Consider the following 71723-nt stretch of genomic DNA (forward strand, 5'->3'; position numbering starts at 1 on the left):
TATGTGATTGTGTTGGGCAAGATTTTTCCTTCACTCTTTGGGATATTAAGTACTTTGTAAAATAATTTTTTCGGTTTATACATTCTCCTGTAGAAACTCACTAGAAAATGGTCAAATAGATCCTCATATACTTGAAATACAAAAATAATTTGAATATATATAAGGATTAGACTTGTCCAAGGATCGAGTAGCTTGCTCAGCCTGGTAGGCCAAACCAGACTAGGGCTGAGCTTAGATAAGGATTTTTGCACCTCAGTTCGGCCCAAATTCAATTTAAATAATAAAAATATTTTTAAAATTTAATTTAATTATAAAAGTATATTAAATATCAATCAAAATATTTTTTATTTTTTGAATAGTAAAAAAGGATTTTTGGACCGAGCGTGTCGATCTAGAAACGAGCTTAAGCTTGAATTTCTTTTGGAATTGGGTTTTGATTCGATCCAGCTTAGACCTTGAACACCTCTAGTAAAAATATCGATTGAGCTGAGCATATCATGTTTCTACATCATAGGTTTTGATTATATATGCTCTTTTTAATACAATATCTATAACTACCTATAGCCTCTCCTCAACCCTTGAATAGAAAGATGCCCATGCCAATGGCATTGATAACAATGTCCACGCTAATTAAACTAAGACTCAATTGATGCATGTAATTATAATTTTAAATCCTCACTTATCCATCGAATGTGATTTAAAAAAAAATGTAATTCTAATTTCAATTACATATTAAGAAGATGTGTGGTAAAAACGAAATACAAAATAGTGTCGCACATAAAATCTCTTAAAGATTCAATTAACGAAATCAAAGACATTCATTCAGGATGGAGATCTTAATTTCATGGAAAATAAATTTCTTAGAAAAAAAGTCAGCTCATCATAAAGCTGATGCTTGACATGTGCCATAATGATATTAGCAAACCCAAAAGTCATGAAAGTTTGGTATTGGTCACACATATCACACGCTATGCACAAGTTTTTTGAATTCCACACTAACCTACCAAAAATACCCAAAAATTTTCATTACATTTACAGCACAATCAACAATCCCAACCTGACCAAACAAGGACATTTTAGTCATTTCACCTCATAAAATCACCAAAAACTGAAAGTTTCAGAACAGGAAATAATTATGTGTGTATATACATATATACGTGTTCATTTCCTCTAAGCTCATAATCAAAACGTTATTGTAAATCTTTTGCAACAATGGCTTCATTTCCAAAATCCCTTACAAACCCTATCTTTGTTGTTGTTGTTGTCATGGTCATATTTTTATGTTATACACCACTTGTATTGGCTCAATGCGAAGCTGAGTCCAAAAATGGATGCCATGACAAGGAAGAAGCCATGAAACTAAAAATCATTGCCTTTGTTGCAATTTTGCTAGCTAGTATGATTGGTGTGAGCTTGCCATTGTTTTCTCGTCGAATGCTGTCACTCGGACCCGAAAGGGAGTTGTTCACCATCGTCAAAGCATTTGCTTTGGGTGTTATCCTAGCGACTGGGTACATGCACGTGTTACCAGACCCGTTTGATGGCTTGATGTTCGATTGTTTGCCTGAAAACCCATGGAGGAAGTTCCCATTCACGACATTCGTGGCGATGTTGTCGGCTATTGTGACGCTTATGGTGTATTCGTTTGCCATGAGCGTTTATAGGAAACATCATGCTAAGGCTTTGATGGCGGGGGATGGTACGGATGTTGCTAGATTGGAGAATGGGGATGTACAGATAGAGAACCATGGACATGAACATCACGGTGTGATGAATGAAAAATCACAACAATTGTTACGACATCGGGTTATTGCTCAGGTATGCAATGCTATTTCGTGTTTGAATCCGTAATCACTTTTCGAATGTTGTTATATGTTGATATGCATTTCCTTAAATGTAGGTGTTGGAGTTGGGAATTATAGTTCATTCAGTGGTGATCGGTCTTGCAATGGGAGCTTCTGAAAATCCATGTACCATTAGGTCACTCATTGCTGCTCTTTGCTTCCACCAAATGTTTTGAGGGAATGGGTCTTGGTGGATGCATACTACAGGTAATCCAACATACTATTTCACTTTCGAAAAATCAATTTTCATAATGATAGATTATTCCATGCATGATCATTAAATCAGATGATGACATATCATTTACAAATTCTAAAAATAAATTCACTATCTTCAATTTAGATTAAATTTCATCATTTAATTCACTGTAATTTATAAAATTATAAATAAACACCTCATCCCATAATTTGAGTAGAACTCACGTTACCAATGAGAATCACTTTACTAGTTAGAATTAAACCCCATGAGATTGTTTACACACCTCACTTAGTTGACTTTGAATAGGGATGACCCCATCACGTCATCATCATGTCTCATAATTTCAAAAATCAACATTTTAACTTAATTACATCAAGTCACATCTAATCACATTTTAAGAGAGAAATTAATCATTCTAAGATTAAATCGATTTATCAAAATGATCATTCATGCAAGTCCACGTTAAAACCCCAAAACCTTTATCAATAGAGCCCTTAATGCCACAAAAAGACAGATTAATGTATCCAACCCCTACCCAAAATACTAAAAATCTCAGTAACTCTACTCACACAATCGTGTGAAGCACTAATAACCTCGATCACCTTAAGATTGAGCCAGCTTACTGGAGTGATCATTCGTTAGAGACCCACATTAAGGCCCCCAAAACCTCTACAAATAAAGCCCCTAATACCATAAAAGAAAGACTAATACATCAAATCCTAACCCAAATCACTAAAAATCTCGATTGCTCTAGGTGTGAACCACCAGTAACCTCACAAATATAAACCCATTTACGCATATACCATTATTAATCAACATCATGTTCAATCTTTTCAGGCTGAGTACAAGTTCAAACTGAAAGCAATCATGGTACTCTTCTTTTCAGCCACAACAGCACTAGGGATTGTTCTAGGGATTGGATTGTCCAAGGTTTACAGTGAGACAAGCCCAACATCACTAATTGTGGTGGGACTACTTAATGCTAGCTCAGCAGGGTTACTCAATTACATGGCTCTGGTCGATCTACTAGCAGCTGATTTTCTAGGATCTAAGCTTCAAACCAATATGAAGCTCCAAATTTGGTCATATGTTGCAGTTTTGCTGGGTGCTGGATTTATGTCTGTTATGGCAAAATGGGCTTAGTGATTTTTCTAACATGTATATATATATTTTAGATTTTCAAAGAGTTTTTTATGGGACTTTATGTGGATATTTTATTGAACATTAATATTATTATAGGTTATTATATTTATTCTTTTTGATACAAAGTGGAGGACTACTTATAATCTCTCCTCAACCTTTAAATAGGAGAATAATGCATTTCAACGCACTTGAACCCACGTTCTCTTACACTAGTAACAATATCAATGCCAATCGAGCTAAGACTCAATCAATTTTTATAAAATAAAATTAATTTAATTAGAACACAATATACATGATTATTCTATGATTTAGTAGAATAAATAGATAGAATTTGAGCCTAAATGTAATTTCTTTTAGGTAACGTTTATGAATTCATTATTCCTTAGGAATTAAAATATTAAAATTTAATATTTTGAATTAATTCAAATTTATTATTTTAATAATTTAAATTTAGGTTTGGATTTCAACTAATTCTAAGTCTTAAAAATATTTTTTAATTTAATTATTTAGGAGGATTTTTAATATTGTTGTTTGAACCGAACTGGACCAACTGGCTGAATTGAGAATCAACTAGGGTATTGGTCTCGAGAAAGGCATTGGACTAGTTGACCTAAGAATCGGTAAAGATCGACTGATTGGGCAGTTGAACTGGTTAAACTAATTTTTTTTATGAATTTTTAATGATTTATTTAATAGAATCAGAATTTAAAATCGGACCGGACAACTTGTCAGATTGATTGCATCGGGCATAAGTGGACTTACTTAGGTATAAATTAAAAACAAAGGGTTTAAAATTAAAATTGTGGAAACTATAGTATAAATGTAAATTTTGAATATCTATACTATATTAAATCAAATGCATGAAGCTTCGTCACAGTTTTAGAATCGGATTGGACCAATCGGTTAGATTGATTGGATTGGTAGTTAGTCGAGGCACCAGTCCAGAATAAGTGGTCAGATTGATTGACTCGTGAACCGATCAAACCGGCCAGATCGATGGTTGAATCGGATTGATCTATTTTTAAATATATATTTTTTAATAATTTATTCAATCGAACCAATTGGATTAATCAAACCAGTTGAACAAGGAAGTAATGGTCTGACCGATTCGTTTACCGGTCTAAGCCACAAAATCTTGAGCTTCGTTGATAATATATTATAAATAAAATTATTTATTTATTGTTTAAAGTTTTTTCATATTTTTTAATCAATTTCAAAATAACTCTTATGAAATTGAAATTATCCGAATTTAAATTCAAATTCAAACCATCTATTTATTATTGAAAGTATTCAAATCGGAATCCAAATTTTTTAACCAAAATCATAGTTGGACTTTAAATAAAATTTAATATAAATATAGAAAATCGTTTTCGCCTGGGACGGGGACACATGTCAAACGTTAAACAAATAAAAAAAACGATTCCACTGGGGATCGAACCCAGAATCTCTGGTTCCGTAGACCAGCGCCTTATCCATTGGGCCATGGAGTCTTTGTTGACAGATAGTGAAGTAAAATTTTTTATATTAAAATTTACGTAGAAATTTAGTCATTATACTAGAAGAGAAATATTTTGCTAAATCTATTCTATAACATTATAATTGCTATTATTCAATCAACCAAACTACGCAATACATGTTATATCTCTATTTCTTTTCAACAGTTTGCTATGTAAGTTGTCTCACCAATCCCGAAACATTTATAATACTCCTAAGCCCAGTGTTGCTATTAAATATAGAATATAAAGAATATGTATAATAAATCCTTTACGGTTTAGATTACAGTTGTTAACTACGAACTTAAGTTCTATTTTTAATAGTGCAATGTGCTTACCATGTCAGAAATTGTTTTTAGGGGTCAGAATTAAGTTATATATTTTTATAAGAATTTAAATGCAATTTCACCGTTATATTAACTTATATCTTTATAGTTTTTAAAAGGATCAAATAAAAATTTATCGTTTTAAGAGGGCTAAACTGTAAATTTATCTTGTATTGACTTATAATTTTATAAATTTTAGAATGATCTAGAAAGCAATTTTCCATTATAAAAGTATGAATCCCTTACTACTATACCCGATACTTATAAATATATTTTTTATATTAAAATCTTACAATAACATTGAAATTAATAATATTTGAATCCTAATACTCTTATTTTTTGTGTTAATTAATTAAATAAAAAATAAGCAATAATAACAAAACAAGCTTTGGATTTTCATTTTTATTTCCTCATGTGATAATTTTATTAATTAGATTTAGGGTTTTAACATTAAAGATGTGTTTAGTTAAATAAATTCTAGAGTATAGTTCGTTTTCTTAGACATTTAATAACATATTCTTGTTATATAATGATAGTAAAAATAATTCGATCTGGGAGTCCGACTCGAAATCTGACCCAGAATCCGATTCGATTAATTAATCCCCTATATAATAAAATTTTAAAGACCCTCTCTAGGGGATGGACACTTCAAACATCCCATTGATTATCTTCTTCTTCTTCTTTGCTTTTGGACCAGAACTTCATCCTCGTCGCATATGTTGATATTGTGTATCAACAATTCTTATTGTTGTCGTCTAAAGAGACATTTTTTACCTACTTAAAACTTTCAACAAAGTTAAAAACACAAATCCCGACAGACTTGTTGAGGATCCAAAAGCACAGAGCTTCTCCTAGACCAAATATTCCATCTCTTACATTGACACCATCATTAGGGCAAAAGCCTTGAAAAATTAGTGGAAAAACGAAGAGATAAGGAAACAACATTATATTGGACAGCTAAGAATACATGAAAACTCACTAATTATTGTGTTTCAAGCGATCGAATAACCCCATGTTGAGTGCTGACAGCCAAGTTGTATGAAAATTCTTATCCTCACTCGAGATGTGCTTGCATGAATGAACCACGTTGCACCTTTTTATTTTTGGGATAAATCGATATCTAGACTCTGAAATTGACAATTATTTTCACCTTAGTCCCTAAAATTTTTGTTGGTCCTCATTAGCCTTGGAACTTGACAGCTTTTTTTTGATTTGACCCCCTAAACTTGGATTTCGTTTAGGCCTAATCATCGGCCAGGCTTCCCGTGCAAGTCCGAAGGCTTACCCGAAAAATGAACTTAAACAAAAAATAATATCCGTTTCTAAACGGGCGGGACCTCGGATAGTATTTTTTTGCCAGAGTCCAGTCCGATTCGACCCGAATCACATGCCTAAACTTACTTATTATATATATGTTAACTTCTATCAAACCTAAACTAAGAAACATCAAACAAGTAATTAGATATTTATTATATTTATGTTAATTTGCATACATATACCACAACTGTATGCTTGCTGGCACGCTTGCTTGCTATTTTTGAGTTGCTTCCATGGGTTATGTTTGCAGTAGTAAATTTATGGTTTTTATATATATATATTATTTACCAAATTTTCCTAGGATTGCTCATGTAGGAGAAGGCAATAATAAATTTCCAAGGATTTCTTATTTTAATTTCAAAATTTTACCATACTTTTAAAATTTTGTTCCTATTTTTGTTGAAGTTGTAAACAATTTGTTATATTAATAAAATATTTATGTAAGTTGTAGCCTTTAAAAAAATAATCTAAAAAAGTTAATACGGGCAGGCTGAGTTCGGGCCTAAAAATTTAATCTATCGGATTTGACTCAACCTATGATCAAATCTAAAATTCCGTTAAAAGTATGATAACATGTCATTTTGAGAATATGTGACCTTACCACCAAAAAAATATTTATATTTAAAAAAAAATTCAAGAACCAAATTGAAAAAAATTGTTACCTTCAAGGATTAAATGTTGCTTTATATCTTGTTTAAAAAAAAAAACATAAACAAGTCCCTATATCTCCCATCTATAAAAGCCTCTTGTCATGCAACATTGTTTTCATCACTCGGCCATTTGCTTAGTTATCTGATAGTGAGAAATGGCTTCCAAGGCTTTAGCAACAATTGCTCTTCTCTCCATCAGCCTTCTGTTTTTATCAATGGCGAATGCCCACAACCAGCCCCAATGCCGAAACGATGCCCTACTCTTAAATGTGTGTGCCAACATCTTGAATGTTGTTGATGTTGGCATTGGTAAACCACCTAAGCCATGTTGTGACCTCATTAATGGTTTGGTGGGTCTCGAACTGGATGCTTGCCTTTGCACTGTCGTTAAAGCCGATGTGTTGGGCCTCGTCAATGTGAAGCCTCCCCATCAATTCAACTTATTGCTCAATAAGTGTGCAATGAAACGCAGAGCCTATTGTTGCAACTAAAGCCACTCTAGTTTGCCTTGGCTTTTTCATTTTGTTTTATTTTTGGATATTTTGATGTTGGTTTTATGATTTATGTTCGAAAATTATGTCGTCTTTTTTCTTAAAATGGTTTTCAAAATTGTTGTCATTCATCAATTAATGTTTTGTTCCGAGGAAAGCTATGGTCTATAATATATCGATAATGAAGTCAAATCATCTTTCAAGATTTACATAAATTTAATTATGTGCATGGCTTTCGTAAATATATCATTTGATATTTGAGTTTAGTTTTAATGTTTAATTTGGTATTTGAATTTAGCTTCAATGTTCAATTTTATATAAAATAGTATCACGTGGCCAAGTGAATATTTGGCATGAGTGCTTGGTAAAGCAAACATAAGTGCTTAATTGAGAATAAATAAAAAAAACTCAAGTACAAATTTGAACATTGAATCCAAATTTAGGTGCTTAATTGAGAAAAAAAAACTGAAGTATCAAGTTTGTCGAAACCATTTTCAAGTTTGAAAAACGGGAATCAACTTTTAAAATGAAAACGGAAGTCGCCACCGATCTTTTATTGTGGTGTGATCGGATCACCTTGAAAATAATTTTAGGTCTGCGAATTTTGAGAAAATAGGTTCGGGAGTCGGTTACGCAAGAGGAAGGGTTAGCACCCTCGTGACGCCCAAAATTGGTACCGAATTGATTGTTTAATGTCATAGTGTCGAAATTTTGAAAATATTTTAAAGTACGATTCTTTTAACTTGAATAAATTGAATAAAAAAACACTCTTATTTCAAAGAAATAAAATGTCACACCCAGTGAGTTAGGGCGCAATATTTTTAATCTTCAAAATTAAGTTTATCTTTTAACTTTTAAAACCTATGCATTTTTGAGAAGGATATCTGATCATTTGGGTCAAATGAAAAAATCAAAACCCAGTAAGTTAGGGCTCGATTTCACAAAATTCCTAAATATCGAATATTGCCTTTATTATTATTTTAAAAATTCTCATCTCGAGGAATCAACATGTCATGTCCAATACATTAGGACACGGCGTATCAAATTCCCGAGAATGAACTTTTATTTATGTGTTTTGATTAAAGAAAATCTTCGATTATTTAGATTCAACGAGGAAAATTGGAACCCAATATGTTAGGGCTCAATTCCTTTGAAGATTCCAAATATCAAACTTTGCATTATCTTGAAAGTTTTTGAATAAATCGGTTTTGATATTAAACCATATTAGACATGACTTTTTGAACGAATAAAGCACAATGGAATAACAATGCACGATGCAATGTGATAATTCATAAACCACAATATAAGTTAATAAACACTAATAATAAATGAATACCAATAAACAAATACCATACGCATAAATACCATAATTTCACATCACATGTAAATATCAACATTATCATTCAAGAATTGTTAATCTAAAAAGAGAAATAAAATGTATTCACAAAATAAAATAAAAATGAATTCAGGATTCAAAAAGTATATATATACACAAAATTTTAAAAAATAATTAATATAAAAATTTCAAACAATTTAATAGTGGAACTAAAAATAAAATGTTTAAGTAAATTCTAAAGAAAAAAATTGTAAGAAAATAAAGGTGAATAAATTTTAAAATTGATAAATGTTTTGATTTATAAAAAAAAATCTTAATGTAAATAATAATATATATAAGTTAAAATAAGTAAGATAGAATAGCAAATTTAAAAGGAATAAAATATTTGTGCATAAAAATTTATGATTTGAAATTAATAACATTATATTATATACATATGTACAATAAAATAATTTTAATATAAATTATATATATACATATATGAAAGGATCATGAAATGCTATTGTGTGATTTTTTTTTAAATTCAAATGAATATATATATATATATATATATGTCCAAAATAAAATATTTGTAGAAGTTAAATAATAATATACAAAAACTTAAGATAAAAACATATAATAAAATAATAAAAATCATAACAAAATTAGGGTTATTATAACAAAATAAAGATAATAACAATTGATAATAAACTAGTTAATTTAATAATAAAAAGACAAAACAATGGACAAATTTTGAATTAAAACAAAAATCTTAAGGTGAATTTGAAAATAATGCGCAAATGACCAAAATGAGAGCCAATTAATATCAAAAGGACCAGTATAGCAATTTAACCAGCAAATCTTCTTTGGCATATGGATTAGAATCTTCAAAACGGTGCTGTTTCCACACAGATTCAATTGAAACCGAAATCAAATATAGCGTATAAATCAAAATAATAATAAAAGTTAAATTAAAACAAATCAAAACACAAAAGGATCTATGGCGCAAATAAACCATTGAAATAAAATGCACGGATCCTCCCCTCGGGTCGGGTCACCGCACGGGTCTAGCCTCCAAATGACACCGTTTTGAAACCATTAAATCGGTATCAAACGGTGACGTTTATTGTTCTGCTTATAGGTTTAAAAAAAACCCTAAAACAGCAGCATTATTTCATTCTAAAAAAAACCTAAAACTATAACCCTCAGCGCCGCTTCGCAGACCGATCCCTCAAAGACTCTCCGATCCCTCGCCCGACCTCCGATTACGACGGAGAAGACAAGGATTCGGCTCCGCAACAAAGGTAAACTCCTCACTCTTCCTCTGTTTCCTTTTTCAACAGTAAATAAAAGGAAAAAAAAAAGATCAAAGAATCTCTAATGAAAAAAGTGAGATAAAGAAAAAACTCCAAATCACCTTCTTCGAACTGGTTTCTTTTTTTTTTTCAATTTCTTTGTATTTCAGTGTGCCTGTGCGTTTTTACATTCAATCTTTGTGTCTGTCTTACAAAACGCTGAAGAATGGCTTTATATAGCCAAAACTAAAATGAAAATTACAAAACAAAAAAAATGAAATTTTGTTTTTTCTTATTTCCTTTTTCTTTTTGCTGCTTCTGTTGCGTTGCTCGTTTTTGTCCTTTGCAGGTGTCGTACGAAGCAATAGACGTGTGCGTACGGAGGCTCGCGCGAGTGGCAGTGGCGCGCATGCGAGGCCAGAGGTTGATTGCGGCTTGATGGCTTTGGGCAGGGGCATGAGGCGCTAAAGGCTCCTGCTAGGTTTTTTTGCTGCAAAATTTTTTTAGTTTTGTGGGCTGTTTGGGCTTTAGGGGTAGGTTTGGGCTTGTTTGTAAATGGACTTTTTATTTTGGGGTTTATTTTTGTTTTGTTATTTGGGCCCCGGGCAGAAATTGGGCCCTACAAAGTTGATAAAATTTATGTACCAAATTGAATATTAAAGCTAAAACTAGATACCAAAATGAGACAAAAAAAAAGTACTAATGTAGTAACCCGTCAAATAATCATCTTTCAATATTTACATGATCCTGTTTCAATAGTTCCCTATGTACTATCATTTTTAGAAGTATTCATGGATTAAGTTGCAACACGAAAATTTTTGTAGTCTAATTGAGCTTCCAAACTGGCCCGAACAATTTATTTTACTATTTTAAATATAATTAAAAAATAAAAAATAAATCATATTAATATTTGTATGTTTTAATAATTAAATTTAAATTTAAATATTATTTATTATTAGAATGGTAATTTAAACTTAATGGGCTAGTCTTTGGGTTTAGACAAGCTCCTTTTCAAAGCTTAGCTATCAACATTTTCAAAACCAGATCCATAATCTAATTGATTAGGTTATTGGTTTATTGGGGTATAAGATTATCAATGATTGTATTTTACGAAATTACTCTCACACATTTTTTATTATATTATTTTGCTGTATAAGATCTTTTCATACACAAGTGTTTTGTTTTATTGGAAAAACTACCATGTGGGTAAATGCAATTTATAAAATTTTAATTTAGTATAGATAAAATTATATTTTGACATTAAAAAAGGATAAAATTTTGATTTAGTCATTTAAAAAAATTATAAACATATAGACTACTGAAATGGAGAAATTACATTTTAACTCTCGTATGAATATATAATTTAATTCCACCTTTAAAAAGAATTTTTGATTTCGCATGAATACACAACAAATAATAAATTTTTAATAATTTTATAACTGGATTGAAACTCGATAATACTAAATTAACCAAAGTAATCTATGCATACAAATCCTTTACAGTAAATAAAAACAAAAACAAAAAAACAAATTCCTTTCATAAACACTACAATAATAACCAAAGAATAAAAAGAAAATCATTTCACACCAAACTAAAAGAAATTAAGAAGAGTGAATTCTAACGAGACTCATGTTCTTCACCATATTTCCTAGTCGACGACCTCAAACTCCTCGATGACACCAACGGCGGCGGTGACGACGATGAAGACGACTCGACCCCTTGAGGTAAATCCGAAACGGCAGCCAGAATCCGTCGAACACTCATCGAACGAGCTCGTTTGAAGCTGAACGACCTCATCTTGTCGTTGGAGAAAACGTTGGAGGATTTCGAAAGAATCAAATAAACAAGTGCTTGAACAATTAAGAACATAAACACTTTCATCAACGAATCAGCCAACATCTCAACCTCCATGATTGTATATATATTCTTCAAATAACAAATAACAAAGCTTTTGATGAACAATATGGACAAGATTTTCTTGCGAAGTAATGATTGGAAATTGAATTCCGGGAAAATTTGATGGAAGAAAATGGAGAGAGGGATATGGTTTTATATAAGGGGGAAAACCGGCCGGTTTGACTTGTTGTCGAAGATTGGAAGTTACATGTTGACTACACGTTATTGGATGTAAGAGATTAAGACACGAAAAATGGCTGCTGTTCCTTGTAAGAATTAAATTACTATTTTCACGTGCTTTTTTATTTACTTCTATTAATGTTTTTCTTCTGAGTAGTTTCTGGATAGTGTTTGGTCAAGGTTTGATTTTGTTGTATAGAATTTTATTACCACTTGAATTAATTGTATATAAATAAAATGGTTAGTATATTATTGGGTATTTGACTTTTATTTTAATATTCAATTTGGTACATGAGTTTTTATTATTATCTAATTTGGCACTTGAATTTAATGTTCAAATAGAAAAATTGTCATATAAGTCCCTCAAATGAACTTCTTTTTTAATTTAAAAAAAATTCTAGATTTGCTCTTGCATAGACCTGTTCAGGCTCGAAGGTCTGCCAGAGCTTGGACCGTTTTTAAGTTTATAATACTTTATATTCTGTAATTTAAATTTAGAACACATTAAAAAAAATTTATACTAAATATATAATAATACTCTAATGTAAACATTAAAATAATGTTAATATGACCAAATAAAAAATTTCAATAACTAAAAAATGTATAAAATTATTAAATATTAAAATAATATAATATAAATATTTTAAAAAAATAAATTTAAAAAATTAATATGGGTGGGTTTTAGCAAAATTTTAAGCCTATATTTTGGGTCGGGTTAGGCTTGAGCAAGTATAAATTATGTTAATATCATGTTTAAACATGGTCTGTACTCGACCTATGAGCACCTCTAGCCCTACTTACGAAATGACCTAATGAATAGTTCACATGTGTACTCTAATAAAAGAAAAACATAAATACTTAATTGGGACAAAAAATAAAGCTTAGGTACTAAATTGAATACTGAAACTAAAGTCAGGTAATAAATTGGAAAAAAAAACCTAAGTACTAAATTAAAGATTAAAATTAAACTTAACTACGAAATAATATATTAACCTAAATAAAAATAATCTTAAATAACTTGATCTAGATCAAGTCCAAGCTTAGGGTCAAAAGTTGACCCTGCCAACGAAATTCATTAACAAGATTGGCTCAATAGCATAAGTTAAAAAAATACAAGTAATTGCAAAATAATACAATCTAAAATTATTAGAAATTTAGGGTTTAGAGTTTTAATATTATTTATTTATGAATTTGTATTATTTTTTGTTTTGTTTTATTTAATGATAAAATATCTTGTTATTATTCATCAATAGTACATGCGTATGCACTCACGTAAGGCGAAAAATCAATATTTTTTTAATTAATTTTTGTGTTTACTTTTTCTGAGTGGACAAATTAAATTCTAGAAAATCTAGAAAACTTATCAAATTCTGTTTAATTAATGAATAAATATATGTGTGTGTCATTCTTTTTAATTTAGTACAAAGAATATATCAATATAAAGACATAGTAGTTTGACCAAGTTGATGTTGAACAGGCACCGCAAGCCTCTCCCTCGAAAACAAAATAATTAATATTTTGTAGATATAGTTGTCAATAAAAACACGGTATTAAGTTAATTGAGTCTTAGTTTGATCGGTATGGATATTATTGTTAATGCAGAAGGAGCGGGTTAGAGTGCGTTGAAGCGCATTAACTTCCCATTTATGGGTTGAAGAGGAATTATAGATTGTTTTAAACATTGTATCAGAACGAACAAATATAACCAGAATGCACGTGTTAATGGATAAGATGTATTTGACTAGGATTAGATATTTTTGGATTAAAATATAAAGTTATTTTGGATTGGGATTTTATGTTTCGGGTTCATTTCAAAATTTCAAAGTATTTCAATTTAAATTAATTTGTAATAACAAATGTTGTATAAATCGGATTGGTAATCGAACTAGTAGATTGATAGTTTTTTCTCAGTTCAATCGATTCTTTTAACAATTTAACCTTTCTTTGGATTTAGGGTACCGGTTGAATCACTTGAACCACTAATTTCTGATTCAATTACCAGTGTAATTCTGACATCCATGGCAACATGTTATTTCGGAGTTTGACTTCATATCGTTCAAATCGATCATATTCAATATATGCAAATGTTATTTTACCACATTGAATATGAGATTAATTTCAATAGAGCCAATAGTATTAAAGATAAAGCTCTTCCAATAAGCGTGCTCCCCAGAATTTGAACCGCTAATATATTAGTACTCTTATAATGTTTGTGAATGAGTTGGTGTCACTTATTAATCGGGTCTTAACTTAGTTGTAAAATTACTAAAATCCCAATCCTTTTATCATGTAACAAATATTATTTTCAAATTACCAACAGGTGTTAGCTACAATGGTAAAACACATTCCACTTCCAAGAAGAGAATGTAAGTTCGAATCTTAGAGACAACATTGTTGGGAGGGGTAACGACGAACCTCGAACATAAACTGTAAAACGAACATGAAGGATACCAAAAGAATATTATTTCGAACATATTTATATCTTTTTATATTTTAATAAATTTTAAAAAATACATATACATAATGAAAATCATTAGATTTAAACCCGAAACATCATAGTATTTAATATCCAAACTTGTGACACCATCCATGTGTCGGCTGATAGACAATATAAGGAAAATGGGAAAATAATGTGACTCCATCCATGTGTCCAATTGGCCATTAATTTTTTAAGATAAAAGGCTCGTTTGTGAGGTGCATATACAACGTACGTGTACGCCTTCTGTTGGAAAGGAGATGGCAACCAAATCAAATAAGCAAAGTCCTCGACGCCTCGTCCTCGTGGTTTCTTTCAATGCATCATTATATATTAGATTATGTCATTGAGTTGATGTTGGTTGACTTGTGATACCAATTCAGTCAATAATTTATATAATACTAAATTATGTCACATCCAGTTTATGAGTGATTTCTTTAAATTTAAAGGAACATCTTTTCGGAGTAAAAGCTGAGGTTTTTCTATCTTAATGTCCAAGATTTAAATTTCAGTATTTTCAGATTAGGCTCACGCATCACGATTCACAAGTGCTTTGGTTCATGAATTATAGTCCCTCCCCAACCCATAAATAGGAGGATAATGCGCTTTAGTACACTCAAATCCACCTCTTCCAGCATTGACAACAATGTCCATGATAATTTAACTAATACTCAATCGACTCTTACCAATATTTTTTTAAATATTGATGTTTCTTGCGTAATATCAATTCTTAATTATATATTTAGTTGGTTTTTATGTTTACTCGCATGTCATTTATCCTTGAATGATGTTTTTAAAATAACTTATCCATAGATTAATTCACAAGCCAGTTTAAAATGTATGTCTAATTATAAAAAAAAAATATTTTAAATTTAAATTTTATAATTAATAAAATACAATATATTAATAATCGCATTATTAAATTTTAGCAACAATATTTTAAATAAATTTTATCTTAATTTTTTTAGCATTAATTAATTAAATTATAAAAATTTAAAGAAAATAAGCTTGAAGCCCCAATCTTAACATGGCCCATATATTTGGGCGTTTCCAGATATGATTCCCCCAACATATTGGGTTGAAGTTCCAACATTGCATAGATCTAAAATTTTTGTATTTTACATTACATTGAGTATTTAATATATTGACACTGTATTTTTTTTATTTCATAAACAGTTTTAAAAAATTAATATATATATTTTTAAATATATAATTTTTAATAATTTACTATATTCTTATTGAATACTTGTTAACCCCTAATTTTACTTGACAATATACTAAATATTTTCTCTTTTTATATTTATTCCTTTATATAATTTTACGTGCAATAATCATATTTAAAATGCTTTAATATTAATAATCTTCCAATGAAAAAAATTTACGGAAAACGAGCTTTTTAAATCGTAATAAAAAATAATTGAATAAACCGATGCGATCGACAAATTAATCCGAGATCAATTTAATTAATAAATTCACTTAAAAAAGTTATAAAAATATGTTTGTATTATCATGTTAAAGCTTACCAACTACAAATAAAAAAAAATTCCTTTAAAATAAAGAAATATTTTACCTTTTGGAAAAAGAAAAAAAAAAGAAGTAAAGGGCCATTAATTCCGTTGCTCCTTTAGCAAATATTTCTTTTCCTTTTTACTTTAGTGAGACAAAAAAATACACCTTCCATCAAACTTTGAGGATCGTAAAAATAAAAAATAGTTGATTGGATCTTAGTTCAATTGGAATGAGTATTGTTGTCAATTTAGGAGAACGTGAGTTCGAGTGTATTGAAACACATTATTCTCTTATTTATGGGTTAGATAAGGACTTTGGGTCTTTTTAGACATTGTGTAAAAACAAAACAGATATGATAAGAATATTTTCACTATTCTTGAAATAAATCTTTTCCACATTTTATTAAAAATTAAAAATTTCAGATAAAAGCTATTCAAAATAAAATAATAATACCATAATAATAAAACTAAAATTATGAAATAATAAATTTTTAAAAATTAAAATTTACTATTATCAAACAAAAATAATTATATTCAGTGTTTAATATTTACTGATTATCAAACAACAACCTAAAAAGGTCTAAGCCACTCATGAAGATATTGTTCTTTTAAAAAAAAATTCTTATATTTACATCGTGACATAAATTTAGTATATTTAATATTTGATCGGGCTATTGATTTAGTGGTAAAATTTGTGTGGGTTCAAGTTTATTAGCATTAAATTCAAGGTACGATCTTTGTGTTAATAACTCATTCCTTTTGAACCTCAAGTTTGGCCAAGCGTTCACATTTTTTAGGAATAGATTAAGTTCGAATCGTTGTTGTAAAAAAAAAAACACTTTCTTTCTCAATATGATGATTATAGGTAAAATTATCATGGAGGTTCTTGCACTGAGTCAGATTGCATTTATCCACATTACTCAAAAAAAGGCAAATTAGTCATTGTACATTAAATCAAAGAGCAATTTGGTCCTTTTATTAAAAAAAATTATTCATTTAAGCTATTAAAAGTTGCTCATCGTACATCATCATACGGTAGATATGTCATTGTCTAGTTATTCTGTCAACTATACCAGTTTTTAATTGTACAAATGGATAACATTTTTAATAGAAAGAACCAATTTGATCTTTAATCTAATGTACAGTGACTAATTTACCTTCTTTTTTTTTGTAGATGAGATAAAATACAATCCAACTCCGAACATAGAAACCTCCATGACACATTTACCGATATTGTAATGCAATTAAATTAAAATATTATAGAATCTTATAATAACTCAATCAACCATGACAAAAATTGGAGTTAGATCCTATTCTTTTGATCTTCATAGGGTTTGATTTGTGTGCTCTAGAGACCTTGATGTATGATATATCATTATTAATAAATAAAATAAAAATCATAACGGTCTAATAATTTTAAATTCAAATATCAAATCGCAAGAAAATTGGGGATTTCTGAAAACCTGGAAATTTCAAAGCTTAGGTTAAAGGTCAAATTAAAAATTAAACCCTAAAAGTTGAAAATGACAACACCTACTAAGTTAGGATGCATTCTATTCAATTTACTTTTCACCAACAAACCCACCACCAAGTTATTTTCTTTTCATTGGAAATTGCTAAATTGAAATATTTTATGTAAAAGTAAAATTTATCGTTAGTCCTTGTACTTATATAGAATTTAAGATTTAATCCTTGTATTTTAAATGTCAATTAAGAATACATGACAGTTTTTTAATCATGCTGATGAAGTTAAAAACACTCTACCACATTATTATTATTTTGCTTAAAGAATAATTAAACGGATTAGATCAAACTTTTTTAAATATTTAAGTGTTAATTAACTTTTAGTCCCTATACTTAATAATTAAGTCTGTTTTAGTACCTATACTTTTTTTTTAGTCCATTTTCTGTACTTGAACTTGATAATTAGGTGTGTTTTAGTCCATGAACTTAATCATTGTAAAAGTTTAATGACATAACATTTTGAGATTTGGCCACGTTATCACTTAAATTTTTAGATGATGACATGTCCTAATTTAAGAGTGCCATGTCATCAAGTATTGATGTAATCTATGTTCAAGGACCAAAATGAACTTATTTATCAAGTTCAAGTATCAAATTTAACCCAAAGTGAACTTAATTGAAAGTTCAAATATTAAAAATTATATTAACCCATTTTTTAAGAGGAAGAATACACGATAATATATTCAAATCATTACAAGTAAAATTAATTATTATAAAGTACAACTCAAACATAATATAGATCAAAATAACTCTAAACATCACCTACACGTGACGAAGTTTAAATAAAAATAAATTCAAATAAAAATCACATAAAATTTCCAAAAATAAAACTCGAATGTTATCTTAATTTAGGGCAAATGGGCAATCAATATATCCCATATTTTATTAGTAAAAAAAATTTAAATTTCCCAATATTTTTTAAACAATCTCGTTATAGGTTCTAATCATATCTAAGTTTTTTTTTAAATATAATACCTAAAACTACTAATAGCCCCTCTCCAACCTATAAATATGAGGATAATGCACTTCAGCATATCAACCCTGTGTCTTGTCCATACCAATCGAGTTAAAACTCAATCGGCAATTTTCCCAAAATTTTTAAATTAATAAAAAAAAGAGTGATGATTTTATGAGCCCACTGATCAGTATTATTTGACAACGTAGTTTACTTTTAATTTTGTTGTGAAGTGCTATGTGTAATATACATAGAGATGGTCGAAGAGATCCAAAAGTCTTACAACAATCTCCTGATTTTCTTGTTTAAGGTTTTTTTTTAAGACACGCAATTTGCGGAGTCTACTTTAACGGCTTTTCTTCCACGTTTACACCTTCCCTTTCTTTCTTGTCCCCAAAAATGATTCAATTACTACAATGCTGCTTAAAAACTGGGATTCAATTTTGAATATTCCTATCCAATTCCTGATTCAGGGTTTTGAGGGTCTCACTGTTAATGAACTCATAAAAGTTTCCATCTTGGTGAGTTCCTTTTAAATTTTGTTGATTTATTTGAGTTGTTGAGCTTGAATCTCAATCTGGGTGTTACTTTTCTTGATTGGGTTTTTTGATCGATTGATTATTTTGGATGATTTTGATTTTCTTTTGTCAGATTTTTGAACTGGATTTCTTGGTTCTTTGCTGATTCAAGTTTTGATTTAAAAAAAAAAATCTTTCTGGGTAGTTTTTTAGTTGAATCCCAAAATCGAACAAGGTCTTAGCTTAATGCTAAGGATGATTCTGATGGTAACTGTTAATATAATTATAAGTTGCAGCTCGAAATAAGCTATGAAAATAGTAACACTGTAATGATAGGGCTAATGTTTGTTTCTTTGGAGATTTTTTAATGAAATCTAGCAGTGTAGGAGGTGGTAATGAGTTTCGATTTTGAGTCGAATCTTAGAATTCTCTCAAGAAGATCAGTTTGATTCGTAAATGCCGTATATGAATGCCCTTCTTACTCGTATGTTAAGCACAGGGAAATTTCGACTTTCAGGTGCATTCGAATTGCGTAATGTATGTAAATTTCGATATTGACCGATACCCTAGTTACATTCAGGTGTTACAATAATCTTTCAAGTCTTGTGAACATCCGTATGCTGACTTTAAAACTGGATTGTTTAAGTCGAACATGTTTTGGTTTTCGAGTTTGAGTAGGGTGTTAAAGTTTTCCTTTTTCTGATAATCTGTTTGTTTGTTGGTTGCTTGTAATAAGCAAAGCTAGAACCACTTCCTCGTGCTCCTATTTAGAACGTAGTTAAACAGCTAGACGTGTTTACGAGCAAGATTTGTTCAAGCATCATAGGCTGCTTCTTGAAATTGTAACAAAAGACATGCTTGTAGCACGAGAAAAATGACACTTCTTGTCTCTACTATGATGGGAAATTGATCGTGTCGCTGATGCATCTTTTCTACCATTGTAGAGTATAATCATAGATGTGTTTGATAAAAGGATGACCTATTAAGTTTTTTGAAACTGTGTTCAATGAATCTTTTTCATTATGTATTACTGGTTCATCTCTTTTGTCTATTCATATTTCAGACATCTTGAAAAATTCCTCTGCATTCTAAAGTACATGACCGCCCTTTAATGTGTTTTCTCGAGAAAGTTCATGGTTGTCCTTGATTCTGATACGTTGAGCTTCTAATTTCTAATATTATTATTATCGGCAGAGAAATGCAGAAATGATAATGAAGGCTTCGAAGATGAGGAATTAAGAGAAGTCTGATTCATCCCCTGCGCGATTTCACTGAAACTAGAGTTAAACAAAGAGTGTGTGGCCCAGCATCAAAATTCAAAAGCTACAATATGGCACCTGGTGGTGGTATCTGCAAGGATGTGATCGAGTCTCGTGTTACATTTGCAGAATATGACATGGCAACTTCAAGTGCAGAGTTAAGAGGTTCCCCTTTAAGAAAAGCAGCAACCAGTTTAGGTGGAAATCTTGGAGCAACATCAACAAACGACGTGCACGAATTACTCGAGTGTCCCGTTTGCTTAAATTTGATGTATCCTCCGATTTACCAGGTCGGTGCCGTTTACCTCTAATAAAAAGTTCTGTTTCGAAATTATTTTAATGACACTTTTTTTTATTATATATTTTACACTAGTGTCCCAATGGCCACACTGTATGTTCGATTTGTAAGGCTAGAGTTCATAATTCTTGCCCGACTTGCCGCAACGAGCTTGGAAATATAAGGTGTTTGGCTCTAGAAAAAGTAGCGGAGTCATTAGAACTTCCTTGCCGATACCAGATTCTGGGTTGTCACGATATTTTTCCGTACTACAGTAAGCTGAAGCACGAAAAAAACTGTAGATACCGCCCCTATCATTGTCCATACGCCGGAGCCGAATGCTCCGTCACCGGTGATATTCCGTTTCTCGTCATGCATCTAAAGAATGATCACAAGGTCGATATGCATGATGGTTGTACTTTCAACCACAGATACGTTAAATCCAATCCTCATGAAGTCGAAAATGCCACCTGGATGTTAACCGTAAGATCTCCTCTTTTACGACACACACATACTTGCAACAAGTTTGTTAATAACCGTCCTATCTGTTGCAGGTTTTCAACTGTTTCGGTCGACAATTTTGCTTGCACTTCGAGGCTTTTCACATAGGAATGGCACCAGTTTACATGGCCTTCTTACGATTCATGGGTGACGAGGATGAGGCGAGACAATTCAGTTATAGTTTGGAAGTTGGTGGTTATGGCAGAAAGGTTATCTGGCAAGGAGTTCCTAGAAGCATTCGAGATAGTCATCGGAAAGTTCGAGATAGTCAAGACGGACTTATAATTCAACGGAACCTGGCGCTCTTTTTTTCTGGCGGGGATAGACAGGAATTGAAGCTGAAAGTGGCCGGCCGGATTTGGAAAGAACAATGAGATAAGTCCAGAAAAATGAATCTAGGACCATGGTTAGTTCAAAATATGTATATATATAAAAGAGAATAAAAAGTGTTGCTAGATTCATGCATTTTTCTGTAAAATTTTTGTAGATAATGCTATCACATTATTAGGGTAAACTATGATTGGTATTGGAGATTTCTATGATATTTTAGCACTATATATTTCTGATAATATTCGGATTTGAATATTTTAAGGTTAAATTACTATTTGGGGTTTGAATTTGATAAAAAGAAGTTTATGTTGGGGTTTATTTTTTTTAATCCAAGTTAGGTCCTGAATTTGACAGTTGTTTTTTATATTGGGGCCTGAACTTTTTTTTGTCCAAGCTAAATTTTGAACTTGGCAATGGTTCCCATATTGGGGCTTGAACTTGTTTTTGTTCAAATTAGTCCTTGAAAATCTTAAAGTTCAAGCCCCAATATAGAAACAATTGTTAAATATGGGGCTTAACTTGGACAAAAAGAAAAGTTTAGGACCCAAAAAGTAATTTAACCCAATATTTTAATTATTATTTGTAGTAGATTCGGGCGGATGTGGATATTAGTCATCGAATATCTGTTAAATATATTTAGTAAATTTGGATATTTGACGAGAAAGTTAATTAATTCAGATAGTAATAATCGGATTAACTATGGTTAATAATCGGTTGAAACTAAGAAACCTTAACCCAAACGCAAACCCAGGCTCAAAAAGGAGTTGAAAACTAAGAAACTCAAACCCAAACCCAAGCTCATAATCGGTTGAAACTAAGAGCCTCGAGGGTTCACGAAATGGAAGCGTCTCAGTTAGTGAAGAGATTACGTACTTGATGGACGTGTAAATAATTAATCAGTGAAGTCGTGTGTGATGTGGATTGAACCAGTAAGACATAAGTAGCCTTTTGAATGAGACATGGTACCACTTGGCTGGTCCCTTTTTATTGTTGAGAGGGGCTGACTCTTTCGGGAGAAGTTTTCGAAATGTCGTTCGCTGGATTGTTATGGCTTGATAATATCTATGATTGTTCATAAATGTATTGACTGCCCGGAGGATGACAATTCCAAGACTTATTCCGAAGAAATCGATTCCCCTCAACACTGATTGGGCCATAAACAACTTTAGTGATAAATAAGGGATAGAAAGACAAACACTCGAAACAATTTGTGGGGGTTTCTGTGCTCAATGCTTAAGCATAATTAACCCCAATCATCTCTCGATTTTTGCTCAAAACTCCACGATCAACTGGGTACAATGCAACCTAGTCTCCCGATTACCTCTTAAACGTATTGGTCCAATAAACTTTGCAAACTAGAAAATCCCAAATAGAATCAGCACAATATGTATTTGTAGCGCAATGGTTGGATAGTTGCTGCTCTCAAAACAACAACTATCAACAATCATGAAGCTATCGTTCTGCTCTACAAGACGTGGCTCAGATACTCACTGGCATACGATGTGTTAATGGCATCCAAACAATCATGATACACACTTCACTCGTTCTGTGCCAACAAGTTCCGTATGTATTCATCCTTCTTAACTTAGGAAAGCTACAAACAAGGGCAAAATCAGGAGCCAATCCCAAGGCACCTTGGGCTCTAGCATAAAAAGGTCTCTATGGATATTTTTTTTGTTCATGTCACTCCATTAACTTCAGCATCAAAGAGCGATCAGAGTGTCTGACGCTTTCATAGCTCACATTTTTTCATTTTTCAGATTTAGTTGATCTATAAAACTCCTTCCCAACTTCAAATCAACCAAACTTTAGCAATGTTTTGATAGTATCACATTATTGAACCAAATATGGTAATCCGATGATGAAATCTTACATATTTATCGATGATATAAGATAAACCCATCTGAAGTGTGGCCAAGGTGGTCATAATGCCACCATACTCTAAATATGTTTGTGACATGAAAATGTGCTCTTTCCATGTAGCTTTGTTTTTTTCCCTTTTTCAAGTTTCTACCAACCAACTCACTATGTCTTAGAGAAGTACGAAATTTTGAGTTGTCCCTTCTTCCACCTTATATTCATCTTATTGCTTGATGGTGCGAGTGGAGCTTTTTTTAACGTGTACAAGAAAACAAAAACAGGCATTGATGCGTTAACGTTGAGATATATCCATAACTACTTTAGTATACAAAATGGATACGCAAGAAAGATCAAAACAAAAAGTGGGATGACAACTTGAAAAATAATTATTAGATAAAGTTTGAGGGAGGTTAATCCAGTTTAAGGTCGGAGTATGGAGGGTTGAAATTAGATTGAAATTTGGGAGTAGGTCCTCTTAAAATGGAAAATTTGCAGTTTAGTCTATTCATAAAGGATGAAATTATAAGTTAATATGGGGTAAGATTGCACTTTAGCCCCAAAAATTAAAAAAAAATTCTATTCAATCCGTTTAGAAATGATTAAATCATAAATTATTCAGTGATAAAATTATTTTTTGACCTCTCAAAAAATTTATAATTTGATTCCGACCCTCACTAAAAAAATTTTGAATTCACTCCTGGTTGAAAGTGATATTTATATATTACCTACTAAATAATACAGTTAGTGAAACTTGAACTCTAGGACTAATTACCAACTGGGGCGTAGATAAAGGTATGTAGTGACTTTGGCCTAGACTTGTCCATGGGCCGGGCAGCCCGGCCCGGCCTGACGGCCCGCCCGAAATATGGGAGGGTTCGGGTAAAAATATAGGCCCGAAATATGGGCTTGGGCAAAAAAACGAGGCCCGTTTAAAAAATGGGCCGGGCTCGGGCTCAACTTTTTTGGCCCGGGCCCGGCCCGGCCCGAATATAATAAATATATATTTTTATTTTTATTTTTTAATTTTAAAATACTTTAAAAATATTTTTATTTTTTTATTTTTAAAATATTTTTTTTGTGTTTATTAAAAATCGGGCTGGGCCGGGCCGGGCTCGGGCTTACTCTTTTTTTTCGGGCCGGGCCTGGGCAAAATTTTAGGCCCATATTTCGGGCCGGGCCAGGGCCGGGCCTAAGAGTCGGGCCGAAAATTTTTTCCGGGCCCGGCCCAGCCCATGGACAGCTCTACTTTGGCCCTCCCAAAAATAATAAAGGATCTTTAATCTTTTCAAAATTTATGAAATTACATGTCAATGTAATGATAATTTTACGTATAGCCCTAATATCTTAAATTAATCTTAGAAATTAAGGAACAATGTGGAAGGAATCAATGTTTTGAAATGTTAAAAAGATAGCGTGCAAGAACCCCGTGTATTGGCCTAATGGTTAGAGTGTCATTGCCCCAAGTATAACCTGAGTTTTAGTTGCGCTAATCGCATTACTGTTAGGGTTATGCCCTCTTCTTATAAATCACCAAAAAGAAAAAGACGGCGTGCAACATATTTTTTTCTTTTTCTTTTAATTATTAATATATTTTTTAAGAATTATATTCAAATTCGTTAAATCTTACTTTTTAAAGATTATTGTATCAACCAACTAAATTAACAACACTTTTGATTAAAATTTTGAAGTCTTATCTTCAAATGATTTTGATTTGAAGAGGTAATGTGTCAACCTCCTTTTTACCAAACTTTTGGTTTAAGGAATCAAGCTTTTTCACCATGCATACAAAGTAATTAATTCAACTTTTGCAGGGAAGTTAAAAAAATTTCCGATTCTCGAAATTAAGTTCATCATTTTAATAGTATATATTTTTATATATTTTAAAGGATTAAATCAATTTTTTATCATGTTGGAGGGCAAAATGCAATTTTACCATCACTAATTTAAAATTTTATAAATTACAAAGAAGTCTAAATGGAAAATTTTTCATTTTAGAGGGATCGAAGTCCTGCCAGCCCCTCAGCTTCGCCACTAAACTTTTGGTTTAGTGAATCAAGTTATGTTTTATCATTTTATATAATTGTAACTGTCACTATCATTTGTATTTATAGAATTTCATTAGAAAAATGACGAGAGGTTTTTCATCACGTCAATTTTATTCTAGATTCATATCCTATGAGATAAAAAAAGAAAACACCATGGTAGACTTTTAAGTGCAAGGCAAATAATAAAAAAAAATATTTTTTTCAGATATCTCTCATTATTCGTTTAATTATATTGAACTTTGATTAAATTCTGAGCTGAGTTGAATTTTTAAACTAGAATAAGGCAAATTTAAGAAATTTTTTAGAGGATCGGAATTGAATTCTAATTTTTTGAAAGTTCAAAATATGATTTTATCATTTATTACTGGTAAAAGTACCATGGAGTCCCCTGCACTAGGAGTCGGATTGCATTTGTTCCCTTTACTAAAAAAATGAGTAAATTAATTTCTGTACGTTAGATGAAAGAGCAAACTGATAAATTCTATTAAAAATTTTGCCCATTTCTACTTTTAAAAACTAGCGTGGTTAGTAAAATAATCCAAAAGTCACAAGTGGCGTTCCATGTGTACCTTATTTTAATATACAAGAACCAGTTTTTAACAGTAAAAATGGATGGAATTTTAAACAGAAAGACCAATTTGCTCATTGATCTAATGTATAAGGACTAATTTGTCAATTTTTTTAGTAGAGTGGACAAAGTACAATCTAACTCTTAGTACAAGTTATTACTTTATAATTTCATTATTTTGAAAGAAGTTATAGTGCCAATTTACCATATATTAATTTATAATTACATTATTTATGGGGATTGGAATGCTAATTTTCCATTTGTGAGGCGGCCAAGGCCTCTGTGTATCCTTTAAATTCGCCCCTAAATTAGAAACAAGTTCTCTTAAATGTTATTGTCTTCATTCATAAAATTTAAATCTGAAACTTAAAAAATATTGAACTCCTTATCATTCGACCCAACCGTCAAGAGAACATAAATTCCACGTTATCCATAAATTGGCGGACATTCAGGTAAACAAACTTGATGTGCTTTTTAACAAAAATAAAGCATTTTCTCTTACATGTTTGACATTGGCAAATAAATAACCTACACCTCCAGGCTCTAAACATAGCAAAGCTTGTTTTGTCATGTTACATCCTATATGGAAAAAGAATGCACTCACAAAAAATTACATCATAATATCATCCAACGATATTTTACCAAATAAGATATTAGTGTGAAGCCTTCACTTGATAAAGGCTGAATTTTGGAGATTTGGAAATTTCGAGAATAATTAGTTAATTTGATTATAATGATTAATTAATTAATAAAATGAAATGATAATTGGGGGAGTTGTCTACTTAAAAATTTGAACTCGAGTGAATTTTTCGAGATAAAAATCACTGATTATCATACCAGTAGCAAGAGTTAATCGAGTTGACGAAATGAAATGCAAATTGAAATTATACACTAACAATACATAAAATATAAAATTCATATATGCACATACGTAATGTTGAAGAGAAGTAGTCAAATGATGCAATATATTAATTAATCATAAATATGAATATGAAGTCTTCACCAAATCATAAATACTTGAGCTATTTGTGACATGGCTTTTGAAAAAATTGCTACCAATTACACAGCTCCTTGACAAATTGATGTCAATCACATCACCAACGCATCTTTTTCAAATGAAAAACGCGTTCTAACTAGATAAGTCTAAAATAATTATACTTTTTCTTATTAATAATTCAATCAACAGTCGTAGATTGAATACTAGTTCGATTGGTATTAATATTATTATCAGTACAGTAGGATGTAGGTTTAAGTGTGTTGAATAATATTATTTTTCCATTTAAGGGTTGGGGAGGGGCTATGGATAGTTCTAGATATTGTATAAAAAATGAACAGATATGATAAAAATTTTAGGGTAAATTATACCATTAGTCACTAAATTATGGGTAATTTTTTGTTTAGTCACTTAACTAAAAAAAGTTACAATTTGATCACTAAATTATTCAAAAGTTTTTATTTAAGTTACTGGATTGTTAAAATCAATGTTATATGGCTTTCTCTTTTTCCCTCTTTTCTACAGTTCATTTTTTTAATGAAAATAACTTTGGATGTCACGAATTTGTGAATCATTCTCTTTTTTCCTCTCTTCTACAGTTCATTTTTTTAATGAAAATAACTTTGGATGTCACGAATTTGTGAATCATTGTACCAATCGTTGAATCATTGCTTGAAGCTTGCTAGTGAAACTTAAAAAAAAAAAACTTACAACCTGATGACTTAAATAAAGACTTTTGAATAGTACAATAACTTAATTGAAAATTTTAAAATAATTTAATCACCACATTTTAATATTTTTAATTAAGCAAAATGAAAATTTTATTACCATTTACTTTAATTGTTTCTGATACACGTTAAAGAAAATAAAAAAATAAAAAATAAAAATTGCCATGCACTAGTTTTAAACGTTCTACGTGTTGGGTAATATAGCTTGAGCACTCTCTATAAAAACCAATGTTCTCCCACAATTTGTTTCAAAGCCATAACATATAATTTCTTTTTTACTTAGTTTCAATGGCTTCTATTGTTTCTTGTTTTTCCAAGTTTTGTTTGACTTTGTTTCTCCTTGTGTTGTTCCATGGAAGCACCAATGCTAAGCTTTCAACCAATTTTTACTCAAAATCATGCCCCAACTTGTTACCGATTGTGAAATTCATTGTTCACTCTGCTATAATGAAAGAGGCTCGAATGGGTGCTTCTTTGCTTCGCTTGTTCTTCCATGACTGCTTTGTCAATGTAATTCTTCTCTTCCTCCTCCTTATAACGAGTTTGGTATTGTCTTTGATTGGAGTTTTGTCTTTTTATTTTATTGTTTTGTGGATTCATAGAGTGTGAATACCTCGAAGTGTTTGAACAAATAAAACAATCTTTTGACTCAACCCCATGACTTATGTCGTGTAGATCATTGATGGGACAGCATGCACAAACTCTTTAGTTTGTACATGGTTTTACCCAAAGCTGAAGTTAGAAAATCTTTTGGAAAACTAGAATTAAGTTATATAATTTCATGATAGTTAAAATACAATTTCATCATTTCACTTTATATAACTACCTTGATGTAATCGTTATCCGACTATTTGACTTATGTCAAAGAGAGACTTGGGAGTAAATAACTTTTCAAATAAAAAGAGACACAAATTTGACCTCAATGGTATTATCTAATGCATTTGACTTAGTAGTAATATTTAATTTCTTAAATCTAAGATTACTATATGTTACTGCTGTTGATGATAGGGATGCGATGGATCGGTTCTACTAGACGACACATCGTCCTTCATCGGAGAAAAAAATGCTGCCCCGAATCGCAACTCTGCTCGAGGATTCAATGTGGTCGATGACATCAAGTCTGCCGTCGAGATAGTTTGCCCTGGTGTTTTTTCATGTGCTGATATCTTGGCTCTTTCTGCTAGAGACTCTGTTACAATTGTAAGCTCCTAAATTCCTGTTTGCCTGATGAGTTTCATAGAGAGGTGAAAGTGATACTTTCATATTACTGAACAAATGAGACTCTTGGTGAAACTTGAACTTGCAGTACATCTTAAATTTTAAATTAAGCAAGTAATTGAGAGATTACCCTTTTGTTTTTGTTGTTGTTGGTAAGCTTGGAGGCCCTTATTGGGATGTGAAACTGGGGAGAAGAGATGCTAGGACTGCAAGCCAAGCTGCTGCTAATAACAATATTCCTTCTCCATCTTCTAACTTGAATCAACTCATTTCCAGATTCAGTGCTCATGGACTTTCCCCCGGGACTTGGTCGCTTTATCCGGTTCGTTAAGCATTCAACTTAAAACAAATTTATAATACAAATAAGAAATTTGGCTCAGGATTTTATCTACCGATTCTATCGAAACCTCTTGCTGGTTCATAGAGTGGGAGCACCGTAGAGTTTTTGAACAAACAGAACCATGCATGGACAAAGCCTGGAATTTTGTCAGGAATGCGAAATGAAATATATTATTATGAATGCTAAAATGCAATTTCAACATTAACTTATATTTTCTAGTTTTTAAAAGGATTGAATCGGGAAAATTTTCTATTTTGGGGTGATGAGAAGCATAGCACTTACCTGCCCTTGGTGTCGCCCCTGGAACTATGAAAAACTGAATAATTTGTGCATAGCTTGACTCGGCCTGGGAAGCACGCTACCACTTAAGCTCTCTCCTGAATTGTTTTAAATGCTATTGTAAATTCAGGGGGACATACAATTGGACAAGCATGGTGTACAACATTCAGGGCACGGATATACAACGAGAGCAACATCGACTCTTCATTTGCTCGAACAAGGCAAAGAAACTGTCCGAGGGCAACTGGATCAGGTGACAACAACTTGGCACCCCTCGATATCCACACGCCGACGTATTTCGATAACAGTTATTTCAAGAACCTAATCGATAGAAGAGGTCTCCTCCATTCCGATCAACAGTTGTTCACCGGTGGCGGACCCACGAATTCCATTGTTCGGGGTTATATCAACAACCTGAGATCCTTTCGTTCGGATTTTGCTGCTGCCATGATCAAGATGGGAGACATTAGTCCCCTCACTGGAACAAAGGGAGAGATCAGGAAGAACTGTAGAAGGGTTAATTAATTGATGCATTGGTTTTTTGAATAACAAAAATTCAAGTTTTTTTTTGTTAGGCAATTTAGATTGTAATTGTTAAGGAATAAATGTTGAGGCAACATTTTAATAAAAGAAAAATTGTATGAAATTATGATTCCACCTTATTCTTGTTCACATTCTAAACGAGAGAATGATAAATTAGATTTTTCTTCCTGAAAAAATTCAAATAAAACTAAAAACACTAAAAATCTGAGGAAAAATATGATTTATGAGAAATGATTGTATGAAACTGTAATTTCACATCACTGTTATCCCTTTCCAATGGGAGAATGACAAATCAAATTTTTGCTCTTGATTCTCCCATTGGAAAGTGATAAGCATGACGTGGAATCACGGTTTTATACCATCTTTTCTCTTCAATTATTTGATGCATTGATTTTTATTTTTTCACAATTTTTATATTTTTTATTGAAAATATGAACAAACTTTTAAGTTTTAAAAATAAAAATACATTTTAAAAATTTATTTTAAATAATTGTAAGAAATATAAAAATTTTCAAAATAAAAATTATGTTATTTACTTCATGACTGGTAATAACGAATAAGGTCTCTCTAAATTTTGAGCTATTCGTTCGGTTTATATTAAATCAAATTTGAATAAATTTTTTATATTATAAATCATATTAATTATATATTAAAAATAATTTTATGTTAATTTAATTATAAATGTATATAAAATGTTAGTATAAAATGATTTTTAAATGATGATACAAACTCTGAATCTATTTAAAAATTAAGGACCAAATTGATAAAAAAATATAACTGTTGAGGGATAAAAGAGTTATTTTACCTTTTTCTATAAATACCACATCACCAATTCTAATGGTAAAATTGACGAAGGGACCAAGATTTTTAATGTATAGGGACTCAGTATCTCAAAATTATAGAGACTAAATTTTAAATTTCAGAAGAATATAAAGACCTTTGACGTATTTAAACCAATAATAAACAATAAACGGTATTTTGTTAGTTTAAAAGTGTTCCAAACTCATGCTTATATTATATATACCATAGATGATAATTCAAATATATAAAATTCATATTACACAAAACTCTATTATAATAAAATAAATACGTTAGAAACTTTATAGGTTCTGATTATATATATATATTATATAATACTTAAAACTACTCATAGCCCCTCCCCAACCCTTAAATAGGAGGAAAATGCGTTTCAGTGTACTCGAACCCACATCCTCCTGCACTGGCAGCAATCCCATGTTAATCGAGCTAAGACTCAATCTGCTCAAATACCAAATATTTAATATACAAAGGAACTAGATAAAATTGGGGTGATGTCAAATCCTTTGGAGGTAATTTTGAAGGGTGTGGAAGAGTTCAAAATTGGTTAGACTCTACATCTTGTTGATTGCAAGGAACCATGGTGATCAAAATTTTAAGGCAGCTTATGATTTCTAAAATGAAGAGATGAAATAAGGAGATAATATGTTGATTTTCTATTTGTATCTAGCTTGTTTCAAAATTGAAAAGTTAGCTTATCTTCTTTTGAAAATGTCGATATAATGAAACCTTGTTATTTTTTCTCGAAAAGATTATTTAAGTAAATAAAAGATTTTGGAGAGAGTGAATGTAAACTATTAGGCAACAGTGAAGCTGTAATTATCTTGTCAGTATTTGGTAGTTCAGGCTTAAATCAAGTGTTGTATCGGAAAGATTGCTTAGTAAACTTGTTGTCTGAGTTATTTATCTAAAACTAATATATATATACAGTGATGAATCAAGGGGCTGGCAGGGTCCTGACCTCCTAAAATGGAAATTTTTTTATTTAGACCCCTTAAAATTTTAAATTTATAATGGTAAAATTGTACTTTGCCCCCCAAATGATAAAATTTTGATTTAATTATTTAAAAACTATAAAGATATAAACTATTAAAATGATACAATTACATTCGTAAAAATGTATAATTTAATTTCAGTCCCTTCAATTTTTCTAACTTCACCCCTATATATATATTTGCATGCTTCCAAGAACCCACATTATATATTTATATAAAAAATACCTTATTCTAGCCTACACAACTATACCTTTTGTCCCCCCGAATTCATAATACCATTGGATCCTTCAATGGCACAGATTAGCATGTGCTCATAGTTCATACTTCACGTGAAGTGAGTTCACACTTGTTCTTTCCCCAACACACACAATCAGAAGTTCAACTAGGATCCAATTTTACACCCCAAAAATTAAGTTTTAGAGTTGAGGTATACAAATTTAATGAATGAATTAACTAAGAAAAAAATGGAATTAATTTCCCATCCATTCCCCTTATGGTAGTGTCCATATCAATCACTAGAGACAACAGTAAAAAGAAGTGGAAAACAAGTAATTCAATATATATATATATAAAGAAACAAATGTAGAAGAAAGATACACATCAACCAACAATTATAGGTAAAAGGCATATTTGTGTGAGAAAAAAAAGCAATGAAACTAGTACTCATTTGTTTTTATTTCATTTGCTTTGTAATAAAGAAAAAAAAAAGGGTATAATGTTTAAATTTCAGTTGTCTAGGTAATACTTGTTATCCAAAGTATAGGTAACGTTTTCATCTGATATAGTGTTATAGTCTGCAGCCGTGGTAGGTTGTGGCAGTGGCATTGGTGGTGGTGTGGCGATCGAAACAGCCCCGGAAGATAGCAAGGCTAAATGAGAAGAAGAGGGTATAAGATTAGCTTCCCTACACTTGTGTTTCAGTATCTCAGCCCTTACTGCGTTGATCTCAGCTTGTAAAGATTGAACTTGTTGTTGCAAAGCTGAGATTGCACCCATGCAACCATAAACAGGGTCTCTTAGCCTTACGTTCGCCTCGTAAACAAGACTACTTGCCGCGTCGGCTCGTTGATTCTCTGGTACTTCCTAAATCACAACACAACAGTTATAACCCACAGATGATACAGAATAAAAATAAGGATAAATTACATTGCTAGTCACGCAATTACGGTTTTTTTTAAGTTATAGTCACTCAATTTTTCAATTATCTTTTTTCTCAATCAACTATTTCAGATTTTTGGGTGTTTTCATATAATTAGATGATTATTTTTTAATTTTTCATAATTTAAGTAACAAAAAAATTATATTTAAGTTACCTCTACTGTAATTTACCCTAAAAATAAAACTCGAACTCAAGATTAAGGTTTTGAAATAATTACCATAAGCATCTTTGAGACATTGCTAGCACCAAAAACCTTGTGAACTGAAGCAAACTTTTGGGGTTCATGTGGGGAGAAATATGGAGAAAAAGGGCATTCTTCAGCACACCTACGCCTCAATAGCTTACAAGCAGCACATGGTGTAATGGTATTTAGGGTTCCATGAGAACCCATTATGTGCCTTCTTCCCATTTGATGATGATGACCTCCAAATGAAACAACATCTGCTTCTCTCTTGATCTTTTTGCCTATCTCATAAAATCTCTCCCTAAACACACGCACACACAAAACAACAACCCATCACTACAAATATGTGTATATACACACACACACATATATATATGCATGTATAAGACTAAAAGTTCATTTAAAACTTAAAAGATGGCACTTACCTTTCCCTGGACATTAAAGCATGTTCTCAAAAATGGAGAACACAAATTTTCTCAGGGGTGAAAGGAAGAGAAGAGAAGAGAAGAGACGGAAGAAAAAGGAGAAATGAAGGAAAGGGGTGCTTAAAAGGCAAGGTATACAAGAGAAAGGTATGTATGGTCTACTGTTTGTATAAAATTTGGGAATATTATAGGCAAAAAGGATATGTGTATTTTACTAGAAGAAGCTAAATTGGGGGTTCTGAAAGTTGATTCTTGGGATTGTTAATATATATATGTGTATACATATATAATAAGAGGAGGGGTTTGAGAGAGAGCTTCAATGGAAGCAAAGTGGTGTGAAAGAAATTGAGGAGGATATTTATATGTTGTTATTTGTACTGTATGAATGCCAGCTCTATCACTGCTTGCTCACGTGGGAATCCTTAAATGTTTTGACTTTAGAAAAAAAGAAAATCAAATTATTCAAATACGACTTAACCATGTGGTTTATATACGTATATTGTTATATTATCGGTCAATAATGATAGTATAAATTATCGTAAAGTAATAATAAAGAAAAATAAGAACATGCAAATTTTACTTAGGAAATTTTTATTGAGAAAAATCGCGAGTAGATAAGGAGAAATTCACTAATATTAAAAAACAACAATACAAGAGGTTTGCAGCTATTCATAATTTTTAAGGGTTAAACAACCCGTTTAATAGAAGTATAGTTTTATACGAATTCAACTTGTGCGGCAAGGTTCGTATTGCGGCCTTTGGACCTTCACCCCTATAAATTCAATTTTGCCTCTCTATTTTATTTCTTTAATAAATGAGTTGCGCTTTAACTTTTCAAGCCGAATTAAACATGATTCAAGTCACACAATTCTAACATATATATGATGAAGAGAGCTTAATTCCAAATTAATTTAATTCCTTAGTGTAATATCAAATTTAAAATTTGGGTCGGGTGTAATGAGTAGGCTTTGTTTGGTTTTATTGTTTCAGTTATATGTTCGTTGTGCTTTGTACTAAATTGATTTTATATTGTAATTGGTTGGACATATATTTTATATTTATATTGTATTTATAATTATATTGTATTTGTAATCGTAATTCTCTAAAAAAAAAGATTTTGAAGTTTTAAGGACAAGTCTCTATGATATGTCGATTATATTTTAGATTTATTCTAACTTATTTGTGAATTTGTCGAGATATATTCCAACTTAATTATATGAAATAATTAGAATAAGTTTTGATAATTTAAAAGTATTCACGGGTTCAAGTTAGTTTTATGTATGGTATCGATATTACATAATTTTTTAAAAAATAAAATCATACCCTAAAGGATAATTATTTGGTACAATGATAATAGAAAGTTTTTATTCCACAAGCGGAATTAAGATGTTGCCACATGCCTTATTTATTTATTAATGACACATGGCAAAATTTCAATCCCGCTTGTGAAATAAAAACTTACCACCACTTGTGTATCAAATAATTATCTTATCATAAATAGTTGTCCAAACTAAGTACAAACCGGAATATGAGCTTTAGATTTTTCCTAAATTCGTTCATATTTGTAAATAATTAACTCAAGCTAATTAAAACCCACCCATGTTATTTTTAATTTTTTAAAAATATATTATTTTTATTTAATAATTAGTAATTATATATATGCATGTTTTTTTTACTATACTACTATATATATTTAACAAATCGTGCATGAAAGGACTCGAAGACCCACGCATATAATAGTGCATGGTGGGTCTTGAAGTCGAGTACTCAAGACCCCTTTATCTTTACCAACTGTACCAATGTCTCGTTGGCATATATTTAAATTCCTAAATATAAGCAATTTAACATATTTTTTAATATAATATATTTTTGAGAATATTTTTAATTTTATATTATACTATAGTATATTTAATTTTCATATAACATAAATTACACATACATAAATGAAAAGAAAATAAACACCCTATTATAAACGTAAAGAATATCGCGGGCTTTGAATATTGGATCCCAAATTCAATCTATATTTTAAACGAGCTCTTTTCAAGTTTAATATTTTATCTTAATACTCTCAAATATCAAAAAGGCATTTGAACTTTGACGAGTAACCCACCCTTCAATAATTCCACTTACGATTTATGTTCAAGGTTCGTGGTGTCCCTCTCAACAATGTCGACTCTAAGATTAGAATCAATATTGATCCCCTTAAAAATACAATATGTCGTACCATTTCACCAACACTTATTTGCTATTTGAATACATATTTATCATATACAACAAATAATTACAAACATGAATGTTTAAAATATTCATAACTATAGAAAGAGAGAGAGAGAGTAAAAGGTAGTCTCCTACCAATAAACTACACAACTATTAAAATGGAAAAATTGTACAACCGACCCTAATTAATTAAGGATCATGCACTTAGGTGGCTTTAATTACAAATTGGCAACCCCTTTTGCATGTTAATGATTAACAATATTGCAATTAAAACAAGCTATCAAAGGTTAGGTTATGAAGTAGATATATATTGATGATCACACATATATATACATATATCAAAGGAATTTGTGGTTTCTTAGGGTTAAGGGCAGGCATGTTAGTTTCTTGTCAAAATCAAGAACCCATCACCTGTTAAATTAATAATCTTTGGGATATCTTAGTTGCCCTAAATGGAATATAAATCGTGATGAGAATTGCCTTGTACTACCCGCAATTTGTTGTTTGAACCATGGCCAAGATATGTTTATATTTAGACATGGTGACAATGATAGCTGCCCCCTTATTTATGAAGATGTTTTAATTAATGCTAATTCCAACTCTAAACTGTATAAAAGTTTAGAAAAAATTACCGATTGATTTTTAGTTTGATTGGTATTGTTGTCAGCGTAAGAGGATGTGGGTTCGAGTGCACTGAAATTCATTATCCTCCTATTTAAAGGTTGAGGAGGGACTATGGATAATTTTAGCTATTGTATCAAAAAGAGCAGATATCATGTTATACCATTGTTTTTTATACGTTTTATTTACATCAGGCACACTAATAATGCAGGTGAAATCCCTATTATACTCCACAAGCGGGTTTATGATGCTATTCTTTTTACAAAGATGTGTGGCAACATTCTAAAGCTACTTGTAGAGGTTTTTTTTTATTCCGCTAGCAATGTATAGAATAATTACCCATGGTTTAATTATATAGTAATTTGGGTAATTATGTTGTACACAATCGGTGGGAATTTTTAACTCCAAAAGTAAAGTTAAGATTTTGTCACATTTACTATTTATTTAATTTTTAATTTTTTAAATACAATTTAAGGACACATGATAATCTTAACCTCACATGTGAAGTTAAAATTTTTTACTGTCAATATACCAAATAATTATCCTATTAATCTTGACGTGTACTTGTATAATTCATAAAAAAAATTGCACACTTAATAAACTCAAATGAGGAAGTTTTGGGAATTTCGAAATACTAAATTTTAATCTCATCCTATAATGAAAATTATGTGTTTTAATTTAAATTTTATTTCGATTTAAATCTCGTCATGTGTGAAATTTATTCCCATTTATTCTTTATTAGCAAAATTTGAGAAAAGGGTTTGTTTTGCTTGGCTATAATTTGAGAGAAATGTTATATCAAAGTGGGTGGTGAAATGGAGAGGATTAAATAAAGGCATAACTATGCTTAGATTGCAAGGAAAATGTCACCATCCAATTGTTATTTTGACCCATATTTTTAGGCTCACTATTTGCCCCCAGTCTCCTCTCTCACACCCAACCTAACAATATATCTCCTTTTGAACTCAAGTTCCCACAATTTGCCCACTTTTCACTATTTACTCATGCAATCAAAGGACTTGACCACCATCTTTCAACCCTAACACTTCACACTTCATAATGAATTTCTAACTTTATATACCAAACAAACATTCGTATCAAATCTGTATTTATATAGCATAGGTCAAAATGCATGCATCTTATCTGCAAAATTAAAGTGTACATCAACTTTGGACCTAACTGTTATGTAGGAATATGATCATTATTTACAAACTCCTTCAATATTCTTTTTGGCCTAATTAAGTTAGTCAAACTAGTATACCTTAAATGATCGAGCTTTGAATAATGTGCAGACTTTTACTTGTTATCGTTCGGGTACTTTTTGACTTTCTTCATATTCATTTAAGGATTTTGTGGGTTTAAATTAAGCAAAAGTATTTGATATGGTGAGTTTAAATGGGTGGTGCGTTTATTTGCGGTTAGTGTAAAAATAGCGGTGGCGATGAGATTAGACATTGTAGCGATACTGTAACGTGAGACAAATAGTAAACTAAATACATTACACCGTACTGTCCATCTATTGCGACCCTTCCAAGAAGATATCCTGGCTACTACCTTGATCAACGCTCCATAAAAGTCAAGAACAAAGTTCAACATGTAGCTAGAAATTAAAATCGACGTCACCTGATTTATAGGCCCTATTATTAACGTTGATGAATGATTGAGATCAAAATACAATTCTTTCATTATAAACTTATAATTTTATAAGTTCTTGAAGGATTAAATCATAAATTTATAATTTTAAAAGGGCTAAAATATAATTTTACCACTTATTATCTTATAATTTTTCATAATTTTAGAGGTACAATTTCTTCATTTTAAGGGCCAAATCCCAGCCTAACTCCTTTTAGCTTCACCCATACAATGCCTAGAACTTTATCCGAAAAATGTATATATATAATGTTGAGAAACTCTCTCACCATAGCACTTTACTAATTAGTAGAATTGTTCATGGGTCGAGTTGAATTCAGATTTAGTTTAAACATTATATTAATATAATTTATGTTTGTTCAAGTCTGGTTCGACTAAAAACTGGGTCTAAAATCTTATTTAAGTTCGCCTATATTGCAAATGGCTAACCCAAACTCATTTTAGACTCACACATATTATTTTTAACATTAACATTTAGTAATTTTATATATTTTTGAATTTATTAAAAATTTATATATAGATATCTTTAATATTTTTTAATGTTTACATTATAATATTATTTATTATTATAAATTTAATTTTTGTATTATAAATTATATAATATATATATAAATAACATCATATAATATATTCAAACTCGAGGCTCAACCTATATTTTAAACCGACGTTAGTTTTTTGTTTAGACTTATTTTTTAAATTTAATATTTTTATTTACACCTTTATAAATTAAACTACCCATAAGCAAGTCTAGCCATTAGCCACCTAGGGTAAAAGAATACCCTTAGTCGACTTTTAGGCTTTCTTAGGCCTATTTACTCATGGGCCAATCAAATTTCCCTCACCCATTGAGTTAGAAATTAATCCACTTGGACTATTAATTAATTTTAATTAAATTAAAATTAATTTCCAAACATAAGACATATTCCAAATCAAATAAAATAATGTCAACTTTATTGAAATAGAGTCCATGAAATTTTATTATTTAGTTTGTGTTTATTCAGTTTTGAATTTTTCTGAGGTAAATTTATCACTTAATTTAAATTCACTTTAGATTAATTATAGAATCCTAAATATATATTTACTCAATTAAAAAAAAGCATCTAAAGTAATTAACTTAAGTTGTCGATAAAGTCTTAAATCGATTGGCATGAGCATTGTTGCTAATATAGGAGGACATGGATTCGAATGCGCTGAAGTGCATTGTCCTTTTATTTATGGGTTGCAGAGAAATTATGAATAGTCCTAGATATTGAATTAATTCATCCCACATGTTTATTTAATGACATTAGCCAAGAGAAAATAAACCCGGAGAATAGTGTAGCAATATATTTTACTTTAGGTGAAATTTTACTATTACTCTTTATATTATGTGTAATTTACGAATTTAGTTTATATACTCTAATTTAGTCTTTTTTAATCGTTATACTTTTCGAATATTAAAATTTCGATCATGACTCAAATAATAGTTGTTAAATCTATTAAGTTAAATTATGCTATGTGAAGTGTCATGTTAGCTTGTTATTTCATTGAATTTTGAGTAGCAAGAATTCTGTAATTTTTAAAATTTTTATATTATTTAATTTTTTTTATTTTAATTATTTATGTTTTTAAATAATTTAATTAGACTTGAAAAATGGGTTGAATATGAATGAGTGTATAATAATAATTTTTAGGATTATCCTAATATAAGTTTTCTGATCATAAATACTTTTAATTGATACTATTTTCTTTTACTTTCCGGTTTCCACAATAGCATCTCTCTAAAAATACACCAAAAATAAAATGGAAAATAATCAGAAAAAGGAATATCAACAAATTATTCCATCTCGATGACATGATCCAATGGCTAACAATTGACAGGCAATGCCATCTTCATCCCTGAAATAATCCTCTTAACTCGTTCACGTTCCTTGTTTTAACCCCAAAGCACAACGTCCAAGTTGGCGATCCCATACCTTCCCCATAATCATCCAGACAGACATGAACCGATGACCTTGAACACGGAAAACACCTCCTTCGTCTTTCAATCAACTCACGGTTCATAGAAGCATTAGCCAAAGATGAAGATGGTGTAGCACCGCAGTTCAAACAAGCAAAGATGGAGCTCAAAAGGGTTGGTTTCAAGCTCTTTTTCCGCTTCGATTTCGACTCGAACGAGGCACGATACGAAGGAGGGGGTGTTAGAGGAGGGAGAACATTGTCACGAAAAGTATGTTTAGGGGTTCCAGGTTGTGATTCCCACATGAATGGAACAGCAACGGAAGCTCCACCATAGTAGATCCTACAAGAAGAATTGGCCATGGAAGTTTCTCTGGACATTAGCCTGCTAAAGAACTTGTCATCTTGCTTGATTTGGAGACCTTTTTGAGGTTGCAATTCATGGCTATTACTGTTATCACTTGACATATTGAAAACTGATGAGCTACTGTTAGTAGATCTTTAGTTTTGTAAAGGTGGGGGCTCAAGATCCGAAGTCGAAGGCTGGTAAAAGATCCCAAGTTTTCAAATTAAAAATATATAATGATAAAATTTTAATGTTATAATTGAATTTATCGTGCTTGTAAATTAAACCCATCCACCTACATCGGAATAAAATTAAAATAGCTTTATATAATTTTATATTTTTTGTATGATTAATATTTTAACGATTCAACTATTAAATTTATCGATATAATTATTATACTTATTATGCATGTAAAGTTTTGAACCGATCTAATGTCTCCATCATATCGATCTAAAATATTGTCTATATTAACATATTATTTGACAATTAATTTTTAATTTATGTCAATATTAACATGCACAATATTAATCGCATAAAAAGATATAAAATGTAAGGGGATCCCTCCCTGTATATATATCTTAAATTTTGCTATTAATCCTTAATATTTTATGAAAGTTACTAATTAACTCTTTATACTTTAATTTGACCATTTTAGTCTCTATACTTTTCAAATTCTAAAATTTCAATCCTCACTAAACAATAACCGTTAAAATTTGATGCAGCAAACATATTATTATGTGTAGTGTCATGTCAACTTGTTATTTTCACATTTTACTTACTAAAATTTCAACTAATGCATTAACGGTTGTCGTTTATGTCCAAATTAAAGTTTCAAAATTCAAAAGACTTAGAATGATTCGATTGGAGAATATGAACTAAACCTACAACTATACATATAATACAAAATTAATAATTGAATATAACTAAATAAATTTAACTATTATTATTTGAGTCGGAACCAAAACTTTAAAATTTTAAGCATATATTTAATGCGTTGGAGAAATTTAAGATTTGGGCATGAATTCAACTAGTTACCTTGTTTACTGCGGATTCCATGGAAATCGTGCAGTCCTATTTTGGCTTTGATATGTGTGTAAGTGAATTGCGTAGCAGATTTTATGGAAATGTGTAGATAATAGCATACAAAACTTAAATATATTTAATTAGCGTAGATTTAAATGGGTGAGGTATTGCTTTTAGTTTAATTTTTTGTCTCGCGTTATAATATTGTAATGATATTTAATTTTATCATTACTGTTGTTTTTACATTAATTACATGTAAACGCGTCGCTCATCTAAATTTACCTTTAATTGAGTTGGTTGGTTCACTCATTGTTATGGTAATTTGGAGGTTGATTATTATGTAAGATAAATATACATTCAATTAGTTACAATGTCAAATCTAATTAATACAATACACGATACATCAAATAAAAATCAGATAAAAACCAAAAGGATCAAGCAAAACTCATAGAATGCGTACATGAGCAATGGAAAAGTCAAACCAACACATTGTATTTATAGATAATAGGATTTGAACCCGAACTTACAAGATCCAAAACTTCGACCATTGTAAATCGTGGGAGGTGGTGAATTTAAATATGCTTAACACATAATTTTAAAAATGAAAGTTAAAATATCTTTCACAATTAAAATTTGTCCTTGTTTTACCACCGCGGGAAAATAATTTTTTTTACCACTCGGTCAATTTTTTTCTCTTCCCGCGCAAATTTATTGAGTGCAGTTTAGCATCGGCTAACCTGCGCTGATACTATAAAAGAACAAAAAAGTTTGTGGTATAAATACAATTTGAGCCATCCTTCTTTTTCTATTTCACCTAAATAATCCCTATTTATTACTTAATTTAAACTTTTCACATAAATACAATTTGAGCCATTTTTTTGGTAATCTCATAATAGGTTCTCATCTATCTGTTCTTTTTGACATAATATCTATAACTATCCATAACGTCTTTCTAACTCATAAATAGGAGGAGAATGCGCTTCAACCTACTTGAACCCACGTCCTCCTGCATTGGCAACAATACACATACCAATCAAACTAAGACTTAATCAGTACGAGGCATTACTTTTTAATAAAACACCCGAACATACTTATTATGTATTTTTTTCAAATTTAGTTTTATTGAGTATTTTTCACTTCTTTTATGTTTTATTATATTTATTTAATGTTCTTTTTACACAAACTCTTATTGCCATAAGTGGCGTATCTCTCCCTTTTTTTTATAAATTTAAATTAATTTATTTAAATTTTCATTGTATTTAATTTCTATAATTTTAAAATTTATATATTTTAAACTAAATTATTAGACTTTTTAATAATTTCTATATAAATTGATTGTATTTATTATTTAAAAATATTATAATTAATTTATAGTTTTGAATAAATAATATAGGGCTGATCGTAAAATAATTTAATATATTTTATTAGATACAGGCTATGCAGTGGTAAAAAACTAATTGTAATAATATTGAAGGACCAAAACAAAATAATTGCATAATATATCAAAGTGGGCGTACGTTAGCAAGACCCACAAATGACAAAACTAATGATGTTCTTCCACTACCAAAATGAAGTGGCCATAATTCACTGATTATTCTTTATTTTAACTTATTTATGTGAAAAAAGTGGAGGAAGTTGCAGAGTGTTTTTTTTTTTTGAAGTGGAGCTTCAATGGCGAATCACCCAAGGGCTCGCAAAAGAGTCCATGCTACAATCCCCCGCCGTTCACCCAATGGCAGTGCCTTCCAGAAGTGGTAATATATACCTAAAACTATTAGTTTGCCATTATTTTTGAAGGATGATAATTGATCAATGATCATTACTTTTTTTCTAAGCTTCATTGCTTTTTTTTTCGTTGGTGATTTTGAGGATTGGGTTTTTGATATTATTACGTATTTATGAATGTTGAAGTGATATTTGTGGTGACATGGTGGCGATTGCTTTGGCTGATATGCACGAATGTGGGCCTAAAAAGAAAGAGTTGAAGAAGTTTAAGGGCATTTCTGGAACTCAAAATGCTGTCAAACCAATGGTTCGTTTGCAACCCAGATCGGCTTTTAATATTTTCTGGTAAAATTTCTCAATTTTGATTCCACATTTTACTTGTGATTCTTCTATATTTGTCCATTTGTTTTTATATATATATATTTAAGGTTGTTTAGTTTTGGTATATTTGATAAATCCTAACAAGGGAAGAGGGGATTGGAACCTTACCATGCATTTACACTATTTAGTGGTGAGAGGTCGAACCATTAATAAGTTCGGTGTTGTCTCTGATCGGGGGTTTGCCCTACAAGTGGTAGCATTCTCTCCTATAACTGACATATATGCCATAGGTTATAAGATCGGGTCAAACTATGCACAAACTCTTTAGTTTCACCTGTTTGAGCACTTGGAGACAAAACTCCGACTGGGGACAATACTGGACTTGCTTATATCTGCTTTATAGTTGTATTTGTAGCATACAATGTATATTTTGTCAAATTTGAATACTTCTTGTTTGCTTGTCTATTATTCTTTTGATAGAAGGCACAACTTTTTTTATTTGTATGTCCATATGATTTGTTACATTCGATCTGTGAACCATATTTGAACTTCATATTGTCAACCAAGCCACTTGTTCAATGCAAAATTACCTTTGTTGATTTGTTCTTGGTTGACATTAAGTTCAAGGTTCGAATCAGGAAAACCAATCTCTCTCCCCTTATTATATTTATGTATATACATGTATTTGACCTTCATGTTTGTTGGTGAGAAAATGGTACAGAGTAAACTGAATTAAGCTTTTTGTCTGGTGTGTTTCCTAGGGAAAGCTTTATGGAAGCCAACAAGAATGGAAATTTGGTTGATGTTGATCGGAAGGTGTTCGAAACTTGGAAAAACATGAGCGAGGAGGTATCGGTCGCTTGCTCCTCCCACTTTGTCGTAACTTTTCATTGGAAGTTTTCTGTTGTAATTTTGTATTGAGTATCGTCCCGAGTATTTTCTTTAATAGGAGAGGAAACCATATGTTACTCAAGCTGGAAAGTTGAACTCAGCCTACATGAAGGATATGACTGAAGCGGATAAAAATATTGTAAAGGTAACTGGGAGTCAGAGTTTATGAATGCTAATTTCGTATAATTTAAACTTTCTAGAGCGACCAAAATATGTTGTTGGTGTAATTGGTGAAATTGTTTGTTGTGCTTTCATAGCAATGCTGATACATTCTGAATATTTGATCATGGAACTTGTTCTGTAGATTCTTAATTCAGAACTATGAATAGGGGCATACTAAGGCATACTAAAGATGAATGATTTTGAACTCATGATCCTCTCATCTTTACATAATCTACGTTGCCACTTGGTTTTCCCCCTATCTTTGTCAATTATTGTCATCACAATTGCATTTCAATGATTTTTTAGTAAGAATTAGTATCTTTTCTTTGTTTTGTCCACAAAAGTAAGAATGATATATGATAGCTGTGATTTATCTGACAATTAGCTTCTCTAAATCTTTCACCCTAATCAGTTGTTAAAAATTTGCTGTTCTTGTGCTTATTGGCTTCTCCTTTTTAACTTGAAAGTTAGCTTATCTATTGTTCAAACATCAAAATGGAACAAAGTTTTGCATCGTATTTGAAGTTATTAATGAGTTCTTTTCTTTAGGTGGATGATGAGGCTGATTCAGCAATGGTTGGGAAATTTGATCAGGTTTGTATATATGTTTGGAGCACAAAAAACATAGCAAATATAGATAAATTTACGTATTGTATATCTACTTGTGCTTAAACTAAGTCATTCCCCTGCCAGTTGAGGCTCTGAAACCTTTGAGCACTGAAGTTTGAGTTTCACTATGTAAATCATGTGTTGGTTCTCCCCCAGATTTATTTTGTTTACTTAGTTAGAGTTGAGTTAGCTTCAGTGAATGTAACGATTGATTATGTTAGTTCCCCCCTCTTTTGCCACCTCTTATTCGTTGAATTTACAGTTCTATGAAGATTATGGGTACTATGAAACATCTGATGATGATAGTGAACCATACCACTCTGGAGGATTCGAGAGCTTAAACACAACTGAACGGTAATCGAAGTCTTCCCCACATTTCAGTTCAATTACCTAACTTAACCGCAATCATATATTGTGCACAAGACCAATAAGTTATGACTTTCATGAAGCAGGGAAACTGCTATCGAGGGCGGAACTTGAAGATGTTCTGGTTTTTGTTGAACCCTTTTTTGTTTCATGTCAATGGGACCTTATCCAACTGGCAATGGTGGAAAAAAAAAAGTGTGCCATTTTGATTCATTTGTTAAGGCAAGTCATTTGGCTATTGTAAAGTAGTTATAGGGGTTTTAGCCTTCGAAGCAGATTGGTATTTGTTTTGTTACTTGGCAGTGGCAGTGGCAGTGGCAATGGCAATGGGGGTTTCACAGGTGAGTGGCAAGGGCTATAGAGGAAGCATCTTTTTGTCTATATTTTTTTAGTTCTATGTAGTTTGGTTGATGGAATGAATAGGTGATATGTTGGGTTGGATAAAATAATCTATATTTTATCGAAGTTATGTTTGTTTTTATCTGTTAGAAAATTGAAGAATGATATTAGAAAATATTTAGTAAAATAATTTGTATTAATAATAGTTAATTATGCCTTTGTGGCTAAGCTCATGGAAATCATTTTAAAATAAAATCTAATAAATAATTAAACATGATTTAAAATTAATAATAATAACAAAGTAATATGTACGAAATTTAAATAGGTAAATACATTTGATTAAGATTTATGTTTTGTTCTAAATTTGGTTTCTTAATACTTCTTCTGAATAAGTTGGTGTCGAGTTGATTCATTATACCAATTTAGTCGCATGGTTAAATAACTATATAGGTAAAGGTAAAAAGTTAAATATTTAAGATGATTGATGCCTTGTGAAAATAACACAATTTAAATTTATATAAATTTCGAGGACGAAATTTCTTAAAAGGGGGAGAGTTGTAATGGTTTGAATTTTTAGTGGTGTCGGAACGGTGATTCGAGATCACTAAATCCGATAAGTGAGTAGAAAATATTATTAATTTAGTAAGAATAAGTTAAATGTGAAATTAGAGAAATTTTTGAAATAGTGAATAGTGTACTAGGAATAAATATTAAAATAATTAGAATCGAAAATGAGTTATCGGAACCCCAAATTCATAAACTGAGCCATAAATATATTTAGAAATATTTATAGAGTGTCATTGAGTTGGTATTAAAGTTTAGTTAGAAAAATCTAATGTTTGGGTGGTCAATTAATTAAAAAGGACTAAACTGAAAACAATGTAAAATTTGTTAAAAAGTGATTAAATAGCTTAAGTGATAAATAAGGAGGGACTTAAGTCATAAATATGCCAATATGTGATAGTTGAGACGGCATAAGAGAAGAAAAATCTGAAAAAGTGAAGTAATAAGGGTAAAATTGGAAATTTTGTAAAAATTAACAAATACAAATCTTAATTAAAAGAGTTTCTAGGAAATTCTTCATATTTCTAAGCCAAAAACGCCATTGAAGAGTCCCTCCAAGCTGGTTTTTCTATATTTGAATCATGTAAGTATAATTCTTGATTATTTCTTCTAATTTTTGTGATTTTGATACTTTTACAATTAGGTCCAACTAATTATTTCATTAGTTTTTGATTTCATGGCTGATTTTGAGAGTTACCATTGATGACTGATGAATTTTTATGATGAATGAATATGGAATTAAAGCTTTAATTTTATTATATGATGATTTTATTAAGTAATTTTGATAGAAATTGATTTTAGGGACTTAATTGTGAAAAAGTTTATAAGTAGGGTTTGGTGTTGCGGTTTTGAGTATAAAAGGCTATATAGTAGTCTAAAATAGTTGTAAAAAGTGTTAATTGAGAAAAATTAGATCAATTGAGGGGTTAATTGAGAAAGGACTGAATTGTATAAACTGTGAAATTTGGGGCAAAATGGAAATCAACATTTTGCACTAAAGTAGTTTTGGACAGCAGCAGTAGTCTAACTTTGAAAAATCACCAAATATTGTGGGAATTTAATTAGAGGATGAATAAAATATGAAATTAAAGCTTATTGAGTCTAGTTTCTTATAGAAGAAACGGTGTAAGAAATGAAATTCTAAATCATGAGATATAATAAATTTTGTGAGACAAGGTTAGAATGATTTCGAGTTCCCCTATTCTGAATTTGGAAAATCATCAAAAATTGAAGAAACATAATTAGAGAATTAAATTTATATATTTAGAATCTTGAATGAGTCTATTTTCAATAGAAATGAACGGGAACATCATTCGAATCCCTTACGAGGAGATAATTAATTTTTAGTGAAGAAGGGTTGGAACTGTCAGACAGCATAACATGGGTGATTTTAAAGAATAAAATGTACTTATTGGCTAAACAAAAAATTCTGAAAATTTTATGGTAAGAAGATACGTGAGTCTAGTTTCAGGGAAAATTTGCGGATCCTAATTTAGAGTTCTGTAGCTCAAGATAAAAATAATTTAGTGACTATGATACGGATGGACAACATTGAATATACATAAGTAAATAGTGAAATTATAGATAATGTTACTTATAAGCGGGTTATAAACATTAAGGACGTGAAATAGAGTAAAGGTGAAGTCAATACTGATAAGTGAATGATTTTACAATGATAGATCGAGAACCCGAAGCAAGCCGAGGAAAAGAAAAAGTAGTTGATTAGCCCCTGAACTTTTACAAATTCTGCAAATCGACCCAGGTAAGTTCTTATGGCTGAAATTTAATGATTAAATGTTAATTTCATGAATTATATAATGTATGATGAGATATATTTATTGTTGAAATGAGAATAAAATAAAAATACGAAAACCGAATAAATGATCAAATTGAGCGGAACGCCGGATTTGAGTACTTCTGATCAGTGATAAGTGATAAGTAGTAGCTTCAGCTACACTTATCTGATCAGTGACAAGTGGCAAGTGATAAGTAGTAGCTTCAGCTACACTTATCTAATCAGTGACAAATGACAAGTGATAAGTAGTAGCTTCAGCTACACTTATTTGATCAGTGACAAGTGGCAAGTGATAAGTGGTAGCTTAGCTATACTTATCTGATCAGTGACAAGTGATAAGTGATCATACGTAAGACCATAGTTATACTATGGCAAAGTGGAAGTGAAGTACTCAATTTTCTGTAACCGTTCCCTAATTTTGATTAAGGATGGTAAGAGACAAATGGACCCAAAAGAATTATAGTAAAATGATAAGTAGTAGTAGTTTATACCAAGGGACTCACCAGTGATTGTGGTTGACAGGTAAACTTAGTAATGGTGTATAATGTATAAGTGTATGAATGTTTGGTAAGATTTATGTTTTATGCCTATGAACTTACTAAGTTTCTATAAGCTTACTTGAGTGTATTAAATGTCTCTTGTATATTGACGTGAAAATATACGGAGGATCGGATCAACACTGAGGATCACACTATCCAGATTATCTCTGGTAGCTTTTGTAAATTTCCTTTTCGATTTATATGGATGTATATAGTTTGATGATAATATAAATACTAAAACTTGTTTAATGAATATGAATTAAAGTAAAGTGTGATGAATATGCTAAATAGTATAATTATAATTGAAGTATGATTTGGTATCAAATTGATTGAAATAGATTGGTTGGTTTGGATTGATTTCGGTTTTAAAAATTGCAGGGAAGGTTGAATATTTATAAAGGGAATATATTGAGTTTTTATAAAAAAAATTGGGAATTTACAAAAAATTCCCTATGGTTTCGATTAAATCCCAGTTTGGTCCTGAAGTATGTTTTGGGCTTTGGAGACCCATCTAAAGGACGTCATGACATGTTTCAGTAAATAAATAGTAATTAACTCGTAATAACGAAAAATTAATTAGGTAAACTTCGGTAATATCTTGTACCCTATTTCGGCGACGAATACGGGTAGGGGGTGTTATAAGTTTGTCGGCTAAAGAAAGCTTTATATGGGCTACGTCAGGCTCCACGTACTTGGTTTGATAAATTGAAGCATTTTCTTCTTTCTGTTGGTTTTGTTCTATCCAAATCTGATGCACTTCTGTTTATTAAAAGCTACAACTGACTCCACTCTTTATATACTTGTGTATGTGGATGACATAATCATTACTGGTAATTTGCCCTCCTCTATAAATAGCTTTGTTCAGTAGTTGAATGATGAGTTCTCCCTTAAAGATATGGGTGATCTTCCTATTTTCTAGGAATTGAGGTTACTCGGTCTTCCACAGGATGCCTTCATTTGTGTCAAAAAAAGTATATTCGTGATCTTCTTGACCGAAGTTGTATGTCTCGTGCAAAGAGTGTTCATACTCCAATGGTTAGCTCGTCTTCTTTTTCCAAGGATGACTAAGATCGTCTTAGTGATCCTACTGAATACAGAAGTCTTGCAGGGGCTTTACAGTATGTGGTTCTGACTCGTCCTGATATTGCCTATGCGGTAAACCGTATCTACCAATTCATACATGCGCCTACTACTGTTCATTTGGTTGCTTTAAAACGAATCCTGTGGTATTTGTGTGGTACAATTGATTATGGGATTGTTTTTCGTCTGTCTACCAGGCTATCTTTAGTTGTTTTTGCCGATGCTAACTGGGGACTGGACAGTTTTGGCGTTTACCTTATATGTTAACACTTACCCATCTTGCAATCTCCAACAGAATACCTCGGTTGAGAGGACTAATCAAAATCAATTTTCAGTTATGAGTTAACTTTTTGGCCTTCATGTAGGGCATTTTTCGAAAGGACAGAGGGTTCCACTTCGATGATACGAACTTCATGAGTAGAACCACCACACTTTAGCCTTATTATCTCATCAATTCTAGAGGACTGATCTGTGATGTTTTGATTAGTAGCCCTAACAAATGATCGAAGTTTTTGAGTATCGGATGGTAATTGATGCATCTCTTTCCTTGTCTTTACGATACTCATCCTTAACAGTGTGAAACTTGAATGGGATTAGACAATGTGATATCTGCTCCAACAAGTCTCTGCTTAGAATTCATATTATCTATATTTTGAACAATGTTCCAGCAAAAACCAGATTCTATCAAAACGAAAAATTCAAATGAAGAACAATATGTTCTAAATGATTATCGAAAATGTTTTCAAGTCCATATGTATACACACATAATAAGTTGACTAAGGCAACAAACATACTAGTAAGGAACTATGCTTAAGAAACCTGGTGAATGCATATATGCCATTGACCATTAATCCTCTCAAACACATTTATTACAAACTGCGAAAACCAATTGCTACCTTTTGTTGTCTTGACAGATTCCACGCACGTAACATACCCAAAATCTCCTCTAACATGAACTCGAACATTTTTTAGCTTTATCTCTAGTGGAAAGTCGAAGTTCATCCACACAATTTTCCAGCTTTTCATTATGGAATCATAACCAGATATCCCATTTCCCCCTGGGTGTACACAACAAACATCATCTCCTTTCACCTAAAGGTTTTGCATCATGGCTAGATCCCCTCTCCTAAAAGCATCATAAAACCCAAAATTTGCTATCAGTACCAAAGCCTTACTATCCTCATGTAGGACTCGAAGATCATCCTTGATTTTTGCTGCTTCAGCATAGTTTTCTTCCTTGACGGTAATCTGCAGCTCCCTTTGTAAGGTTTGTTCATCCAACATGATGCTTTCAGCATTTCTGTTGGTGCTGTAACAGATTCAGTACAGACTTGTCGAGCAAGTCTCGAGACTTGCTGAGCAAACAAGAGAATTCGAGCAAGAGAAAGGAAGAAAAGCTAAGAGAAAAATGAAGAGAAAAATTGATGAACAAACTGAACTTCATTCATAAATTGCATAATGGCACAATGCCAATACATAAACCAGGTACTAAGCTTGTCAAAAACAGTAAGTAATTACCTAAACATCACCTACCTCCACTAATGACATGGAAACTTGAAATTTTGGCTTGTAAACTTATACAAAGTTGTGTTTACAACTTATACATAAGCTAATTACATCAGTCAACAACCTAACTTAGTTAGAAATGAACTAAGATTACATTTCATTGACTAGGAATTACAAAATAAACAAAATAAGCTTGCATCAGTAGCTCCTGCATGACTTGGTCTTCATGGCCTGCATGCTGTCAAGTTTGCTGCATGCTGAACCAACTTCATCACTCCTCCTTGGTTTGCATGGAGCAAACACCTAGCTTCTTTCTTAGACATTCGAACCTTGTGACACTAAGGGCTTTGGTTAAAATGTCTGCAAGTTGATCCTCTGAATTGCAGTGGATCAGCTTTACTTCCTGAGCTTGCTCCATTTCTCGAACAACATGCAACTTGATGCTGAAATGTTTTGTTCTTCCATGGAACACTGGATTTTTAGCAATTGCTACTGCAGATTGGTTGTCACAGAAGATCTCAGTAGCTTCCTCTTGATGCACATTCAAGTCAGCCAATATTTTCCTTAGCCATATGGCTTGGTTGACAGCACTTGCTGTTGCCACATACTCTGCTTCAGCAGTAGATTGAGCTACTAGACTTTGCTTCTTTGAGCTCCAGCAAAACATGGCTGAACCAAGGTTAAAAGCATACCCTGAGGTGCTTTTCATGTCATCTATCGAGCCAGCCCAGTCACTATCAGTGTAGCCAACCAGCTTCAGATTTCCTTCTTTGCTGTACTTCAAACCATAGTTTAAAGTGCCTTTGACATATCTCAGCACTCTCTTTGCAGCTTGGAAATGCTTCTCATTGCAGCAATGCAAAAACCTTGAGAGCAATCCTACAGCATACATGATGTCTGGTCTAGTGGCAGTCAAGTATAGCAAGCAACCAACTAGACTCCTGTAGGTTGTTTCACAAACTTTCTCAAAATAACCTTGGCTCGATAGTTTTTCTCCAACAGCAACAGGTGTTTTAGTTGCCTTGCTGTTTTGCATGGAGAACTTGGTCAGAATCTTTGTGGCAAAGCTTCTCTGGCTTAGAAATATCTCATTCTGTACTTGAGACACCTCCATTCCAAGAAAATAGGACATCTCCCCAAGATCAGACATTTCAAACACTTCCTGCATCTTGGTCTTGAAATCAGCCAGCACTACTCGATCTCCTCCTGTCACCAGAAGGTCATCAACATACAGGGACACAATGAGTTGTATTTGTGTCCCTTGTTTCTTGACATACAGTATTGGCTCACTCTTGCTTCGATCGAATCCCAGATCAGTCAAGTAGCCATCGATTCTGCTATACCAAGCCCTTGGAGCCTGTTTTAATCCATATAGGGCCTTCTTCAGTTTGTAGACCATATGCTCTCTGCCAGCTATTTCAAACCCTTGTGGTTGTTCAACATAGATGTCTTCATCTAAGAAACCATTCAGAAAGGCTGATTTCACATCAAGTTGATGGATCTTCCATTCGAGCTGTGCTGCTAAGGCAATCAGCAGTCTGATGGTGTCGAGCCTGGCCACTGGTGCAAAGGTCTCCAGGTAGTCCAAGCCATACCTCTGACTGAACCCCTTGACAACTAGCCTTGCTTTCAGCTTGTTCAAGGTACCATCAGTATTCTGCTTGGCTTTGTACACCCATTTCACCCCAATCACCTTCCTTTTGACTGGCCTTTCAACCAATTCCCAGGTCTGGTTCTTCTCAATCATGCTGATCTCCTCAACCATTGCCTGCTTCCACCCTTGCTGAGCCTCAGCCTCTTCAAAGTTGCTTGGTTCAGCTATGGCTACATGAGCCCTTTCATAAATCTCAGCCAATGGCCTTGTTCCTCTGACTGGTTCATCATCAATATCCATTTCAGGGACATTTTGGTCTGGCTCAGCTTGGTCTGCTGCAAGTTCTTCAGAAACTTCTTCAGGTTCATGTCTTTCCTAGTTCCAACATGACCTCTCATCAAATACCACATCCCTGCTTACTGACACTTTGTTTGTTGAAGGATCTAAAATCCTATAGCCCTTCTTAACAGTGCTATACCCCACCAAAACACAAGGTCGAGCCCTTTCAGACAATTTGTCCCTTTTAACAGCAGGTACATGTGCATAACAGATGCATCCAAAGACCTTCAGATGAGCCAGTGATGGCTTGAAGCTAAACCAGGCCTCGAATGGGGTCTTTTGATCCAAAGCCTTAGTTGGAAGTCTATTTTGAATGTATGTTGCAGTGTTAACTGCTTCTGCCCATAGTGCTTTAGGCAGATTCTTCTGAATCATCAAGCACCTGGCCATATCCATCAAACTCCTATTCTTCCTTTCACTTACCCCATTCTGCTGAGGTGTATATGTGTTGGTAAGTTGATGTTTGATGCCTGCCTTATCACAGAAGGCTTGGAACTGAGCTGAGGTGTACTCAGTCCCATTATCAGACCTTATGGTCTTCACCTTGCAGCCTGTTTCAGTCTCAGCAGCAGTTTTGAACTTCCAAAACACAGTGGCCACCTCTGATTTCTGTTTTAAGAAGTAAATCCAGCAATATCTCGAGAAATCATCAATGAACAGTATGAAATACCTTTTTCCACTTAATGACTCAGTCTTCATAGGGCCACACACATCAGTATGCACCAGTTGGAGTTTTTCAGAGGCTCTCCAGGCTTGATTCGAGGGAAATGGGAGTCTGGCCTGCTTTCCTAGCTGACATACTTCACATACATCATCATGGTCCACTGAGTTGATGAAGTTTTCAGCCAGGTCTTCTCTAATCATTCGGGCCATCGATATGAAGTTGGCATGTCCCAGTCTTTGATACCACAGCTTGGATTCATCTGAAGTGGCTGTGTAGGCAATGTCCGACTTCTTTGTCCAGTCAACCACAAAGCTCTTATCAGCCATGGGGACTGCCATCAGTTTGGATCCACTTGGATCACTGATTTGGCACTGGTGGTCTTTAAACACAACTAAATAACCTTTTTCCAGCAACTGAGCTATGCTGAGCAGGTTTCTGTCAATTTCAGGCACCAACAGCACATTTGAAATCACTTTGGTACCTGTAAGGGTGTATATCAGCACATCACCCTTGCCTTCAGCTTGAATAAAATGACCATTTCCTATCTTGACTTTAGTTCTGCAGCTTCTGTCTAAAGACTTAAAGATTGCAGCATCAGGTGTCATGTGGTTGGTGCATCCACTGTCTAGGAGCCAACCAGATGAGGACCTTTCCTGAGCAGCTGAGCATGACACAGCAAAGACTTGCTCCTCTTGGTCACTGTCCTCCTTAGCTACTCGAGCCTCAGCTTTCATCTGTTGAAACTGATTGTGCCTTGATTTGGCCTTGCTCTTACAGACTCTCTCAATATGACCCTTTTTCTTACAATGCTGACACACAGCATCTGGATTGAACCAGCATTTTTCTTCTGAATGACCAGCCTTTCTGCAGTGCTTGCAAGTCTGACCTTCTCTCCTTGCAGCATCATTCTTTGGCTTGTCTCTCCAGGCCTTCTTGCCTTTGTAGGCAGTATTTGTTCTTGCCTGAAAGGCACCTTCTTGGTGCTCCTCCAGTCTGCTTGCTCTCTTCTGCTCTTGAGCATATAGAGCATTGATCAACTCTGTCAGGGAGATGGTGGACAGGTCCCTTGAGTCCTCGAGAGATGAGATTTTTGCCTCATACCTCTCAGGCAGAGTTGCTATAACCTTCTCCAATATCCTAGCTTCATTGAACTGCTCTCCTAAGAGCCTGATGCTGTTAACCACAGCCATAATCTTGTCAGAATATTGCTTGACAGTTTCTTCTTCCTTCATCTTCAAATTCTCGAAATCTCTTCTCAAGTTCAACAACTGTTGCTGCCTTGTCCTCACTGTCCCTTGAAACTCTTCCTGCAACTTGTCCCAGGCCTGTTTTGGTGATTCACAGGCCATAATCCTTGTGAAAATCACATCAGACATTGAGTTTTGGATGCAAGACATAGCCTTGTGCCTCTTGGTCCTTTCATCAGCATGCTGCCTGATCTGAGCCACTGTTGGATTAGCTCTAAGTGGCTCTGGTTCAACATCAGAGTTGACCACCTCCCACAGATCGAAAGCCTGCAGGTAGGTCTTCATTTTGACCACCCATATGTGATAGCCTTCTCCATTGAAGACTTGAGGTGCAGCTGGTGAAAAGCTTGATGAAGCCATGGATTTGTGTAACAGATCCCTTAAGAAATAGGCTCTAGATACCAATTGTTGGTGCTGTAACTGAAACTAACAGATTCAGTACAGACTTGTCGAGCAAGTCGCGAGACTTGCTGAGCAAACAAGAGAATTCGAGCAAGAGAAAGGAAGAAAAGCTAAGAGAAAAATGAAGAGAAAAATTGATGAACAAACTGAACTTCATTCATAAATTTTATAATGGCACAATGCCAATACATAAACCAGGTACTAAGCTTGTCAAAAACAGTAAGTAATTACCTAAACATCACCTACCTCCACTAATGACATGGAAACTTGAAATTTTGGCTTGTAAACTTATACAAAGTTGTGTTTACAGCTCATACATAAGCTAATTACATCAGTCAACAACCTAACTTAGTTAGAAATGAACTAAGATTACATTTCATTGACTAGGAATTACAAAATAAACAAAATAAGCTTGCATCAGTAGCTCCTGCATGACTTGGTCTTCATGGCCTGCATGCTGTCAAGTTTGCTGCATGCTGAACCAACTTCATCAATTTTGGTTACCCTCGATGTCATCACCTTTGGCTTGACAAGGCACCAACAATAGCATATGTGGATTTTGTTTGATGGGTACTGCACTAAATTAATTAGCAATTAGATAAGCTGGATTTGGCATATATGATGAATCTATATTAAGATAAGTTGCAAAGACAAGAAACTTACAAGAGGTATTCCATTTCCCGAATTGTAGTGTCACTACCCCAGTAAAAACTCGGTCTTGTTTCCTCTTGAAGCCTTCCTTATTGTTTAGTTTCTCTTGGATAAAACTAGGTCCAATCAAAAGAGTGTCTATGCATATTTCTTCATTTAATAGTTTGGAAAAAAGATCATTTCTTAAAGATCTCATCTCTTGCTTTTCTGTATTCTCACTAACATTTTGATGAAAATCATTACAATCTCCGGACTTCGGAGAGACTTCATTATGTACATCACCAACAAGGGGAGTTTTGGTTATCCCACCTATTCCCCAAAGTCCAATTGCACGACAGTCTGTTCGCTCAATCAGCCTCAAAATCGTGTTTTTCTGATAATCCAATCCAACCAGTTCCTCAGAAGCACTTTTAAATCTGCTATTTGTCAACTTTTCTGTGACATATTCAATGATATCCTTGATATATTCGGCTTCGGGTCTAGCAGATAATAAAGAAAGAAAATGGTAAGATGACAGCTTGTAAGTTTGAAAGGTACTTATAGACAAGGTGTAGATTTCATGAAATCTAATACAAAGACAAATATAAGAAGAGAAAAAAATATAGTTACCTACCTATCAAATTTTCCACCATCTATATGCCAACCTTTTAATTTACCGACTTCAGCAAAAGCAGCTTTCCATCGCTTCACTTCATCAACTAACCTCTTTGATTCATGCTCTTCAAAGGATATCTGAAAGCTCCCACCAATATTTCGCATATGGGAAGGATCAACATGGTAAAAGATGGGAAGAACAATTTGCCCTTGAGTGTTCTTGCGGTCTATAATGTCAGAAACTTCAGCCAGGCATGATTTTGAAGAAGCATAGTTTACGGATAAAACGATAATTGAGAGATTTGAGGCTGCAATAGCTTGAGAAAGTGCTTTTGAAAGTAGCTCTCCTTTTTCCAGTTTTTCTTCATCGAAGAAGACATTCACTCCCATGTCTTTCAAAGCTTTAAGTAGATGACTGGTGAAGTTAAGACGCGTGTCTTCACCTCTGAAGCTCAAGAAAACTTGATGCTTGGTTTGACGAGAAGAAGAAGAAGCCATAAAGAAAGAGTATTCAAACAAAATAACCTAAGGATTTTGTGAAGAGAAAAATAAAAAGAGCAAAACATACTAAGGATGGTTTTCTTGGCTTGATTTCTTCAAGTATTCTACAATAGAAAAGTTTAACATGCCTGTAAGGCCCAAATCTGCCCGGGCCCAAAATAAAACCAAAAATAATAAAAGACAGTTGGCTCAAGTGGCCCAAATACAAAATTAACCCTAGCCTAGTCCAAAACCCTAGGGCGCCGCATGCTGCTGCCCCAGCCCAAGCCCCAGCACCGCACATGGCCTCCTCACGTGCCCTTCGCGCATCTGCACGCCACTATCACGCCCGTCTGACACCTGCAAAAAAATGAATGCAACAATAGAGAAGTGTACGAGCAACAGTAGCAGTAAATGGCAAAAGACAAAGAATAGAAACAGAGGGTCTTGTAATTTGGTTATAAAAAAACCACAGCATCTCTTTGTAATTTTTTACACGCATTAGAAATCAGAAAGCAGAATAGAAGTTTTAAAAAGGTTGATTATAATTTTTATTTGATTTCTCTTCGTTTTTTCGTTTTACTTATTTATTTACTTTGTTCATTTATTTTTTCACAAATCCATTTTAATAAAAAACATAAATAAAAAGGTGGTTTAAAGGAGGCGTACCTGAGGGTTGCACTCCTCCGTAGGGAGGCCCGAGGTAGCCACCTCTAATGAAAGGTGGCCGGAAGTCGAGGGGTCTCAAGCTAGTTCGGACATTTTCACTTATTTTTTAGAGTTTCGGCTTCAAAACGGACTTGGGTAGTTTACAGCGGTCACCACCGTCGCCGGCCATTACGGACAGATGGTGGCCCTTGTGGCCGAAGAAAAGGGGAAGGATAGAGAGAATTTCAAGTTTTTTTTTGAGGAAGAAGGAAAATGAATTTTTTTTGGAAAATGTTGATTTAAATAGCAACATTAAACGGCGTCGTTTTGAGCCAAGGTCACCAGTGGCAAAACGGCGTTGTTTTGCCTTAGGACCTGAAGACCCAACCCACATTCATGGGATCCGAGTTTTTTCTGATGTGAGGGGATATTTGCGCAATAGGCCCCTCCGCTTTTGTGTCATTTTCGACGCGGTCTTTGTTGCATTTTATGATTTTGGCCACAAAGTTTTGCTCCTATCTCAAATTGGTCCTTAGACCATGTACAGACCCTCCGTTAAAGCGCTGCGTTTTAGGACTGAGGAATATTTCCCAAGTGGTCCCCCGCACTTTGAGAGCGTCTTATTTTAGTCCCCTGTAACCTGTTTGTAAATTTGTAATTAAAGCCCCGATTTTTTTAATCCCATTTCAATTTCGTCCTCAGTCATTTAATTTATTTATTTATCAAAAAAATGTTCTTTTATCGTTATTTATTTTATTTTATTATTATTTATATTCTATTTGAAATTTGTTTCACATTAAATTTATCTAAATTTTTATATATTATTTATTATAACTTATATATGTATATCTTTCAAGATTTATGTGCGTAGATATTTTAAAGCTATTTTTTTATATTTTATTTATTTTTTAATTGTATTTGTTGTTGTCTAATTTTATTTATTTTTTATATATTCTGTTATTTGGATCGTTTATTATTTATTTTGAAGTATCTTTACAAATCATTCTTTTTGAGCTATAATTTTCTTTAAATTGATTTATATATTGTTTCGTTTTATTTGCTTTGATTATTAATACTTGTATTCGATGTATGGTGTAATTATTTTCATTACGTGTATTAATTCGTTTATTCGTATTTTCGTGCTATGGTAATTCATTCGTGTACCATGTTGTTTGAAAAATTGTTTCCCCATGTTGTAAATTGTTATTCCATTAACGTAATCCCTTTTTTCACACACTATTTCAAACATTACATTTATTTTTACCCAAACATACAAAAATAAAAATTTCAAAATAAGGCAATATTCTACGTTTTGGTGATTTGAGAAGTCGTACCCTAACTTACGGGGTTTCGATTTTCTCGCTAAACCTAAATAGCAAAGTACCCTTTTTAAAACTTCAAAATTAAAAGAAATTTCGTTATGAGGTAACATTTCGTGTTTTGGCAACCTGAGGAGCCGTACCCTAACTTACGGGGTTTCGATATTTCTCATTAAACCAAAATAGTGAAATTTCCTTCTAATTTTCAAAAATATAACATTTCAATAAAAATTAAAGGCAAGCTTATTCTCTATGATGCCAAATATCGTGTCCTAACTTACGGGATGTGATGTTTCGTTACTTTGAGACAAGTGGGTCTTCAACTATCCTTTCGATTTATTCAAGCATTTTTTAATATTAATAAATAGGATTTTGTCAAAAATAACCTAAGGATTTTGTGAAGAGAAAAATAAAAAGAGCAAAACATACTAAGGAAGATTTTCTTGGCTTAATTTCTTTAAGTATTCTTCAAAAGAAAAGTTTAACATACTAAGGAAGATTTTCTTAGCCTGATTTTCTTTAAGATTTTCTTGGCCTGATTTCTTTAAGTATTCTACAAAAGAAAAGTTTAACATACTAAGCTGGTTGAGAATCTTCATAATCATTGATGACACCAATGCTCCCTGAATCAGCTTCATCATAGTCATAGCAACAAGTTTTAACTTAAGTGAAGACAAATTCAATGAAGCATGCTTGGCTTGATAATGACAATTAAAATAGGGTAAAGTACCAAAAATAGGATCAATAAGGTGATAGCATCCTTTACAAATCCCAAGAAACATTCAGAGGAAGCTACAATGGGAATGGAAACTTTATGTTATACTTTTAATTGTAGAAAATACATCTTATATTCTGTATTGGATTGTAAAAAATAGTGATACAAGGACGCAAGAGAGGAAACAGAACAAAATCAAATCGTGACCAATCAAAAGATGAGTGCGTCGATAACAGAACAAGTTCCTACTGGAACTAGATAACTAGTATATTTTTCTCTTTATTCCTTGTTTTGTGGATTATATAACGAATATTGATGTACTATATTTTTCTCTTTATTCCTTGTTTTGTGGATTACTTAACGAATATTGATGTACGATAATGTTTTGGTATTGTTCATACCTCAAAATAAATATGAGATTGGACTTCTTCCCCCAAATATTTGGTTGATGTTGATCGGAAGGTGTTCGAAACTTGGAAAAACATGAGCGAGGAGGTATCGGTCGCTTGCTCCTCCCACTTTGTCGTAACTTTTCATTGGAAGTTTTCTGTTGTAATTTTGTATTGAGTATCGTCCCGAGTATTTGTTGAAAAGTCAAATAAAGGTAAGTGTTGAAAAGTCAAAAATGGGAGGTGCAAGTGGCACCGAAAGAAAAAAAGTGATAGGCAAGTTGTTTAAAGTTGAATAAGATAATTGCAATTTTGGTCCCTAATTTTTTAGGCCATTTGCAAGTTAGTCCCTGAACCTCAACTATAAATAGGCCTAACCATTTCTCATTTCAACCATCCCAACCAATCTTTCTCTTTTAGTTTTCTCTCTTCTCTCATTTGAGAATTCTTAAGGAATTCTATTTGTTTGTAATATCTTGAAGATAGTAAAGTTATCATCTGGTGTTAGTGCCCGAGGACGTAGGTATAATTTACCGAACCTCGTTAAAACTCTTGTGTTCTTTCTTATCCTATTTTTCTTTCAATATTTGAGGGTATAATAGTAGTATTTAATTGTGCTATTAAATTACTATAGAAGGGATATTCTGTCTAAGGAAAGACTTGGTATTTAAGAGATCCATGTGATCCACCTCTCTTCCCTGGGAATTGAATTTTGTGTGATTTTTTAGTACAATAATTTACACGCTTCCGACCCTATTGGAACAACAAGTGGTATCAAGAGCCGAAGGTTAATCGTAGTATGCTCTGTGGTTGCAGTTTAAACTGATCTTCCACATCAGAAAAGATTTCCTTAGGTATATTGAAAGATTATGGATAAAACGGTCGGTGTAGGAGCTTCAACATCGTCCATGTGGACAAGACCGACAATTGCAAATGCAAGATTGGCTGTGGAGATCTTTGATGGCACGGGCCATTTTGGTATGTGGCAAAGTGAGGTTCTAGATGCCCTTTTTTAGCAGGGTCTAGACATTGCCATTGATGAAGAGAAACCAGATGATGTACAGGAGAAAGATTGGAAGGCGATCAATCGGTTAGCATGTGGCACAATTCGATCATGCCTTTCTCGAGAGCAGAGGTATGCTTTTTCAAAGGAGACTTCTGCAAATAAGTTGTGGGTGGCACTTGAAGAAAAATTTTTGAAGAAAAACAGTCAAAATAAGCTCCACTTGAAGAAAAGACTGTTTCGCTTCACATACGTCCCAAGTACCACAATGAATGATCACATCACCAAATTTAATCAGTTAGTCACTGATTTACTGAATATGGATGAGACATTCAAAGATGAAGATTTGGCTTTGATGCTGTTGGGGTCACTTCCTGAGGAGTTTGAGTTCCTAGAAACTACTCTACTTCATGGCAGGAGTGATATATCTCTGAGCGAAGTCTGTGCGGCCTTATACAGTTATGAACAGAGAAAAAAGGACAAACAGAAAAACTGAATCAGAGATACAGAAGCTTTAGTAGTCCGAGGTCGTTCATACACTCGGAAGAAAACTCAAAAGGGGAGATCAAAGTCAAAGTCCAGACTCGGGAAAGATGAATGTGCTTTTTGTCATGAGAAAGGCCACTGGAAGAAAAATTGTCCAAAGCTGAATAATAAGGGAAAAGCTGCTGTAGATGCTTGTGTTGCTAAGCATGATACTAGTGACTCTGAACTATCACTGGTTGCATCATCATCGTCGTTCCATTCAGATGAGTGGATATTGGATTCGGGTTGTACCTATCATATGTCCCCTAACCGGGAGTGGTTCTCTGATTTAGTAGAACTAAATGGAGGAGTTGTTTATATGGGCAATGATAATGCCTGTAAAACTGTTGGGATAGGTTCAATCCAATTAAAGAATCAAGATGGATCAACCAGATTTCTGACTGATGTTCGGTACGTGCCCAGTTTGAAGAAAAATCTCATCTCATTGGGAGCCTTGGAATCCAATGGTTCAGTTGTTACTATGAGAGATGGGATTTTGAAAGTGACATCTGACGCACTTGTGATATTGAAGGGCATCAGGAAAAATAACTTGTATTACTACCAAGGTAGTACAGTTATTGGAGCAGTCACTGCAGCTTCCGGCAACAAAGAATTGGACTCAATACAGTTGTGGCATATGAAGTTGGGACATGCCATCGAAAAATCCTTGCAAATTCTGGCAAAGCAAGGATTGTTGAAAGGTGCAAAGGCTTGCAAATTAAAATTTTGCGAGCATTGTGTTCTGGGAAAGCAAAAGAGAGTGAAATTCGGTACTGCTATCCATAATACAAAAGGTATTTTGGAATATGTTCACTCAGATGTGTGGGGGCCTTCCAAGACACATTCATTGGGAGGAAAACACTACTTTGTTACTTTTGTTGATGACTTTTCCAGAAGAGTTTGGGTGTATACCATGAGAACTAAGGATGAAGTGCTTAGAGTTTTTCTTAAATGGAAAACTATGATCGAAAACCAGACTGGCAAGAAAATCAAGCGGCTTAGGACGGACAATGGAGGGGAATATAAAAGTGATCCGTTCTTCGATGTGTGCCAAGAGTATGGTATTGTTCGACACTTCACAGTTAGGGATACACCACAGCAGAATGGATTGGCAGAGCGTATGAATCGAACATTGCTGGAGAAAGTTCGATGTATGTTGTCCAATGCTGGGTTGGGCAAGCAATTTTGGGCTGAGGCTGTGACATACGCTGGCCATCTTGTTAATCGTTTGCCATCATCTGCATTAGAAAGAAAAACTCCTATGGAGGTATGGTCTGGAAAATCGGCTACAGATTATGATTCCTTACATGTGTTTGGAACCACTGCATATTACCATGTGAAGGAGTCAAAGTTAGATCTGAGGGCAAAGAAAGCTCTCTTTATGGGAATCACTTCTTGAGTGAAGGGATTTCGTCTTTGGTGTTTAAGCACAAAGAAAATGATCTGTAGCAGAGATGTTACCTTTGATGAATCTGCCACATTGAAAAAGGTAGCAGATAAAGATATTCAGACGAGCAATACTCCACAGCAGGTGGAGTGTACTCCAAAACAGGTGGAGTTTGAGCAGATATGGATTTGCCCAGTTAATAAGTCTAATTCTCCAGCCACAATGGAGGAATTAGATGTTGAAGAGGTTCTGACCCAAGAACCACTAAGTACACCAGAACCAGTTGCAGTTGCAAGGCCACGGAGAGAAATTCGTAAACTTGCTTGATTTACTGATATGGTGGCCTACGCCCTTCCCGTTGTTGATGATATTCCTATCACTTATCAAGAAGTAATGCAAAGCTTAGAAAGTGATAAATGGAAAAGCGCCATGGATGAAGAAATGCAGTCTCTCCGGAAGAATAATACTTGGGAGTTGGCGCAATTACCGAAAGGTAAAAGGGCAATCGGATGCAAGTGGGTATTCGCAAAGAAAGATGGATCTCCTAGCAAGAAGGATATTCGCTACAAGGCAAGAGTGGTAGCTAAAGGCTACGCTCAGAAGGAGGGAATTGACTACAATGATGTATTTTCCCCTGTTGTGAAGCATTCTTCCATTAAAATTTTGTTGGCCTTGGTAGCACAGTTGAATTTGGAGCTAGCTCAACTTGATGTTAAGACGGCTTTCTTGCATGGTAAGTTAGAAGAGGAGATCTATATGACTCAGCCAGAAGGATACACAGATGCTGGTGGTAGAAATTGGGTTTGTAAGCTTAACAAATCGCTATATGGATTGAAGCAATCCCCGAGGCAGTGGTACAAGCGATTTGATAGCTTTATGAGAAGGCAGAAGTACACAAGAAGCAAATATGACAATTGTGTATATTTGTAGAAGCTGCATGACGGATCTTTCATTTATCTACTCTTGTATGTTGATGATATGTTAATCGCTTCGAAGAGCCAAAATGAGATAGATAAGCTGAAGGCTCAGTTGAATCAAGAGTTCGAGATGAAAGATCTAGGTGAGGCCAAGAAGATTCTCGGCATGGAGATAAGTAGAGATAGACCGAGAGGCAAGCTCTGTTTAAATCAGAAGCAATATCTGAAAAAGGTATTACAATGTTTTGGTGTAAATGAAAACACAAAACATGTAAGTACCCCACTTGCTTCTCATTTGAAACTTAGTGCTCAATTATCTCCGAAGACTGAAGATGAAAGAGAATATATGGCGAAAGTCCTATATGCTAATGCAGTTGGGAGTTTGATGTATGCGATGGTGTGTACGAGGCCTGACATTTCACAAGCTGTTGGAGTTGTGAGCAAGTATATGCATGATCCTGGAAAAGGACATTGGCAAGCTGTGAAATGGATTCTACGGTATCTTCGAAAAACCGTAGATGTTGGTTTAATTTTTGAACAGGATGAAGCACTTGATCAGTTTGTAGTTGGATATGTTGATTCCGACTTTGCTGGTGATTTAGATAAACGTCGTTCAACTACGGGGTATCTGTTTACTCTTGCGAAAGCCCCAGTGAGTTGGAAGTCTACCTTACAGTCTACAGTAGCTGTGTCTACTACAGAGGCAGAATATATGGCAGTTACAGAAGCTGTTAAGGAGGCTATTTGGCTTAATGGATTGTTGAAAGACTTAGGAGTTGTTCAAAGTCACATAAGTTTATATTGTGACAGTCAGAGCGCTATTCATTTAGCGAAAAAATCAAGTCTATCATTCAAGAACCAAGCATATCGACCTAAGATATCACTTTGTGCGGGAAGTCTTTGAAAAAGGAAAAATTCTACTTCAGAAGATTCCGACAGCAGATAATCCCGCAGATATGATGACTAAGGTGGTAACAACAATCAAGTTTAATCATTGTTTGAACTTGATTAACATCCTGAAAATTTGAGCACCTTCAGGTGTATGGCGCTCGAGAGCGCATTTGGAGGCACTACAAAAGATAGCTTTATCGAATTTGGGGAGTTGAAGGAAGTATGTGAAGATGTGATTATCCTAATCAAATCTTCAAGGTGGAGATTGTTGAAAAGTCAAATAAAGGTAAGTGTTGAAAAGTCAAAAATGGGAGGTGCAAGTGGCACCGAAAGAAAAAAAGTGATAGGCAAGTTGTTTAAAGTTGAATGGGATAATTGCAATTTTGGTCCCTAATTTTTTAGGCCATTTGCAAGTTAGTCCCTGAACCTCAACTATAAATAGGCCTAACCATTTCTCATTTCAACCATCCCAACCAATCTTTCTCTCTTAGTTTTCTCTCTTCTCTCATTTGAGAATTCTTAAGGAATTCTATTTGTTTGTAATTTGAAGATAGTAAAGTTATCATCTGGTGTTAGTGCCCGAGGACGTAGGTATAATTTACCGAACCTCGTTAAAACTCTTGTGTTCTTTCTTGTCCTATTTTTCTTTCAATATTTGAGGGTATAATAGTAGTATTTAATTGTGCTATTAAATTACTATAGAAGGGATATTCTGTCTAAGGAAAGACTTGGTATTTAAGAGATCCATGTGATCCACCTCTCTTCCCTGGGAATTGAACTTTGTGTGATTTTTTAGTACAATAATTTACACGCTTCCGACCCTATTGGAACAACAGTATTTTCTTTCCTGGGAGAGGAAACCATATGTTACTCAAGCTGGAAAGTTGAACTCAGCCTACATGAAGGATATGACTGAAGCGGAGAAAAATATTATACAGGTAACTGGGATTCAGAGTTTATGAATGCTAATTTCGTATAATTTAAACTTTCTAGAGCGACCTAAATATGTTGTTGGTGTAATTGGTGAAATTGTTTGTTGTGCTTTCATAGCAATGCTGATACATTCTGAATATTTGATCATGGAACTTGTTCCGTAGATTCTTAATTCAGAACTATGAAGAGGGGCATACTAAGGCATACTAAAGATGCATGATTTTGAACTCATGATCCTCTCATCTTTACGTAATCTATGTTGCCACTCGGTTTTCCCCCTATCGTTGTCAAGTATTGTCATCACAATTGCTTTTCAATGATTTTTTTAGTAAGAATTAGTATCTTTTCTTTGTTTTGTCCACAAAAGTAAGAATGATATATGATAGCTGTGATTTATCTGACAATTAGCTTCTCTAAATCTTTCACCCTAATCAATTGTCAAAAATTTGCTGTTCTAGTGCTTATTGGCTTCTCGTTTTTAACTTGAAATTTAGCTTATCTATGGTTCAAACATCAAAATGGAACAAAGTTTTGCATCATATTCGAAGTTATTAATGAGTTGTTTTCTTTAGGTGGATGATGAGGCTGATTCAGCAATGGTTGGGAAATTTGATGAGGTTTGTATATATGTTTGGAGCACAAAAAACATAGCAAATATAGATAAATTTACGTATTGTATATCTACTTGTGCTTAAACTAAGTCATTCCCCTGCCAGTTGAGGCTCTGAAACCTTTGAGCACTGAAGTTCGAGTTTCACTATGTAAATCATGTGTTGGTTCTCCCCCAGATTTATTTTGTTTACTTAGGTAGAGTTGAGTTAGCTTCAGTGAATGTAACGATTGATTATGTTAGCTCCCCCCTCTTTTGCCACCTCTTATTCGTTGAATTTACAGTTCTATGAAGATTATGGGTACTATGAAACATCTGATGATGATGGTGAACCATACCACTCTGGAGGATTCAAGAGCTTAAACACAACTGAACAGTAATCGAAGTCTTCCCCACATTTCAGTTCAATTACCTAACTTAACCGCAATCATATATTGTGCACAAGACCGATAAGTTATGGCTTTCATGAAGCAGGGAAACTGCTATCGAGGGCGGAACTTGAAGATGTTCTGGTTTTTGTTTCATGTCAATGGACCTTATCCAACTGGCAATGGTGGAAAAAAAAAGTTTGCCATTTTGATTCATTTGTTAAGGCAAATCATTTGGCTATTGTAAAGTAGTTATAGGGGTTTTAGCCTTCGAAGCAGATTGGTATTTGTTTTGCTATTTGGCAGTGGCAGTGGCAGTGGCAATGGCAATGGGGGTTCCACAGGTGAGTGGCAAGGGCTATAGAGGAAGCATCATTTTGTCTATATTTTTTTAGTTTTATGGAATTTGGTTGATGGAATAGGTGATATGTTGGGTTGGATAAAATAATCTATATTTTATTGAAGTTATGTTTGTTTTTATCTGTTAGAAAATTGAAGAATGATATTAGAAAATATTTAGTCAAATAATTTGTATTAATAATAGTTAATTATGCCTTTGTGGCTAAGCTCATGGAAATCATTTAAAAATAAAATCTAATAAATAATTAAACATATGATTTAAAATTAATAATAATAACAAAGTAATATGTACGAAATTTAAATAGGTAAATACATTTGATTAAGCTTTATGTTCCGTTCTAAATTTGGTTTCTTAATACTTCTTCTGAATAAGTTGGTGTCGAGTTGATTCATGATACCAATTTAGTCACATGGTTAAATAACTATATAGATACAAAAGTTAAATATTTAAGATGATTGATGCCTTCTGAACATAACACCATTTAAATTTATATAAATGTATGAAAATACGAAAAATACTCAATAACAATATTTATTAATAATTTAAATTTTGATTTTTTTTAGTTTTCTTTTATTCAATTGGTGTCAAGTTAAATCGTGACGCTGATTCAGTTACAATATATAGAATATGACGTGAGTGACAGACCAATTTTATTTAAAATTTTAATATAAAATAACAATAAAGGTTTGATTGAAACGGAAAAATTAAAGATTTAAGTTGCTTGATGTCTTATGTAAAGGTTTAAATCGCATCATTTGCTTATTTCCTTAAGTTTAAGTTGTTCCTTATAACTTTTATAAAAATGTGTGAAAATACAAAAACACCCTATGATAATGTTTATTAATTGTTTAAAATTTGAGTTTTTAGTACTTCTCTAATTAAATTAGTGTCGAGTTGATTCGTAACATCAACTCAATCACACTTAAATTAAAGTTTCCATACATAGAACACCAGGTGGGTGAGAGTGATAGACGAGATTTATGAAAAAAATTCATGTAAAATAACAATGAAGTTTCGGTTAAAATAATAAATTTAATTTGTAATATTTATAATGATAAATTTACACAGAATACTTGCCATTTGCATATTTTTTATAAGTTTATTTTATTTTTTAAAATAAAGTTTATATAAAGGTATGAAATGCAAAACTACCTTATAATAATATTTATTAATCGTTAAAATTTTGATTTTTTTAATACTTTGTCTAATCGAGTTGGTGTCGAGTTAGTCAATGATATAATTTAGACATATAATTAGACAACAGTGTAAAAGTGTAGATACATAGATCACAATGCGCGTGATAAGCAAATTTTATGTAAAAAAAAACTCATATAAATATTATATTAATAGATGAGAACATCTGTATTTAATAATTAGACAACAGTGTAAAAATGTAGACACATAGATTACAATGGGCGTGATAAGCAAATTTTATGTAAAAAAACTCATATAAATATTATATTAATAGATGAGAACATCAGTATTTAAAAAAAAAATCCAGAAAGCTGATTGCATACCAAGGCTTGGAACATGGCAATCATGGTACACAAAAAAGCCAAAAAAAATTTAGCAATAAGATTTCATAAAGATATAAATTGTTTACAACAGTAAATTAACACAAGAAAATAAAAATAAAACAAAGTAGAAAACTAACCCCCACCCCCAATTTGCCGTCCACAGTAGTTGTGACCTTATTATATAATCTTCAATCCTTAATAATCTATACTATATATATAGAACACAGACACTTAAAACATGCAATAAGCAAACCATGATAATGACCCAAATTTTATGTGAAAATATTAAACCAAGCAAGCATCATAAGCAACAATCCCATCCATGATCTTGGCCACACTATCTTTGGACTCCTTTAACACCTTGATGCTGTTTTTAAGCTTCTCACGCTTTGCAACAATGGCAGGAGATTCCACCAGCATCATCTTTATCCCATGTCCATCTGGTCCCATCAGCTCCTTCACAATCTCATCAATGTCATTGTGTACAAGATTATGAACATGGTATCGTAAATGCAATGCCATGGAATCAACCAATCTCACCTTAAATACCTTCCAATAAGCAACCATTCTCATCTTCAGGTCGAAAGCTTGTTGCAGGATCGAAACATCCGAGTGTTTTCTAAGATGTTCGATTTGGATTTCCCCTAAACCTTGGAGATCCACACTGCAAGGCAGCGGCCACATGTTTGTTCCAGATATTTGGTTTATGAAATGGTCTTGTTGCTTCATGAGCTTATTCCACTCCATCATGTAATCAGGGTTACATGTATAGCCTGTTAGCTTCTCCATTTCTACAATCTCTTTCACCCTATTGATTGATTGCTCCCTCAGCTTTTGAACAAGGTCGTGAGCAGCTCCTTTCGCGGATACCTTGAGGTGATAATACATTTCCGAGTGGCGCGTCAAAACAGACATCACCACATCGTCTATGTAATCCCAATACTTTTCGCTGAGTTTGATAGGGAGATACGATATCCTCTCGACTTTTCTCCGTAAGATACGAAGGAATGCTTCACAGGGAAGGAAGTTCGGTAGTTCGATCCCCCTAGCATCTTCCAAACCCTTGATCTCTTCTGTTAAAAAGTCTTTTGATAGATTACTTTCCTCGCAGTTGTGAAGCTCATCGGAGAACCGGTTCAGCATTTCAACAAACCGAGCAGTCCCGTGCTTCGTGTTGTCCTCGGGGTATTCATCAAATTCCCCCCTCCAAAGAAGTTTCTTCAGGGATTCTTTAGCTGCTTGAATGATCCTCATCATAGCTTGAGTGGCATCAGCAATAGAAGTTAAGGCCTTTGGCATTTTCTCTAGCTCTGAAACATTTGCATCCAGCTTTGCACTAATGTTTTTAACAATCTCTGGCAAGCACTTTGCAATCGCATTAGCTTGAATTCGGACAAGATTTTGAGCCAAAACATGAACCCCCACAATTGATTTATCAATACGTGACAAATGTGCATTAGTTTCGAACAATCTAGCCTCTTCCTTCCTTGCTTCTTCATAGGATTCATCACCAATCCGATTCCGAACACAAACATAACCAAGTCCTATATTCACATCATCTGCAGTAACCTTGTCAACAAGCCCTTCGGGGGCCCTATCTACTTTAGTAACCACGGCAAGAGTTCTCTCACCATTCTTGTCCACTTGTTGCGACATCCTAATGGATTCACAAGTTGAAAAATCAACCGTAGCCGACAGAACATTAAGGATAATGCTTTCCTTTGGTGTTATGTACTGCATGATGATGTCCCGGATCTGCTCATATATGTTGTCGGGCTGACCATGGACAGGAACTCTGGTAATTCCAGGAAGATCAACCATGGTAAGATCAGGAACCCCATCTTTTCTCACCACCAAAGTCAAAGGGATGTCAGATATGCTCTTACCCGGGCCTGCAACCTCATCCGTTGCAATGTTTATGGCTGTTGCAATCTGGGGTTCCTCCACTGGGACCGTTTTGCCATTGTACTCCAAGTAGAGCTCTGGCCTTGGACTTGCATGGTTCTGCAACCTGATTATGAGAGGTACCCTGGTGCAAATGCCCTGGCTACGAGGAAGGTTAACACCAGCCAAGGATTCAAGAACACTAGACTTGCCTGATGACTGGTCTCCAACCACAACAATTGTGGGGAGCTGTATGCCTTCTTTCATCACCATGAGCAGCCTGAGCCTGTCGATGACGTCAAGCAAAGGTCGGATTTTGTCATTGTATGATGAAATAATTGGGGCTTGAACTGCTGCTGCTCCCACCACCTTAGGTTCTTCCATAGAAGGAGTTGCTGGTTGAGAATCTTCATAATCATTGATGACACCAATGGTCCCTGAATCAGCTTCATCATAGCTTCCCATTTTCTAGAAGTCGAGACAGGACGGGAATTGGCCAAACTTGATGTTTTAGATGGTTTTTTTTGTTGGAAGTTGGAAAGCAATAAACTTGAACTAAAGTGAAGACAAATTCAATGAAGCATGTTTGGCTTTATAATGAAAATTAAAATAGGGTAAAGCACCAAAAATAGGAACAATAAAGCGATATCATCCGATACGATTACATCTGGAAGTTTTTCTTTTAGCTCAGCAATAGCTTGTTGAAGAAGTTGATTATGATAGATTTAAAAATTATTCAACTCCTTTAAAATTATATAATTTAATTTTGGCCTAAAAAAAAAAAAGTCTTGACTTCGTCCCTTTCGTATACCGACTCTAAGACAAAAAAAATCATTTTATTAATTAAGCTTTTTTGTTTATTAATAATTTGTTTTTTTCAAATTCATTAAATACAATTAAAAATATTTGAAAGAAAAATCTAGTCGTAGATCAGATAATTAAAAT

General features: G+C 33.0%; 8 protein-coding genes, 1 long non-coding RNA gene, 1 other non-coding gene and 1 pseudogene across 11 annotated transcripts; 6 read left to right on the forward strand and 5 right to left on the reverse strand.

Annotated features, from left to right (window-relative positions):
- Window positions 1-1203: 1203 nt before the first annotated feature.
- LOC107935498 (zinc transporter 7) lies at window positions 1204-2020 on the forward strand. Its single transcript, XM_016868117.1, has 2 exons — window positions 1204-1818; window positions 1901-2020. Exons 1-2 carry the CDS (start codon window positions 1213-1215, stop codon window positions 2018-2020), a joined length of 726 nt encoding a protein of 241 aa, XP_016723606.1. The 5' UTR covers window positions 1204-1212.
- Window positions 2021-4600: 2580 nt separating this feature from the next.
- On the reverse strand, window positions 4601-4673 carry TRNAR-ACG (transfer RNA arginine (anticodon ACG)). Its single transcript has one exon. It is a non-coding gene; the product is annotated as a tRNA-Arg (tRNA).
- A 2451-nt stretch (window positions 4674-7124) lies between these two features.
- On the forward strand, window positions 7125-7460 carry LOC107935497 (putative lipid-binding protein AIR1B). Its single transcript, XM_016868116.1, has one exon. It carries the CDS (start codon window positions 7125-7127, stop codon window positions 7458-7460), a length of 336 nt encoding a protein of 111 aa, XP_016723605.1.
- A 2105-nt stretch (window positions 7461-9565) lies between these two features.
- On the forward strand, window positions 9566-10828 carry LOC121225501 (uncharacterized). The gene is made up of 2 exons (XR_005923379.1): window positions 9566-10079; window positions 10420-10828. It is a non-coding gene; the product is annotated as an uncharacterized lncRNA (long non-coding RNA).
- Window positions 10829-11484: 656 nt separating this feature from the next.
- Window positions 11485-12142, reverse strand: LOC107935516 (uncharacterized). Its single transcript, XM_016868130.2, has one exon. The coding sequence runs from the start codon at window positions 11979-11981 to the stop codon at window positions 11688-11690; it is 294 nt and encodes a 97-aa protein (XP_016723619.1). The 5' UTR covers window positions 11982-12142; the 3' UTR covers window positions 11485-11687.
- Window positions 12143-18813: 6671 nt separating this feature from the next.
- LOC107935481 (E3 ubiquitin-protein ligase SINAT2) lies at window positions 18814-21733 on the forward strand. Its single transcript, XM_016868095.2, has 4 exons — window positions 18814-19130; window positions 20322-20676; window positions 20760-21146; window positions 21218-21733. Exons 2-4 carry the CDS (start codon window positions 20458-20460, stop codon window positions 21536-21538), a joined length of 927 nt encoding a protein of 308 aa, XP_016723584.1. The 5' UTR covers window positions 18814-19130; window positions 20322-20457; the 3' UTR covers window positions 21539-21733.
- A 6203-nt stretch (window positions 21734-27936) lies between these two features.
- On the forward strand, window positions 27937-30183 carry LOC107935491 (peroxidase P7-like; annotated as a pseudogene).
- Window positions 30184-32418: 2235 nt separating this feature from the next.
- On the reverse strand, window positions 32419-33977 carry LOC107935496 (LOB domain-containing protein 15). Its single transcript, XM_016868115.2, has 3 exons — window positions 33649-33977; window positions 33257-33524; window positions 32419-32963 (listed from the first exon to the last, which is right to left on the reverse strand). The coding sequence occupies exons 1-3, from the start codon at window positions 33660-33662 to the stop codon at window positions 32607-32609; spliced, it is 639 nt and encodes a 212-aa protein (XP_016723604.2). The 5' UTR covers window positions 33663-33977; the 3' UTR covers window positions 32419-32606.
- Window positions 33978-39896: 5919 nt separating this feature from the next.
- LOC107935525 (uncharacterized) lies at window positions 39897-40720 on the reverse strand. Its single transcript, XM_016868135.2, has one exon. The coding sequence runs from the start codon at window positions 40540-40542 to the stop codon at window positions 40009-40011; it is 534 nt and encodes a 177-aa protein (XP_016723624.1). The 5' UTR covers window positions 40543-40720; the 3' UTR covers window positions 39897-40008.
- Window positions 40721-42975: 2255 nt separating this feature from the next.
- Window positions 42976-45998, forward strand: LOC107935485 (high mobility group B protein 3). 2 transcript variants are annotated; one of them, XM_016868102.2, is made up of 7 exons: window positions 42976-43197; window positions 43355-43513; window positions 44251-44338; window positions 44439-44525; window positions 45092-45136; window positions 45414-45505; window positions 45601-45998. In XM_016868102.2, exons 1-7 carry the CDS (start codon window positions 43115-43117, stop codon window positions 45629-45631), a joined length of 585 nt encoding a protein of 194 aa, XP_016723591.2. In that variant the 5' UTR covers window positions 42976-43114; the 3' UTR covers window positions 45632-45998. The 2 variants fall into 2 exon arrangements, with proteins under 2 accessions (XP_016723591.2, XP_016723592.2); XM_016868103.2 differs by having other exon boundaries at window positions 43018-43197; window positions 45604-45998.
- A 22944-nt stretch (window positions 45999-68942) lies between these two features.
- LOC121225503 (dynamin-related protein 4C) lies at window positions 68943-71506 on the reverse strand. The gene is made up of 2 exons (XM_041109825.1): window positions 69435-71506; window positions 68943-69350 (listed from the first exon to the last, which is right to left on the reverse strand). Exons 1-2 carry the CDS (start codon window positions 71241-71243, stop codon window positions 69180-69182), a joined length of 1980 nt encoding a protein of 659 aa, XP_040965759.1. The 5' UTR covers window positions 71244-71506; the 3' UTR covers window positions 68943-69179.
- Between the last annotated feature and the right edge of the window lie 217 nt (window positions 71507-71723).

This window comes from Gossypium hirsutum, chromosome D13 (genome assembly GCF_007990345.1).
Source record: "Gossypium hirsutum isolate 1008001.06 chromosome D13, Gossypium_hirsutum_v2.1, whole genome shotgun sequence".
Taxonomy (NCBI): domain Eukaryota; kingdom Viridiplantae; phylum Streptophyta; class Magnoliopsida; order Malvales; family Malvaceae; genus Gossypium; species Gossypium hirsutum.

Bases quoted from the DNA above. Each gene is read 5' to 3' on its own strand.
- LOC107935496 (XM_016868115.2), bottom strand. The intron at 32,964-33,256 runs GTAATTATTTCA...GTTGTGATTTAG, and splicing joins ATGTCTCAAAGATGCTTATG to GAAGTACCAGAGAATCAACG.
- LOC107935481 (XM_016868095.2), top strand. From the start codon at position 20,458: ATGGCACCTGGTGGTGGTATCTGCAAGGATGTGATCGAGTCTCGTGTT. The intron at 20,677-20,759 runs GTCGGTGCCGTT...ATTTTACACTAG, and splicing joins TGTATCCTCCGATTTACCAG to TGTCCCAATGGCCACACTGT. The intron at 21,147-21,217 runs GTAAGATCTCCT...TATCTGTTGCAG, and splicing joins ATGCCACCTGGATGTTAACC to GTTTTCAACTGTTTCGGTCG.
- LOC107935498 (XM_016868117.1), top strand. From the start codon at position 1,213: ATGGCTTCATTTCCAAAATCCCTTACAAACCCTATCTTTGTTGTTGTT. The intron at 1,819-1,900 runs GTATGCAATGCT...CCTTAAATGTAG, and splicing joins GACATCGGGTTATTGCTCAG to GTGTTGGAGTTGGGAATTAT.
- LOC107935525 (XM_016868135.2), bottom strand. From the start codon at position 40,542: ATGTCAAGTGATAACAGTAATAGCCATGAATTGCAACCTCAAAAAGGT.
- LOC107935516 (XM_016868130.2), bottom strand. From the start codon at position 11,981: ATGGAGGTTGAGATGTTGGCTGATTCGTTGATGAAAGTGTTTATGTTC.
- LOC107935485 (XM_016868102.2), top strand. From the start codon at position 43,115: ATGGCGAATCACCCAAGGGCTCGCAAAAGAGTCCATGCTACAATCCCC. The intron at 44,339-44,438 runs GTATCGGTCGCT...TTTCTTTAATAG, and splicing joins GGAAAAACATGAGCGAGGAG to GAGAGGAAACCATATGTTAC. The intron at 44,526-45,091 runs GTAACTGGGAGT...TCTTTTCTTTAG, and splicing joins CGGATAAAAATATTGTAAAG to GTGGATGATGAGGCTGATTC.
- LOC121225503 (XM_041109825.1), bottom strand. From the start codon at position 71,243: ATGGGAAGCTATGATGAAGCTGATTCAGGGACCATTGGTGTCATCAAT. The intron at 69,351-69,434 runs GTGAGATTGGTT...GAGATTGTGAAG, and splicing joins CTTATTGGAAGGTATTTAAG to GAGCTGATGGGACCAGATGG.
- LOC107935497 (XM_016868116.1), top strand. From the start codon at position 7,125: ATGGCTTCCAAGGCTTTAGCAACAATTGCTCTTCTCTCCATCAGCCTT.